At 42.8% G+C, this 72,089-nt stretch overlaps 1 protein-coding gene across 1 annotated transcript; it reads right to left on the minus strand.

The window, feature by feature from the left end:
- Positions 1-26,367: 26,367 nt before the first annotated feature.
- Positions 26,368-41,294, minus strand: LOC126456625 (roundabout homolog 2-like). The gene is made up of 2 exons (XM_050092372.1): positions 41,291-41,294; positions 26,368-26,726 (listed from the first exon to the last, which is right to left on the minus strand). Exons 1-2 carry the CDS (start codon positions 41,292-41,294, stop codon positions 26,368-26,370), a joined length of 363 nt encoding a protein of 120 aa, XP_049948329.1.
- Between the last annotated feature and the right edge of the window lie 30,795 nt (positions 41,295-72,089).

A 72,089-nucleotide genomic window follows, 5' to 3' on the forward strand; every position in this document is an offset into this window, starting at 1 on the left:
ACATTTCCGGGTCGTTAGTATCTTAAATTTTACCCAATTTTCGCACTCGAAACTGAATACCGTTTAATTAAATTCCTATCTCATTTCATTCCTTACGAAATGGAGACGCCACAGGGCATAAAAGAGATGTAAAACTCTGGGACACACCATGAAATCGAAAAATAAAAGTTAGCCTTCCGGGGTATCTGCGTGTTTATATTGAAACATCCAGACGCCCGCGAAAGGCCGTTGGAGCCCCATAATTTACACTGCCGAACGGAATCAATTGGTGCAAGTAGTTCGAGGGTCTTGAAGAATGCAGGACACGCCACGCGGCAGAACTGATGGAAATGTTTCCTGCAGCGTTCGATTTCGCAGTCGGTGCGTGGCAAACGGAGCACTGCACTCGCCGAGGGCCGGAGGAGATGCCATTCGTTCTGCCTGCAGCGCCCCTGGGAACGGCCCAGAGAGAAGAGAGCACCAACAACAAGTGGAATAAAGAGCCATCCGGCGCGGAGGAGGCAGCCAGGCAGCTCCTGGCAGCGAGAAGGAGCGGAAGGGGAGAGGCGGGGAAGACGGATGGTCCTCAATACGGGGCCGTAATCAGCTATCAGAATTCACGGTCGCCATCTGCATGCCAAGCAGTCGACAGGCACGGCGCGCGGCTCAACGAGCGCGTGGTGGCAGCCCTGGCGGCGGGGAAGTCCCGAGCAAGTGCAGGCAGACTCGTCTCGCGTTTTGTACTCCACCGTCGCCCCAGGGTACCCCTCTGTTGAGTACATCTACCTACGATAGCCATAGCGCTCTAGTGGTAGAGGGTACTTCGTACCATTATTTGTGATTTTTGTTCTGTTGCATTCACGTTCGAAGTGAGGGGAGAATGATTATCTACACTACTGGCCATTAAAATTGCTAGACCACGAAGATGACGTGCTACAGACGCGAAATTTAACCGACAGGAAGAAGATGCTGTGATATGTAAATGCTTAGCTTTTCAGAGCATTCACACAAGGTTGGCGCGAGTGGCGACACCTACAACGTGCTGACATGAGGAAAGTTTCCAACCGATTTCTCATACACAAACAGCAGTTGACCGGCGTTGCCTGGTGAAACGTTGCTGTGATGCCTCGTGTAAGGAGGAAAAATGTGTACCATCACGTTTCCGACTTTGATAAAGGTCGGATTCTAGTCTATCGCGATTGCGGTTTATCGTATCGCGACATTGGCGCTCGCGTTGGTCGAGATCCAATGACTGTTAGCAGAATATGGAATCGGTGGGTTCAGGAGGGTAATACCGAACGCCGTGCTGCATCCCATCGGCCTCGTATCACTAGCAGTCGAGATGACAGGCATCTTATCCACATGGCTGTAACGCATCGTGAGCCACGTCTCGATCCCTGAGTCAACAGTTGGGGAAGTTTGCAAGACAACAACCATCTGCACCAACAGTTCGACGACGTTTGCAGCAGCATGGACTATCAGATCGGAGACCATGGCTGCGGTTACCCTTGACGCTGCATCACAGACAGGAGCGCCTGAGATGGTGTACTCAAGGTCGAACCTGGGTGCACGAATTACAAAACGTCATTTATTCGGATGAATCCAGGTTCTGTTTACAGCATCGTGATGGTCGCATCCGTGTTTGGCGACATCGCGGTGAACGCACGTTGGAAGCGTGTGTTCGTCATCGCCATACTGGCGTATCGCGCGGCGTGATGGTATGCGATGCCACTGGTTACACGTCTCGGTCACCTCTTGTTAACATTGACGGAACTTTGAACAGTGGACGTTACATTTCAGATGTGTAACGATCCATGACTCTGCCCTTCATTCGATCCCTGTGAAACCCTACATTTCAGCAGGATAATGCACGACCGCATGTTGCAGGTCCTGTACGGGCCATTCTGGATACAGAAAATGTTCGACTGCTGCCCTGGCCAGCACATTCTCCAGATCTCTCACCAATTGAGAACGTCTGGTCAATGGTGGCCGAGCAACTGGCTCGTCACAACACGCCAGTCACTACTCTTGATGAACTGTGGTATCGTGTTCAAGCTGCATCAGCTGCTGTACCTGCACACGCCATCCAAGCTCTGTTTGACTCAATTCCCAGGCGTATCAAGGACGTTATTACGGCCAGAGGTGGTTGTTCCGGGTACCGATTTCTCAGGATGTATGCACCCAAACTGCGTGAAAATGTAATCAGATGTCAGTTCTAGGATAATATATTTGTGTAGGAATTTTAATGGCCAGTAGTGTATTATGCATCGCTATGTCCCCGAATCTGTAGTTTTTCTAATTCCTATGTGACGCATAGGGCGAACATAGTACTCTGGTTGTCAAAAGTTTTCGAATTTCACTTCTGTAAAATTAGGATGCAATACTATTTAAGCTGATAAATGCAAAGAGCAGATAATACATTAGAGGGCTGTATGAGGGGGAAGTACCTGGTGAAAAGTTGTAAGAAGCAGTGGCAGTCGGTTAAGAGTTAGAATTTGACAGAGCTTCGTATGACGTGTTACCAAATAAGACGGGAGGCATACATAACATTCCTTCGGAATTACTAAATTCGTCAGGGTAACCAAACGACGTGTTGCATATATGGGACTGGAGAAATACCAAACGACTCTTGCAAAAATCCCAAATATAACCAGGACAGTTACACGGCGACAATTATTGAGCAATATAAAGTAAAATCGTCGTAACTTCTGAACGGTTTGCGTTAGGAATTTCAGCTGTACAGCTGGCCGCGAGGACTGATGGGAATCAGTACGTGCATGTATGGTTCGGCTTAGAGACGAAACCCAGTTTCATTTGGATTCGTTCGTCAATAAGCAAAATTGGCGCATTCCGGAGACTGAAACTCCGCATTTCGTGATAGATAAATCTCTTCACCCTCGACTGGTGACTGTGTGGTGTGCAGTGTTCACTCACGGAATATTCGGTGCGATATGCCATGATGGCACGGTGACTACCTAACGGTACATGAAGGCTTTGGGAGATGGTTTCGTTCCCATTATCCAAAATGATTTCGACAAGATGAGGTTCATGCAGGACGGAGTTCGACCCTATCGAAGCAAGATAGTGTTTGATGTTCTGGAGAAGGTCTCATGGGAACCGCATTCTGCCTTAGGGGTACCCTGAGGCCATTGGCAAGGGCCTCGATTGGCCGCTATATTCTCTGGATTTGAACACATGCGACTCCTTTTTGTGGGGTTATATTAAAGACATGGTGTACAGCAGTAACCCCAAAACCATTGCTGAGCTGAAAACAGCCATTCAGGAGGTCATCAACAACATCGAAATTCCGACCTTCAGTGGGTCATGCAGAATTTCGCTATTCGTCTGCGCCACAACATCGCCAATGATGGCAAGCTATCAGACATGCTGTAACCTACATCCGAATATTTGTAGAGACGTTTACGTGTTGAATAAATTATGTAGACGCCGTATTTTGTAATTAATTTACGTTTTTTCATATAGTTCAGTAAATGTCAACCTGTAAGTGTGAGAACCATCGCACAACCAGCGTAACAGATCATTCATCCAAGTTGCTGGCAAAAATAATATACAGAAGCGTGGAAAAGAAGACTGAGAATCTTTTAGACGACGATCAATTTGCCTTTACGGTGACAGTTCTAATTTAGCGCTTACTGATGGAAGCAGGACACGTCAATAGTGATTGTTGACATATAAAAGGCTCTAGACAATGTAAAATGTATAAACAAACATAATTCGCAGAACACTGTTATATGCTATGGGGAAAGACTGGTAATATACAAGAACAATCTGGAGGAAACGCTGAGAACGGAACACCAAAGAACGAATAAAATGATTTAAAATGTTGTAAGACTGGGATGCAGTCTTTCGATTCTGCTGTTTCATTTACACAACGACGAAGCGCTGACAGAAATTAAACAAAGGTTCAAGAGTGGTATCAGACTTAACGGAAAGGATGTCTATGGTAAGATTCACTTATGATTTTGCTATCCACAGTGAAAGTCGAGCTGAATTACAGGTCTTGCTGAATGTAATGAACAATTTTATGAGCACAGAAAACTGAGATTAAATAGAAGGAAGGCGAACGCAACGAGGAGTAGCAGAAAAGATAAAAGTAAAGTCGAAACTGGGGACCACGAAGTAGAGAAATTGAAGGGATTTAGCTACCCTCGAACCAAAATAATACGTGACAGACGATACAAGGAGGATATGGAAAAAGCAGACTAGCAAACGCAAAGAGTGCAATTCAGGGCAAAATAAGTTTACTTTATCAAATAATGTCCTTAATTTGAGGAAAATATTTATGAGAATGTACACTGAGTACAGCATTGGATGGTACCGAATGATGAGATGTGGGAAAACAGGAAATTCAGGCGTTTGGTGTAAGTGCTACTCTAAGAGGAAAAGATCGGCACAGGCCCAACCTGATTTCGTGGCATAACCCATTTAAGCTTCTTGAGAACTGAAACGTCTCTATTAGATTCGTTTCATACTATTTAAATTGTATTTCGTGCTGTCACACTCAATTATTTGTAATTCAGTTTTGTACTTTGTGTTTCCCCCTATTCAGCGGTACACAGTTACATTAAAGTATCAATTTTTCTAATAAGGACCTAATCCTACGTACATTATCTACATTTTGTGTTCGCAAATTTCAAAAATGGCTCTGAGCACTATGCGACTTAACTTCTGAGGTCATCAGTCGCCTACAACTTAGAACCAATTAAACATAACTAACGTAAGGACATCACACACATCCATGCCCGAGGCAGGATTCAACCTGCGACCGTAGCGGTCGCTCGGTTCCAGACTGTAGCGCCTAGAAACGCACGGCCACTCCAACCGGCTCCTTTCTCTCTTTATCGTCTGTATGAACACGTTAATTATGCTTACAAATTCAGTGATTAATTGTTCTTATATTAAATCTTTCCAATTTTAATTAAATTGTGTGGTGACTCAGCAAAATTTTATGGCACACGAAACTTGTAGTTGACTGCAGAGTTCCACAGTGAGTAACTTTTCGCAGTTTCTATTTGCAAATCACTTCCCACATAACGGTTCATCCACTAATAACCATTTAGCATCTCTGTTACACTTTCATGCGGGCTATCCCGAGCTGTCTATCTCCTCTGACGCCTACTTTATAAAGAAACCAAACGCTGGCACATTAGGACTCCAGAGAGTTTATCGCAGAGCGCCGTAAAAGTTCTATGTTTTACAGAGCGTACAAGAACTGAAATCGATTGTGAAGGATTGCACCATAATGGTAAGTTTCAGAGGATATCTGTGCAATATTTTATAAATAACAGTGAAGTATTTCTGTGCCAAATGTCAGAATTACAATCATCAGATACGACAATTTTACACAAGACTTCGGTGACGCTAATTTTTGATATCATAGCTGTAGGGGTACATATATTTCGGGTCTTCTGATTATTTGTAATCAGTGAATCTAATTGCGAAATAAAGGTACTTGTTCTAGCTGCCGTTGTTGGCTTAATGTGACTCTAAATAAAAATTTGTTAACTGCAAGACAAAACCATCTGAAAATATTTCAGAGGTGTGGACGTTATTCTTGCTTAGGTTTCGGCCGTATTCAACGCGTTGTGATTTGTGTGCAACAGCAAAATTTAATGGAGATGAGGTAATGACTCCTAGGTGTTAATGCAGATCACATATTTTTTGTCATATAATCTCATAAAAATAATTTAAGGTTGCAGGGTGCCTGTGACAGCGTGGTAAAGTTGTGTTAAACAACTGGTTTAAAGGTCGGTGGTTCGATTCTAGTAGGCACGATGTTTTTCAGAAAAAAATTCTTCTCTTTAGTGAGTCAGAGAGATTCGTAGCGATTTCCAGTGCTCGAAACTATATCTGAAGGAAGAAGAATCAGAAACTATCTACGACAGGGGAATAAAAATTGCAAGGAAAATAACTGAGATACGTGCCGGAAAACCTCTTTTTTTTTTAATGCCGCGATGGCCTCTTATTATGCTAATCAACGACGTAATCATTTCCACATTTTCTGTTTCCGTAGCATCTGACAGAGATAAACTTTTACCACTCATGTAATTACGAAAAGTAATGACAGTCATGTGTTACATGTAGCATAGACGTAACTCTACGTTCTATTCATGAGACTATTTCCAGCTACGATGATTTATACTAGTGAAGCAGTTTATCAGCGATCTAAATTGAGAACTATTTAAGTGTTTCAATAATTCATTAGCTTCAGGCAACACGCAAACTTCTGATGTAACGACCCAACGTAAATCTCTCCCCCACGATTCAAATCACAAAGTAACAATTAAGTGGGTAACGAATTGAGTTCTGTCGAAGGCCAGGCCTACACAGCGTTATTTGCATACCAAAACTAAATGATAGACATTAAATTCTTCATCCGTTGAATACGTTCTCATTTTTCCACGAGAGCTGTCATTCTTAAGATCATTACGCGTTCATGTGGAGTCTTTATTGTTATGTACAAAAATAAAGGCCAGTAGCCTCACTCTTAAATAGACGCAAAATTACCGACAACTGTCCAGAATTTACACAAATAAAAAAATTAAAAACCAACAATTTTGTTTATTCAAATGGCACGACTGTATCGAGTTATTCACCCCAGCTACCTCTGCATACATACAATTTGGTTTATGCTACAACCATATAGGGAACATGCAGCAGAATGCATCTAGATGTGTACTGAACTGAGCTTCTCAATTATATTTTCAATTAAATTACCCTATGGTTCTGGAAAGATCTATGTTTACGACAGCAATTTGTGTCCATTCTACATGTCTGTATTGTTTTATTTTTTAAATATCGTTTTTCCTTTAATAGAATGAGGCGTATTGTTCTGAGCCTATAAACTTAAAAAGCTATAATATTATATACATTATTATTTACCTGTGAGTCAAGTCTTGCTATCTACGAGTGAATTTAATTTTAGTACTATTTCAATTTAAAAAATGTATTTTCGTACAAGTATCCGAATGCAAATCAGTTTTTTATAAGCTCTCTCTCAGTGATATCATTAATTGCTATTCAGCTGTGCCATCCTTGATTTCGCTCACCTTCTTGGAGGGTTTTGATGAAACACTATTTTTAATCGATACTGAGAATCTGGGTAAAAACTTTTGTATAGGTTAAAAGGTTTTGTGTCGTTGATAAATGCTGAAGAGCCAATAGTTCATTGCATTTCTCCTGCTCCTTTTGTTCTGAATTGTAACTACAGCGGTTACTGAAACCTGTGATCTATGACAGAAATGTCATTGTGACTAACATCATGAGTTGCGGAATGAAATATCTTTATTCACTTTCGGTCTCAGTCTAAGTAACTATTTTCAGGTACCTGAATGTATCTACGAATGACATGTTCAACAGCAGACATAATTACTGTAAAAAAAAACCTATAAAAGGACACTTAGAAGTTTCATGGTAACATATTCACAAAAGTTGAAAAATATCATTGTAAGAGACTTGATAGAATCAATTTGTAAGACAGCATTTATTCAACACTAATATGCGGATGGTACAATATTCATCGATGAAGACGTGAGTTATTTCAACAACATTGCAGAATAAAGTATAGCAGTCATCTTTACTCCCTACATGTGAGAAACAAACTTCTTGGAACCAGATGAAACTACTGGCTAGAGTTTGTAGTATAATGACAAATATCATGGGTAGCATACAGGTCTAACATTGCTTCATCATGTACTTGTACTATTCTGACTGCAACTGATTATTTACGTTCGCTTGTCACATAAATTTGAGTAAATTCGATAGCTATCACTGGAAGCTATGAACACATCTGTATATAGATTGGTGATAACCTGTACGTTAAAATATGAAAATACATCGTACCTATTATTTACTTGAAGTCATTATTCTCAGAAAATTTTAAAGTTTTTACTTGAAACAGTATTGCTCGCAAGTTCGTTGCTATACAAAACAATCATATCAATCGCCAAGATATCGTAATGTATTAGTCTTCCATTTTGTGATCGCTGCCAGCTGTATGCATTTCAAAACTAAACAAAGATGCTTCATTACATCGGTATAGAAAGATTCTAAATTCCATCATTCTGCAAATAATTCTATTAGTTTCTTTTTATGGCGGTTCGGTACTTCCTCTGTCACTCGAAGATCTTTTCTACGCTGTTGCTTGAAGTTTTTCATTTACTTACTTTGGTAATATTTCAGAAACATATTCATTTTATCTGTTTATTATCCGCTTATCCAATACATCAAGGCAACTGTGGACAATTTTTAATGCTTAAATGATCACTAGGCATATTTTAATACTTTTTCCAAGTTTCCTAAATGCTTGGCCGTGAGAAGGACTTTTGATGTGATTATGAGTCATTTCCTCTCGGTTATAGGAGAACTAGAAAGATTGTCTGGCTGCCAGTTTTGTTGCCTTCTTAGCACCACCCAGGGGTCACGTGTGGGGAAAATTTCAGGTTTACACTCACGGACGTGAAGCAACATTGATCCTAACATATGGCTACCTGTCCTGAGTCATATACCAGCCCGAGAAATACGACGAGTAGCAGCCTTGGTCAGGGAATACAACAAGATCGAAGCAAACCGTGAAATACTCTTACACATCTATATACCTGATCTGAGTATCAAGAGGCTTCGTTCAAGACATCCTCCTCTTGCTCTCGACAGCCTCACTGGGGCTGAAATAAACTCTTGGAGAAGAGAATGGCTCCAAACTGACCCAAAAACTTGCCACCTAATGCCTTGTATTACTGAGGCAGTTCCTGGGTTTGATCAGTCCCGCAAGATCTGGTCAACTCTGAACCGACTAAGAACGGGGCATGGAAGATGTGCTGACTCACTCTTCAGATGGGGACTGCTGCCTTCGACAGCATGTGACTGCGGCGCGTCTAAGCAGACTATTGAACACATCAGAGAAGAATGCAGTGCCAGAGCGTTGAGTGGGGGCTTTGAAGAATTCCTCATGGCATCCAAAAAATCCATTGAGTATATACAAGAGTTTGTCTGTGAGTATATGTAATGTTATGTAATGTAGAATAAAGTGATCCAATACTGAAATGTACTTAAATGCCATAAGCTAAATAAAGTAATAAAATGCTTAAATAAGCATAGATCTAAGCTCTACGGAAATATATTGTCACGTCCATATCGGACGACGGAAGGGCGAAATAGTAATACTCCATTGACGAGTCGTGTTGACTTAAATTTGGAGGAAGGAAAATGCCTTTGAACAGCATTTTAAAGGACTTCTGCTTGAGAACGCATTATTCGGCCTCTGAATTTCACACTACTGTGAATAAACAAGCAACGCTCATCATATGGCACACTTAGGGCGATATGTTGTGGAACAGTTAAAGAGTATGAGCGCTGGCCGGAGGGTGGGGAACCTCCGGCGTATGCGCAGGCCGTGGTACGGTGGAGTATACGCGTTGGTCAGTCGGTGGGAAACCAACTGCGCATGCGCGTGGCGCAGCTCGGCAGGGCTCCGAAAGGAGTCGAGCGGAGTCCGTCCCGCGAGGAGCTATTGCGTGTAATTTTAATGCAATCTCCCAAATGGCCGGCGATTACTTGAGCTCGTGCCAAGGGCCCATTCAACGGCCCCGGCGCAGGTGTGCTGTGGAGGCCAGGCCACAGTCCCTACGCTCGCGAGCCTGGCCTATCACAAGGTGCGCGGCGGGCGAAAGATTTACCTCCGTTCTCAGCTCCTGCGCACACTACCACCGTTATTTTATGCAGCCATCGGAAATCCAGAAGCTTTTGTAGTGCTCACTGATTTGTTATTTCCATTTTGTTTTACAGCGTCACTTTTAATATCTCATCAGGCACTGTTTTCAATAATTTTCTCCACCAGTCGAGCGATACTTGTCATATGCGGATAAAAAAAGCTTCGTATTTGTAAAATGACAGCTTTTAACTGACATGGTGGCAAATAGTAGACTGGTCATTGGTCAGACCGCGCACACTGTTAATTATAGGTGCCTGGAGCTGCCGCATTCGCCTTTCGCATCTCAGTACGTCAGCCACAGCCGAACGTTGTCTCTACGCAGGACATTCTAAAAGTTCTTCTACCACGAAAGTCTTGGCTGCGACGTCATCCTTCTGGTATTCAGTTATTAAAGAATCTGTGGAACACGTTTGTGGTATCTCTTATTAGACGCGATGGTGGCTTTCAACACAACCACGTTTGTCAACATATGTTGATCACAAAATGTTCAAACGTGTGTGAAATCTTATGGGACTTACCTGCTAAGGTCATCAGTCCCTAAGCTTACACACTACTTAACCTAAATTATGCTAAGGGCAAATACACACACCCATGCCCGAGGGAGGACTCGAACCTCCGCCGGGATCATCCGCACAGTCCATGACTGCAGCGCCCTAGACCGCTCGGCTAATCCCGCGCGGCGATCACAAAATGGGAAGTAAACTAACGAATACATATCGAGAACCACATGCATGAGTTAAGAGCGCTGGAAATCGCCACAGAAGATTCTTCCCAAATAAAAGAAGCGAAACGCGTATGGCGATAAACAAACTGACTTCAATTTGTTGCACAGACGGAACATACCCCCACGAATTTAAAGCAACTAAGGAAAGACAGAAAACAGAAAAAATGACGAATTGTACTTCACTTGTTCCATGCGAAATAGAGTACACAGAAGAAACACTGGAGACTGTAACAATGTTTGAAACGGGGAACATGGACTTCCTTCAGTAGTCTCCTGAAAAAAAAAAAGATACACAGTACAACAGTTCCACGTTTAATATTTACATACCCATTCCTGTATCCACTACACGTGCCTACGTATTCACACCAAGAACCGTTCACACTGCCTTCAGACTCAGCACTATTTTCAGCAAACCTTTTTTGATGTGTGTTTGCAGTGTAAGGAATATACTTGAAGAAATGCTGCTGAATGGGAGCAACAAAAGGCAGCAGATCCAACATATCCTCCTTCTTCTTTGCATCCGTAACTGCACGTCGCCGCTCGTAGAGGCTATCCGGTCCTGGTAGCTAAGGTGCTTAGCTGTCTTAACCTCTCTTTGCCAAATTAATTTCATGAATTGTATGTCAAGGGCCGAGACTGTTTTGGTGTTTTAGTGAATATGCACATCCCTTTTCGTACCTCAACCACTGAATTTCTAGCCAATTAGTTTTGTGACCATCAACCGCTTTCTTCCGGTTTACAAAGGCTGCTTCCATTTTATTCGTGGATAAAATGTCTGTATGCATCATATGAACTGTTTTTAACGGATTTTTCTTCTTAGATTCTTTCCAAATGGTTATCTAGTCATCGGGCGAATAAATATTGGTTGCATTTCTACTCTTTGCTTCTATTAAGCCAAAATCGGCTTCACTTGCTAGATGCGAATGCCCTGACACAAGAAATTTATGGTCTATGATTTCTGTTTCCATACCAAGTTCTTGTAGTACTGTCCTCAAAGCAAGAGCCATTTTTATGTTCCGATTTTATCCTGTGCAGCTGTCTGAATATGCAATCGCTTGCTTGCAATATTTCAAAACAGGTTATGTTATTGTCAAATCATGTATGCCAAGGGCATATTGTTGTTGTGGTCTTCAGTCCTGAGACTGGTTTGATGCAGCTCTCCATGCTACTCTATCCTGTGCAAGTTTCCTCATCTCCCAGTACCTACTGCAACCTACATCCTTCTGATTCTGCTTAGTGTATTCATCTCTTGGTCTCCCTCTACGATTTTTACCCTCCACGCTGCCTTACAATACTAAATTGGTGATCCCTTGATGCCTCACAATATGTCCTACCAATCGGTCCTTTCTTCTGGTCATATTGTGCTACAAATTTCTCTTCTTTCCAATTCTATTCAATACCTCCTCATTAGTTATGTGATCTACCCAACTAATCTTCAGCATTCTTTTGTAGCACCACGTTTCAAAAGCTTCTATTCTCTTCTTGTCCAAACTATTTATCATCCACGTTTCACTTCCATACATCGATCCACTCCATACAAATACTTTCAGAAACGACTTCCGACACTTAAATCTATACTCGAGATTAACAAATTTCTCTTCTTCAGAAACACTTTCCTTGCCATTGCCAGTCTACATTTTATATCCTCTCTACTTCGACCATCATCAGTTATTTTGCTCCCAAAATAGCAAAACCCATTTACTACTTTAAGCGACTCATTTCCTAATCTAATTCCCTCAGCATCACCCGACTTAATTCGACTACATTCCATTATCCTCGTTTTGCTTTTGTTGACGTTCATCTTATATCCTCCTTTCAAGACACTGTCCATTCCGTTCAACTGCTCTTCCAGGTCCTTTGCTGTCCCTGACGGACTTACAATGTCATCGGCGAACCTCAAAGTTTTTATTTCTTCTCCATGGATTTTAATACCTACTCCGAATTTTTCTTTTGCTTCCTTCACTGCTTGCTCAATATACAGATTGAATAACATCGGGGAGAGGCTACAACTCTGTCTCACTCCCTCCCCAACCACTGCTTCCCTTTCATGTCCCTCGACTCTTATAACTGGCATCTGCTTTCTGTACAAATTGTAAATAGCCTTTCGCTCCCCGTATTTTACCCCTGCCACCTTCAGAATTTGAGAATATTCCAGTCAACATTGTCAAAAGCTTTCTCTAAGTCTACAAATACTAGAATCTGTTAAGATAAGTCGTAGGGTCAGTATTGCCTCACGTGTTCCAACATTTCTACGGAATGCAAACTGATCTTCCCAAAGGTCGGCTTCTACCAGTTTTTCCATTCGTCCGTAAAGAATTCACTAGTCTGCGAGAAAGATCCCGTAATGCTGAGTGTGTTACGCCTCCGTTCTCAAAATACAAATTTTGTGGAATTATACAAATTGTACTCTATTCGTCTGATACATTAGAGATGCTTTTGCAGTGCTAGTGGGCAAGGACTCGCGCTGTGGTTTTCGAGTGCGCTAGCTTTGGTTCACCGTGTGTACAGGGTGAAAAGTATTTAAACCGACAAACTCTGGGAGGTTGTAGGGGACAGCAAAACAAATATTTTTCCCTAATGTCATTCTTTTCTACGAGAATTATTTAAACCGGTGGAGGCCATATTACACACTTCAGTTGTTAGGGGCCGTATTACGATCTTCAGTTGTTCGAGAGCGTATTACGCTCTTCAGTTGTATGCAACTGCTGTCCACCAGTGTAGTAGTGCTTTGTCTCTGTTTACTAATGCAGCGATATACCCGGAGTGAGTACACTCATATGGTTGGTGCGTACTACGTAGCACACCACAACGGACGAGCTGCACAGCTGGTTTATCAACAGCCATAACCTAATCGCCGTATCCCGCATCATACGATCTTTGCTGCTGTGTACCAACGTCTGCGTGAGACCGGATCATTTAGCAGATTACCTGGACAGGGACGCCGTCGCACGGTAAGAACCCTGCAATTTGAGGAAGCTGTCTTGCAGCATGTGGAGCGCGATCCTTCAATCAGCACTCGTGCAATTGCACGTAACATGGGGACGAATCAGAAGAATGTAAGAACAGTCCTTCGAGAGCAGTTGTTACGTGCATTTCACTTACAGCGTGTCCGCAACCTGGAACCAGTTGATTATCCACCCAGAGCACAGTTTTCACAGTGGTACCTGGAACAGTGTGAAATCCTACATTTCCATCCTCTGTGTTGTTTACCGATGAAGCAACGTTCGGGCGTGATGGAGTCTTCAACATGTACAATTCGGATGTTTGGAGTGAGGATAACCCAGGGACGCCGTCGCACGGTAAGAACCCTGCAATTTGAGGAAGCTGTCTTGCAGCATGTGGAGCGCGATCCTTCAATCAGCACTCGTGCAATTGCACGTAACATGGGGACGAATCAGAAGAATGTAAGAACAGTCCTTCGAGAGCAGTTGTTACGTGCATTTCACTTACAGCGTGTCCGCAACCTGGAACCAGTTGATTATCCACCCAGAGCACAGTTTTCACAGTGGTACCTGGAACAGTGTGAAATCCTACATTTCCATCCTCTGTGTTGTTTACCGATGAAGCAACGTTCGGGCGTGATGGAGTCTTCAACATGTACAATTCGGATGTTTGGAGTGAGGATAACCCACATGCCACAGTTACTAGCGTTCATCAAGTGCGGTCCTTCGCTAATGTGTGGGTCGGTGTTGTTGGGGACTGTTGAAAGGTCGGGACACACTCGTCCGGGCCGTGTCAGGGCCGAGCGTCGGCGAGTGACGGCCGTTCCTGCAGGGGCCACACATGACCGGGGCACGTCCGCGTCTTTGTTGTTCCTTGTAGTGACTCGGACGCGGTGAGCTGTGTTTCTGTTTGTGAAAGCTGTAAAACATGTTCACTTGGAAAGTCATTGGAAAACAATACGCTTAGCGTCCCAAAGAGTAAAACTTTAGCCGGAACTGATGTTGAACTTCCAATGGTAATTGTAGGCGATGAAGCTTTTCCTCTCAAAACATACTTGATGCGACCATATCCTGGCAGGAACTTAACAAATGACAAGGCTATATTTACTTATCGTTTGAGTCGGGCAAGAAGAATATCCGAAAATGCATTCGGTACACTGCAACAGAAATTTCGAATATTTAGAAAAATCTTTAAGGGAGATCCGAATAACCTTACAATGATTGTGACGGCTGCGTGTGTACTGTACAACTTTATTGGAAAAATGGAAGGTTATAGGGTGCCGGAACAGAGGATGGATCAAAAGCAAACTGCTGAGGGATCCGGAAGATCATCAAATCTTCGAAACCTACCTCGAATTCGTGGGAGATCAACAGACGCTGCATTTGCTGTACGAGAACAACTCAAAAAATTCCTGAATTCTCCACAGGGGACTGTGGAATGGCAAGAACATGTCGCCTTGGCGATATAACGATGACATAACCCAAACATCTGTTTGTAAAATAAAAAGTAAATAAATATCTTTCGGGTATTAAAGCTTGTATAGTTTTTATCTTACCTTTGGCTTGTAGATCTGTTGCAATTGTCTTCCAAACTCTGTCTTTGTACTCGATATTCCTGTAGTTTTCACTTCCCTGATCGTAAAGAACAGGAAACTTACGAACTTCTTCCATTAGTCGTTCCACATCCATGTTTTGTACACAGAACAGTCTTGCCCAGTTGCACAGCTCACAAGACAATTCTACCGTCAGCCCGTGTCCGTCACGTGAAAAATTAAACAGGGCGAATCCTGCCCGGTCCGGCCGCGGCCCGTTGACGTTCCCCGTGCACGACCCGGTCAAGTGGGGCCCGCTACGCTACATTAGTCTTAATGATGTATTTCGTTGTCCGGGTGACGGCCGATACTCGGACGTGTCTCGGCACGGACACGGTCCGGAGATGTGTGTCCCGACCTTCATTGGGCCGTATCTGCTACCTAGGCTATTAAACGGCAGGGACTATTACAATTTTCTCGCCAGAGCGTTGCCAGAATTGCTGGAAGACGTCCCGCTCTCTACAACACAACGCACCTGGTTCCAACATGACGGGGCGCCGGCACATTTCAATCGTAGTGTGCGTCGATTCCTTGACCGACGGTTCCCAGAAACGTGGATTGGCAGAGGTGGTCCTGTACCGCGGCATGCTAGATCCGCAGATATGTCCCTTCTCGAGCTTTTTGTGTGGGGAGAGGTGCTCAACCTTCTTTACGCAACTCCTGTTGCATGAGAAGAGGATCTGGTTGCCCGGATAGTAGCAGCAGATAGAACATGATCCGACGGTGTAACTTGTTTACGTGTCAATGGAGGCATTTTTGAAAATCTACTGTAATTGAAATTGGGTTGTGTTAATGTGTTGTCTCTTGATCATAAAAAAAAAAATCGAAAAGTGTTTCTTGGTTTAATTAATTTGCCGCCAGAGATATCTTTCTCTACCGGTTTAAATACTCCTCATAGGAAAAAATGACATTAGGCGAAAATATTTGTTTTAGTGTCTCCTACAACCTCCCAGAGTTTGTCGGTTTAAATACTTTTCACCCAGTAGAGAACAAGAGAGATCCTATCACAGCTACCTGGAGCACTACTGGGATGGAGAGGAAGAGAAAATCATGCGGCATCATATGCCGGAGAACGCTCTCTACACAGTCGAAAGACTGATGACTTAAAAATAAAAACATACCGGCGCGACTGGTGTGAGGTTTACGCTGCGAGGGACAGACCCTGTGCCCCAGTGCTGCACCTCCGGCTGGATGCATTAGGAGGCGCCCGGAGCGCAGCAGTCGCCTCACCGTTAATGGTCGAAACCACTTATCGCCTGCAATTACGTTAATTAACTTCTCAGCCTCTCTCGGGCGCCCGGAAAGGGAAAGAGAGAAAAATAAATGGGATCTGAGGATCGGAGCCATTTCTTTCCTCCGCGGATCACAAAGGGCGTGAGAAGGCGGCAGCTGAGGAGGAGCCGCTGCAAGCCGACAGCCCGGATGGATCGCTCCGCAGGAGCGGAGGCTGCAAGAAAGCGCGACGCTCCGGCACCCGAAATCTGGCAGGAAGAGGCTAACTCGGCGAAAGCCGCCAAGACGAGGACCCGTCGTAACTTACAGACACGGGCAGCAAAATCTCCATTATCAGTACTGCAGATCAATTCTTTACGCACACGAAATGTTGAGCGCTATTGACAAGGGATTTCAAATTGATTCCGTATGTCTAGATTTCCAGAACTCTTTGGATACTGTATCACATAAGCGGCTTATAGTGATTTAGCGTGCCTACGGAATATCGTCACAGTCGTTCAAATGGTGCAAATGGGACTTAACATCTGAGGTCATCAGTCCCCTAGATCTTAGAACTACTTAAACCTAAGGACATCACACACATCCATGTCCGAGGCAGGATTCGAACCCAAGGTATAACCACTCATTACTACTACAATACAACTTTACTATTATTGCTAATCAAATACCCATGCAAAGAACACTTTCGCATACACTTACTGTACATATTATACATGCTATGCATACTATATATACTATAAAGTATGGCAGGCCACGCCCCACAAAAAGAGATTTTCGGCAACTTTTTCCCAAATTTCTTAAATCTATCTATTTCTTTAAACTATTATTTGTGATCAGTGTTTGCAACTGGATACGATCATGAAAGTCGACAGACATCCCAAACGGTTGAAACTGGTTATGTACACGTCATACGAGTAGTGACGTCACAGAAGCGTGTCACGAAGGTGAGCCTTGCATTTCCCACAGAAGGAAAGGTGCATCGATTGATTTGATAACAGACTGAAAACCAAGTTTATGTTGCTTGAACTAAAAATACCAGAGATGCCGTTAGTAGTAAGGCTACCCAGACAAACTACTTCCTAAATTTTCCCAGTACCGAAATTTTGTTTCCCAAAAATTTCCCCAGGGTTTCAGTTCCCGCAAACGTTCTCCCCGAAAAATACTTTTCCTCAAAATTGCGAAGAAAACAATCTGAGTGTTCACGCCAGACGTTATCATAGGCTGCAGTTAGACCTAAGAAGATCCCCAGATTTATCTTCTGCTGCTGAAAGCCACTTTGGAAGAGTGTTGCTATGTTTACTCCTGTTCCTCACATCCTCTTCCTGGCGTAAGCTGACCCTGCTCTGTGGGGACGTGTTTGTTGATGGCCGAGCAGATTCTGTTACGAATGATCCTCTCCAGGGGCATGAACGTGACACTAACGAGAGAAATGGAGCGGTAGTTTTCGACTTATGAGGGTTCTCTGATCGGCTTTTTATTGCAGCAATGATCTTAATTTTCTTGGAGAGAGGTGGCTGATTACGTATCATTGAGATATTTGAAAATAAGATGTTCAGCTGTTAGAAAGTAGCAGGACTACTGTGAAACAGAAAATCTAGGTTTTCATGTTTTTCGTTAACTTCTATGCTGTCTTCCAGTTGAACTGCTTCCATTGTAGCAGTAACTACAACCTGCTATCCGAATGGTGTAGCACTGCTGATGCGGCCCGTCAATCGCTATAAGCACGAGACGCTACTAAAATGGGCAACTCCCCATTGCACTCACCACCTAAGATGGAGCAGTGGACAGACCGTCAAAAACTAAACACAGATCAAGCAAGAAAACAGGAAGAAGGTATACTAATCTGTATAAGAAGAAGCAAAATAGAAACAGTGACTGGTCCAATCTCAAGACGTGCAACGTCGAGCGAATCTGCGTAGTAATGGAGTGGCTATGTGGTGACGGTGTCAGACTACAACGGTAGTGATCCGTGTTCGTATCTCCCTCGTGCCCCACACATATTTCACAAAATTATGATATGTCCGTCCGGTCACTGAGGCGTCTGTTCGCTATATTCAAATTTGTGTCGTGGTGCAACGACCGACTGCAACAGCGAGGTGTAACGAAGGGAGCTCCAGACATGCATAGGAGGTCTGTTCATAAAATTATGGAACGTTGTCCACAAAATTTTCTACGTTTATCTTTTACTTATTGTGCATGGTCTCCTTCAAAGTGCTCTCTTCCACAACTGATACGCCGCTCCCAACACTGTTTCCACTTCCGGAAGCAATTTTGGTAAACCCCCTGCTGGATCGCGCGAAGCGCCGTCTGCGAGGTTTCTTTTATCTTGTCTATCGTTGCAAATCTACGTCCTTTCAGCGGGGTTTCCAATTTTGGAAATAAAAAAATGTCTGCGGGGGCCATATATTGAGTACGGAGGATGAAGCAGCACAGTGATTTCGTTCTTTGTGCGATTGTCACGCACCAAAGGGGATGAATGCGCGGGTGCGTTACCGTCAAGAAGTAACCATGAATTGCCTTGCCACATATCAGACCATTTCCTTCTCACATTTTCCCACAGGCGTCGGAACACATCCCAATAGTACCATCGACTAACAGTTTATGCTTGTGGCAGGAATTCATGATAAACTAATCCCTCAACGTCAAAGAATACTGTCAGCACGGCTTTGACATTTGAACTGAACTGACGAGCTTTTTTTGGTCTCGGAGAACCTTTCCCGAACCACTGTGAAGATTAAACCTTGGTCTCAACATCATAACGGTATATTCACGTCTCATCACCAGTTATGACTACCTTAAGTAATATCTCGATGTCATCTGCTTGATCCAAAAGCTCTTCGCAGGTTCAGTAGCGAAGATTTCTCAGGTGTTGACTCATGAGCCGTGGGACGAACTTGGCGGCAATACGATGCGTTCCAAGATGCTGTGTCACACGATGCGTTCCAAGATGCTGTGTCAGGATTTCAGGACACGATCCAACTGAAATACAATCTCTCTGACAGTCAGTCTTCGATTGTCATGCACAATTCGGTTGACCTTCCTCAAATGAGCATCGTCGGTAGACATCGAAGGGTGTCTTGGTGTCCTGAAAGAGGGTCATCTTTAACTTCCGTCCGGCCCTTCTTAAACCGAGGGAACCATTTTTAACACCGAGTAGGACTTAAGAACTCATCACCGTAGGCTTCCTGCATAGTTTGGCGTGTCTCTGTAAAGGTTTTCTTAAGTTTCAAGCTCCTCTAACTCTGCCATCTCGAAATTCGGGAACTGTGCGACACAACGTTCTACTCAATACAGCACTGAACGACATCCAACAGAGATACTACAATGAAACTTCCGGCAGTTACACATTAAACACTGGCGTGTACAGCTATGCCAGTCGCGTTTCGTTCCAAATCATTACTGGGGCGAAACTACGAATGTTCCGGAATTTTTTGAACAGACCTCTACGCCAGTACCACATGTTATGATTCTGATGTTCCGTTTCGAAAGTTTTGACTCTTGAATTCCTTTTCTGTAACATAGTACACAGTCTATGCGCCACCTCACCTGCTCTCACTATTCACATATGGCTCATCTGCCTCATCTATATCTACATGGTTACTATACAAGTCACACTTAAGTGCCTGGCAGAAGGTTCATCGAACCATTTTCGTACTTCTCTACAGTTCCACTCACGAATGGCACGTAGGAAAAAGGAACACGTAAATCTTTCCCTTCGAGCTCTGATTTCTCTTATTTTATTATGATGATCATTTCTCCCTACGTAGGTGGGTGTCAACAAAATATTTACGCATTCAGAAGAGAAAGTTGGCGATTGAAATTTCGTAAATAGATCTCGCCGCAAAGAAAACCGCCTTTGTTTTAGTGACTGCCACCCCAACTCGCGTATCGTATCAGTGACACTCTCACCCCTATTACGCGATAACACGAAACGAGCTGTCGTTCTTTGAACCCTTTCGATATCCTCCGTCAATCCTACCTGGTAAGCATCCCATACCGCGCACCAATATTCCAGCAGAGGACGGACACGTGTAATGTAGGCTGTCTCTTTAGTGGGTTTGTTCCATATTCTAAGTGTTCTGCCAACAAAGCGCAGTCTTTGTTTCGCCTTCCCCACAATATTATCTACCTGGTCTTTCCAATTTAAGTTGCTCGTAATTGTAATTCCTAGGCATTTAGTCGAATTGACAGCCCTTAGATTTGTGCGATTTATCGTATACCCAAAATTTGTCGGATTTCTTTTAGCACCCATGTGGATGACCTCGCACTTTTCTTTGTTAGTGCTAATTGCCACCTTTCCCACCATACAGAATTCTCTCTAGATTATTTTTTATTTGGGATTCATCGTCTGATGATTTTACTAGACGGTAAATTACAGCGTCATCTGCAAACAATCGAAGGGGGGCTGCTCAGATTATCACCTAGATCATTTATGTAAATCAGGAACAGCAGAGGGCCTATGACAGTATCATGCGGAACGCTAGATATCACTTCTGTTCTACCCGATGATTTACCGTTTATCACTACGAACTGTGACCTCTCTGAGAGGAAATCACGAATCCAATCACACAGCAGAGACGATACTCCATATGCAAGCAATTTGATTAATAGTCGTATGTGAGGAACTGTGTCAAAAGCCTTCTGGAATTCTAGGAATATGAAATCGATCTGAGATCCCTTGTCGACAGCACTCATTACTTTATGGGAATAAAGAGCTAGCTGCGTTGCACAAGAACGATTTTTTCTGAATCCGTGTTGGTTATGTATCAATAAGTCATTGTCTTGAAGGTGATTCATAATGTTCGAGTACAGTATATGCTCCAAAATCCTACTGCAAATTGAGGTCAGTGATGTGGGTCTGTAATTCAATGGGTTACTCCTATTTCCTTTCTTGAATATTGGTGTGACTTGTGTTACTTTCGAGTCTTTAGGAACAGACCTTTCGTCAAGTGAGCGGCTGTATATGATTGCTAAGAACGGGGCTATTGTGTCTGCATACTCTGAAAGGAACCTGACTGGTATACCATCTGGACCGGAACACCTACGATATCTGCGTCTTTAACCAATGTGTAGTACTGCAGTTGTCAAGACTAAAGAAGGAGATCATTCGCGTCGATGACAAGACGGTAAGTTCATAGTTTTGTGAAAAAAAAAGAGGACTCGAGGGAGGCTTGAACAAGGATCTCCCACTTCGCAGTTCTGCGCCGTAAACACGCAACCACTACACCACGGTTTCTTCTTAATTCACTCGATGTTGCCCATCTTGAGCTCGGACCGTTCACTGTTTCTATTTTGCTTCTTTTTTTCACAGTTCAGTACACCTTCTTCCTGTTTTCGTGCTTGACCAGTGTTCAGATTTTGACGGGCTAGCCAATATTCAAGAAAGGTAGTAGGAGTAATCCACTAAATTACAAGCCCATCCGTTAACGACGATATGCAGTAGGATTTTGGAACAAATATTGTGTTCGAACATAATGAATTACCTCGAAGAAAACGGTCTATTGACGCACAGCCAACAAGGGTTTAGAAAACATCATTCTTGTGAAACACAACCAGCTCTTTATTCACATGAAGTGTTGAGTGCTATTGACAAAGGATTTCAGATCGATTCCGTATTTCTGGATTTCCGGAAGGCTTTTGACAATATCACACAAGCGGCTCGTAGTGAAATTGCGTGCTTGTGGAATATCGTCTCAATTATGTGACTGGATCTGTGATTTCCTGTCAGAGAGGTCACAGTTCGTAGTAATTGACGGAAAGTCATCGAGTAAAACAGGAGTGATTTCTGGCGGCCCTTTTCTGTTCCTTATCTATATAAACGATTTGGGAGACAATGTGATCAGCCGTCTTAGGTTGTCTGCAGATGACGCTGTCGTTTATCGACTAATAAAGTCATCAAAGAACAAAACAAATTGCAAAACGATTTAGAAAAGATATCTGAATGGTGCGAAAATTGACAGTTGACCCTAAATAATGAACAGTGTGAGGTCATCCACATGAGTGGTAAAAGGAATTCGTTAAACTTCGGTTACACGATAAATCAGTCTAATCCAGAAGCGGTAAATTCAACTAAATACCTAGGTATTACAATTACGAACAACTTAAATTGGAAGGAACACAATGTTGTGGGGAAGGCTATCCAAAGACCGCGTTTTATTGGCAGGACACTTAGAAAATGTAACAGACCTACTAAGCAGACTGCCTACACTACGCTTGTCCGTCCTCTTTTAGAATACTGCTAGGCGGTGTGGCATCCTTACCAGATAGGACTGACGGAGTACATCGAAAAAGTTCAAAGAAAGGCAGCAAGTTTTGTATTATCGCGAAATATGGGAGAGAGTATCACAGAAATGATACAGAATTTGGGCTGGAAATTATTAAAAGAAAGGCGTTTTTCGTTGCGACACAATCTTCTCATGAAATTCCAATCATCAACTTTCTCCTCCGAATGCGAAAATATTTTGTTGACGCCGACCTACATAGGGAGGAAATATCACCACGATAAAATAAGGGAAATCAGAGCTCGTATGGAAAGATATATGTGTTCATTCTTTCCGCGCGCTATACGAGATAGGAATAATAGAGAATTGTGGAGGTGGTTCGATGAACCCTCTGCCAGGTACTTAAATGTGATTTGCAGAGTATCCATGTAGATTGCGACGCAGCAGTTAAAATAACAAAGAAGTGGTTGCAGAGTTCCCACGAATGTGCATATAGCAAGTGTTGGTAAAAAATGTTATTGCAAATTTTTGCTCTCATGTAAATCTCAGGGGATGATTTCCACACTTGGTGCATTAGTACACTTCCACACCCGCGCATTTGTTATAGTTTTTGAATTAATTATTCACTCAGACATAAGTACAGTTTACGCTAGGGAACAAAATTAGGCGACTATTATAGCAAAATCAGTTTTTTTTCGCGACACAGTTCAATCTCTATTTATTGGCGTTGTCCTTTTCTTTCACACATTGAAATTAGGACTGGTGAGACGGTTTACAGTTTTACTTTAATAATAATTTGACTCCGAGCCCCCAGGAGCATTAATTTAGGCTGTTATAATCTAAATTTATTCAGTCTATTCGAACAGTTCCACAAGTCCCACTGTCCTCTTTGTTCTAACAGTTTTGGCGCGAAATCACAGACCGCCACATGTTCACTTACGACGATGTATACCTCGTAAACCGTACTCACACAAATAATCGTAGCACTTCCACTTCACCAAATATATGCTTGCACACTTGCACTAATAAACAATACTCTTTGTCGAAATAAATCGGCGCGAAAAAGAATTCTCAAACGACCACATGGGCCACCCTCAAGTGCGGCTTGCTCGCCACCAACCCTCCAAAACGACTGACCAACGACTCACAACTGGCCAAGATGGCCTCTCGTGTATATAGGCTCGGACATCAACCCCCTCGTTATGCAAGTACCAGTCTCACCAGTTAAGGTTAGAAATTTTGATACATACATCCCTCGACAGAAATAAGTACACCATCGGAACCGCGCTAAAAAGTACATCTTATTTCCTATATTTCATTAATTTCTAGGATTATTCTGTCGCCCGTAAATCAAGTTTTAGTTTTTGCAAAATTGCGCCACTTAGCGCAAATTTGTTTGTTGACATCTGTGCTGCGAAGTTTTAACATAGAACTGTGAAACGTCCCCTTAGAAAAATTCCACATGACTGTGCTCAAACTGACACACAATATTTTTTAACGCAACGCAATCTGACTTTCAATAATCCCTACAAAACAATGGCGCTGACTAACATTAACCTATACGTTTCACAAATCACTTACCTCACAAAAATCTTCGTTACTCGAACTACTGCAATACAGCGAGCGCCACTACTGCCAGCTAAATAAAAGATTGAAACTACTGAAGGCACTAACTACTGATAGGCATAGTTAGCAAAAGAAAGATTTTGGTAGAGAACAAACAATGTATTTACCTTAATAGTGTTCAAAAGTCATAATATATATATATATATCAGCCCATGTTATCCAATATCACAAATTTACTCTTTCTGATGGACACACGTCCAGATCGTCCGCTCTCAAAATTCCGCTCTCTCTCTCCCCACATCCACCACTGCTGGCGGCTCACCTCCAACAGCGCAACGCTACGCGCTGTTAACAGCCAACTGCCCAACACTACAATAGCAAATTCCAACAATGCCACCCAGCCACAGACTGCACACACCACAGCCAGTGATTTTCATACAGAGCGCTACGTGGCGGTGGCGTTACCAATATAAGAACCTAAACAGCCTACTTACAAATGCATAAAGCACCGTTTTTAGACGTAATCTATAGCGATCTACACATTGCGCTGCTCAAAAATCTTCATATTTACAATAATTAATTAATTATGGGCGATAAATATCAATAACAATTTGCAGTCAATGAAAACTTTTGCAAATCAAGTGTGCCGGCCGAAGTGGCCGTGCGGTTCTAGGCGCTACAGTCCGGAACCGCTACGGCCGCAGGTTCGAATCCTGCCTCGGGCATGGATGTGTGTGATGTCCTTAGGTTAGTTAGGCGACTGATGACCTCAGAAGTTAAGTCGCATAGTGCTCAGAGCCATTTGCAAGTCAAGTGTATAGTATAACTTAACTAGTTTTACAGTAATTCTCAATTTTCCGGTGCTCAGAAACGGCATATATACATATAGGCTTGCAATGAATGCCAATATGGCGCCTCACAACTCTGTACTGAAGGGAGACGGCGTAATTGTGACGTAGGTGGCGTTGTGCCATCTCATTGGTCAACGCTCAGACGCACGCTCAGAATACCTGACATGCCAGATATTATGTCCATTATAATTATCCGGGCTGTTATGCCGTGGTCGATTGACGAATTCTGTGGTGATTCCCAACGTTTCGTCTCCGACTGCGGGAGACATCTTCAAGGGGGTCCGTAGCTCGATGGAAGGTCCGACACACCCACTGACTCGCTACTGACTGCCGCTAAATTCCGTGTCCGTGAGCTCCCGCGCCGCGGCGTGACGTCACGTGTTTTGAAAACGTCAGTGCAATTGGCCGCTGTCCGTCGCCGTCGATCGCCGTTGCCATCACCCAGTAGTGGACGGGTGGTACACACATCCATATAGCGATATATAACGGATATTCCTCCGCCGAAATAAAACGTGCGTTGAGGCAGCCACGCAGAAATCATACTGACGTACAGGCTACTGCAAAATCTAAGGTTTTCCTGCCGTTTGTTAAAAATGTAACGGAAAGGATAGGGAGGGCCTTGACGAAGGAGAATATTAGCGTAATTTAGAAGCCCACCAGGAAGATACAGGAATACCTTAAACCTGCCAAGCACGCTCGCAAACCATTGGAAAAAGCTGGGGTGTATAGGATCCCATGCAGCTGTGGTGATGTTTATGTGGGCACCACCAAAAGAAGTTTCTAAACGTTTGGAAGAGCACAAGGGAAATTGTAGAAGAGGAGAAACGGAACGATCAGCTGTTGCGGAGCATGCTTTCCAGCCAGGTAACCACCATATTCGTTTAGAGGAGACGCAAGTACTAGCGGCCACAAGCGGATATTACGAAAGGCTCTACAGAGAGGCAATCGAAATCGCCAAACACCCTAACAATTACAATCGAAAGGAGGAGGGCGTGAAATTAAACGGTATATGGATGCCGGTGTTGAAGAAGGTGTGTACCACCCGTCCACTACTGGGTGATGGCAACGGCGATCGACGGCAGCGGACAGCGGCCAATTGCACTGACGTTTTCAAAACACGTGACGTCACGCCGCGGCGCGGGGGCGCGCGGACACGGAATTTAGCGGCAGTCAGTAGCGAGCCAGTGGGTGTATTGGACCTTCCATCGAGCTACGGACCCCCTTGAAGATGTCCTTCGCAGACGGGGACGAAACGTTGGGAATCACCTCAGAATTCATCAACCGACCACGGCATAACAGCCCGGATAATTATAATGGACATGATATTTCCTGCCGTCAAAGTCTACATTTTAGTATGCCAGATATTGCTCTGCACGTTCGGAAAGACTCCCGAAGGTGCTATTCCACGCTATGACGTCAGAAACTCGGCACGCCCAACGCTCAACGTTCGGATGCACGGTCCGTGTGCCGACGGCTTTAGCTGCCGCAGCCGCCAGCCACGTGACAGCAACCGCACCTTGCACCAAGCACTAGCTGTGACAGAGCGTCAGTTGCGGGTACTCACCGGCGACCTCGAGCGTGGCGTTGCGCGACTTGGCGACGCCGGCGGCGTTGCGCGCCTCGCACCAGTAGACGCCGGCGTCGGAGTCCTTGCGGCCGTGCACGACGCGCAGGAAGAAGAGCGAGCCGGTGGGCAGCAGCACGCGGCTGGAGCGCGCGTCCGCCGCCGACGTGCGCACCGGCTCGCCGTCCTTGAACCAGGCGATGGTCGGCTCGGGCTCGCCGTCCGCCTTGCAGTTGAGCGTGGCCGGGTCGTGCCGCGGCACCGTCGCGTCCGTGGGGTGCTCCGTGATGCGCGGCGGCCGCAGCGGCGTGCCCAGCTGCAGACCTGACAACACACACACACACACACATCTTACCTCCTGTGCCGAGCCCACGTTATCTGCACTACTGGCCATTAAAATTGCTACACGAAGAAGAAATGCAGATGGTAAAACTGTATTCGTTGGACAAATATATTATACTAGGACTGACATGTGATTACATTTTCACGCAATTTGGGTGCATAGATCCTGAGATATCAGTACCCACAACAACCATCTCTGGCCCTAATAATGGCCTTGATACGCCTAGGCATTGAGTCAAACAGAGCTTGGATGGCGTGCACAGGTACAGCTGCCCATGCAGTTTCAACCCGATACCACAGTTCATCAAGAGTAGTGACTGGCGTATTGCGACGAGCCAGTTGCTCGTCCACCGTTGACCAGACGTTTTCAATTGGTAAGAGATCTGGAGAATCTCCTGGCCAGGCAGCAGTCGAACATTTTCTATATCCAGAAAGGCCCGTACAGGACCTGCAACATGCGGTCGTGCATTGTTGTTGTTGTTGTTGTTGTGGTCTTCAGTCCTGAGACTGGTTTGATGCAACTCTCCATGCTACTCTATCCTGTGCAAGCTTTTTCATCTCCCAGTACCTACTGCAACCTACATCCTTCTGAATCTGCTTAGTGTATTCATCTCTTGGTCTCCCTCTACGATTTTTACCCTCCACGCTGCCCTCCAATACTAAATTGGTGATCCCTTGATGCCTCAGAACATGTCCTACCAACCGATCCCTTCTTCTGGTCAAGTTGTGCCACAAACTTCTATTCTCCCCAATCCTATTCAATACTTCCTCATTAGTTATGTGATCTACCCATCTAATCTTCAGCATTCGTCTGTAGCACCCCATTTCGAAAGCTTCTATTCGCTTCTTGTCCAAACTATTTATCGTCCATGTTTCACTTCCATACATGGCTACACTCCATACGAATACTTTCAGAAATGACTACCTGACACTTAAATCAATACTGGATGTTAACAAATTTCTCTTCTTCAGAAACGCTTTCCTTGCCATTGCCAGCCTACATTTTATATCCTCTCTACTTCGACCATCATCAGTTATTTTGCTCCCCAAATAGCAAAACTCCTTTACTACTTTAAGTGCTTCATTTCCTAATCTAATTCCCTCAGCATCACCCGACTTAATTAGACTACATTCCATTATCCTCGTTTTGCTTTTGTTGATGTTCATCTTATATCCTCCTTTCAAGACACTGTCCATTCCATTCAACTGCTCTTCCAAGTCCTTTGCTGTCTCTGACAGAATTACAATGTCATCGGCGAACCTCAAAGTTTTTATTTCTTCTCCATGAATTTTAATACCTACTCCGAATTTTTCTTTTGTTTCCTTTACTGCTTGCTCAATATACAGATTGAACAACATCGGGGAGAGGCTACAACCCTGTCTTACTCCCTTCCCAACCACTGCTTCCCTTTCATGTCCCTCGACTCTTATAACTGCCCTTTGGTTTCTGTACAAATTGTAAATAGCCTTTCGCTCCCTGTATTTTACCCCTGCCACCTTTAGAATTTGAAAGAGAGTATTCCAGTCAACATTATCCTGCTGAAATGTAGGGTTTCGCAGGGATCGAATGAAGGGTAGAGCCACGGGTCGTAAAACATCTGAAATGTTACACCCACTGTTCAAAGCGCCGTCAATACGAACAAGAGGTGATCGAGACGTGTAACCAATGGCACCCCATACCATCACGTTGGGTGATACGCCAGTAAGGCGATGACGAATACACGCTTCCAATGCGCGTTCACCGCGATGTCGCCAAACACGGATGCTACCATCATGATGCTGTAAACAGAACCTGGATTCATCCAAAAAAGTTACGTTTTGCCAATCGCACTGCCAGGTTCGTCGTTGAGTACACCATCACAGGCGCTCCTGTCTGTGATGCAGCGTCAAGGGTAACCGCAGCCATGGTCTCCGAGCTGATAGTCCATGCTGCTGCAAACGTCGTAAAAACTGTTCGTGCAGATGGTTGTTGTCATGCAAACGTCCCCATCTGTTGACTCAGGGATCGAGACGTGGCTGCACGATCCGTTACAGCCATGCGGATAAGATGCCTGTCATCTCGACTGCTAGTGATACGAGGCCGTTGGGATCCAGCACGGCGTTCCGTATTACCCTCCTGAACCCTCCGCTTCCATATTCTGCTAACAGTCACTGGATCTCGACCAACGCGGGCAGCAATGTTGCGATACGATAAACCGCAATCGCGACAGGCTACAATCCGACCTGTATTAATGTCGGAAACGTAATGGTACGCATTTCTCCTCCTTACACGAGGCATCACAACAATGTTTCACCACGCGACGCCGGTCAACTGCTGTTTGTGTATGAGAAATCGGTTGGAAACTTTCCTCATGTCAGCTCGTTGTTGGTGTCGCCACCGTCGCCAACGTTGTGTGAACGCTCTGAGAAGCTTGTCATTGGCATATCACAGTATCTTCTTCCTGTCAGTTAAATTTCGCCTCTGTAGTACGTCATCTTCATGGTGCAGCAATTTTAATGGCCAGTAGTGTACTTGTCATCATGTCCCATCACTCGTCTTAATGAATCAGCAGGCATGCGGAACACTGTGACGAATAAAGGTTTTCAGGAAAGTATGTTATCAATCACCTGTTTTGGTGGCAGAAATAGTTTCTTTTGTCATTACCTTTTGCCAGTCGTCTAGCGACTGGAACGCTTTAGACCGTGAATCGGATACTACAATAACAAATTAGGGATGTCGTTCACGTTGATGAATAAAGTTTTCCAGAAAAGTATGTTATCAATCACCTGTTTTGGTGGCAGAGATGGTTTCTTTTGTCATTACCTGTTGCAAGTCGTCTAGCGACTGAAACGCTTTAGACCGTGTATCGGATACTACAATAACGAATTAGGGTTGTGGGACACTGTGATGAATAAAGGTTTTCAGAAAAGTGTGCTACCAATCGCCATTTGTGAAGGTAGAACTTTTTTTCTTTTACGCTTACCGGTTTCAAGTCGCCTAGCGACTAAAATGTTTTAGACCGTGTATCGGATACTACAGTAACGCATTAGGCCGTGTATAGGATACTACAATACTCTTTCCCAAGTATCAGGTACTAAAATAGAGGTCAACGCTCAATTTTCGACAAACAATGCTCATAGTCGAAGAAAAACACTTTAGAATGCTACCGTACGAAACTTCCACACATGTTTAGTTTTAACTGACAGTATTTGGAATAAGTGAAGTGTAGTCGTTGGGGTAAGGGTTGTTGTGGGAATGAAGAAAAAAAAAATTTAAGAATAAAAATAAACCGAACGACGTGAAATAATGAAACTTTCTAGAAGATTAAAACTGTGTGCCGGACCGAGACTCGAACTCGTTTCGCAGGGGAGCTTCTGTAAAGTTTGGAAGGTAGGAGACGAGGTACTGGCGAAAGTAAAGCTGTGAGGACAAGTCGTGGGTCGGGCTCTCGGTGGAACACTTGCTCGTGAAAGGCGAAGGTCCCCAGTTCGAGTCTCGGTTTGGTACACATTTTTAATCTGCCAGGAAGTCAGGAAGTTTCATATCAGCACACACTCCGTTGGGGAATAGAAATTTCGTTCTGGCGTGAAACAATAATCATGAATTTATGATACATACTACACACATTTCCATGTGTCCAGAAACGCGTTTTGCATCCGAAAAGTTTCTCTCGGCTGGTACAACAGGCAGATATGAGGAACTGTCACTACAGCCACATAACGTATAACATCAACACGACAAACAATTACAGTAAGCGCGTTAGGCAGTAGCAGCAAAACGTAAATCACAATTCGAGGCAGCAATTAGAAGTACGAGGGTTGTCCAGAAAGTAAGATCCGATCAGTCGCGAAATGGAAACCACAGCGAAAACCAGACACGTTTTATTTGCAACAGTTAGGTACATCTTCCAACTACTTCTCTACATAGTCGCCGCTCCAACTTCGGGTGTTGTCGTAGTGTTGTATCAACTTTCCAATATCGTCGTCATAGAAGGCAGCCGCCTGTGCATTCGGCCGGTTATCTGCACTGGTCTGCAGCTCGTTGTCAGTGGAAAAATTTTGTCTTCATAGCCAGCGGTTCTTGTGAGCAGAGATGAGACTCAGGGGAAGTCAATTACGGACTGTATTGTGGGTGATCAAACACTTCTCATCGGAAACGCCGCAGGAGCGTCTTCATTGCCCCTGCAGTGTGCGGCCGAGAACTGGCATGAAGAAGGAACTGCTCGACAGTTGTGTTATGTGGGCTGCATGACACAGGGGAAATCTCTAACCGGGCCCTCATGCTTGGCGGGAGACGCTATTCCCTAAGCATCTTTACGTGCTCACTGTTCACTCAAAACTGAAAAGAGCGACGCGACACGATCGACGGGCACACTAGAGACACTGCCCATCAAAACTGTGCTTTACCGGATTTTCCCAGTGGTTTCCATTTCGCGACCGATCGTAACTTACTTTCTGGGCAACCCTCGTATATTTGTCGCTTCGGAAAGTATAATCGTGCGAAAAGTCAACTTGCATGACGGGCAGAGATAATGGACTACTGCAGTGGTCACGGTTATAATCTACGAAGATGCTGTATACAAATCATCCAGGAAATAAGTTATTTGATATAACGAAATGTTAGTTAGCTTCCTAAAATATAGGTATGAAGCTGGGCATACACGATGCCTCTTGTGTCTTAAATTTTTCCCCAAATAGTAAGTTTTAACGCAAAATCGGTATGCAATGTCAGAAGCCGTTTAAAAATCTTTCTAACGATACCTAATTCACCCCTGCACGATTAGTATGTGTCGAGAAAAAGGGGTGTTGACTTGAGAAATAATATACTATGGTCTTCAACATTTATATTTATATGACTTTATAATGTCATAATAAAAACATAATTACACAATACTGATGTTCCGACATAATATTCATTAAATATGTATGAAAATGTGCTCTCTGTTCTTTTGGACATGTCCGGAAGGACATACACCACACATCCATATAACTGATTCGTCTCGACGGGCAATGGATGCACCACGTTCACAGCGGTCCGCAGCTCGTGGTCTAGTGGCTAACGTTGCTGCCTCTGGATCACGCGGGCCCGGGTTCGATTCCCGGCCGGATTGGGGAGTTTCTCTGCCTAGGCACAGGGTGTTTGTGTTGTCCTCAGCACTTCATCGTCATCATCATCATCTTCATTAGTGACATTTGCTACATTGGATTGCGTTAAAAATTGGACTGTGTAAAACTTACAACTTTGTACGGGTGCTGATGATCGCGCAGTTGAGCGCGCCACAAACGAAATATCATCATCATCATCACCTTCAGTGCGCACGCATGATTACGTCCGACCTTCTGTCGGAATCACAAAGTAACTAGCAAGGGGGACATGGACTGGGACTGCAGATAGGTGGCACCTAGCAGAGAATTTTTGTCGCCCAGGAGGCTAGCCGATATACTCCACGCAAATGGAATCAACACTGTGTCAGAGTGTCGCACTGGTTAACGCAACTATTTGGTAACAAGAAGATGACGGTTTCGAATTCCGGTCGGGCACACATTTTCACTCCCCGCCGCTGAGTTAGCATAAGGTCCCGAAACAGCTTACATCAATAGTCTCTTCCATTTCCTTTCCTTTCTCCCTACCCCCTCCCCTTTTTCACCGTCAATTTACATAATATTTATTTAGTAGTTCATTATGAACTGCCTTTCGGCTTACCACACCATCTTCAGGAAGCCAAAAGCCGATTCATACCGGACTATTAAATAAATACAAGAGATTTTTTTTCCAACCTCCAGTCGGTCGCAAAATTAAAATCGCAGTGAAAATGCGATGAAGCTTTGTGTTGTTGTGTTGTGCAATGTCTCTAGTATGCGTTACTGTCACACTTTTCAGTTCTGAGCGCACAGTGAGTACTTAAGAAGGCTTAGAAGTACAGAATCTTCTGCCAAGTGTGAAGTGCCTGCTGAGAGGTTTAGCCTGATCTCATGCAGTCCACATAACGTCTCATGCGTTTACTGCTTCAGGCCAGAACTCGGCTGCACACTGTAGGGGTAACTACGACCCTCACGCAGCGTTTTCGATGGGAAATGTTTGATCACCCACCACGCAGCTCATACTTGGCTTCCTCTAATTTTCTGGTTAATTGGTTCAAATGGCTCTGAGCACTATGGGACTTAACATCTGAGGTCATCAGTCCCCTAGAACTTAGAACTACTTAAGCCTAACTAACCTAAAGGACATCACACACATCCATGCCCGAGGCAGGATTCGAACCTGCGACCGTAGCGGTCGCGCGATTCCAGACTGAAGCGCCTAGAATCGCTCGGCCACAACGGCCTGCAGTTTTCTGGTTATGAGGACGTAAGTTTGGCACAGACAGAGATCTGCAGGTCAGCGTAAGGAATTGGCGGAAAGCTATGAGGAGGGTACCGCAAAGTTGCTACCAAGCTGTGACAGATGTCTATGTCTGAGCAGCGACTATGTCGAGAAGTAGCTGTAAGGTGTATGGTTCAAATGGCTCTGAACACTATGGGACTTAACTGCAGTGGTCATCAATCCCCTAGAACTTAGAACTACTTAAACCTAACTTACCTAAGGACATCACACACATCTATGCCCGAGGCAGGATTCGAACCTGCGACCGTAGCGGTCGCGCGGTTCCAGACTGTAGCGCCTAGAACCGCTCGGCCACCTCGGCCGACTGTAAGGTGTAGCTAACTGTTTCAAGCAAAATATTTTCGATTTTTGGCGTGGTTTCAGTTTCACAATTGATTGGAGGCTAAAAAAAGAAAAATAGCCCTTGTATTATTGTGGTACCTCAATATTGTCTATTTATGTTCTCAATATATCTATTTTCCTCCACGTATCGAAGAAATATTCCATAAATATTACAATATTCAATTTAGTCTCGCAGTTTGAGAAAGAAAAGGAAGGTTTCTGACGAACAGTAGTTACACCCATGTTTGCGACATTTGCTACATACATGTTTCTAAGGAAGTTTGACTGTGGCTAATGCTTGATCTACTTCGACAACGACCACGTCATCTGTAAAAAACCGAAAGACTAAGCAAACTATTAAAAAACAGAAACTGAATCGTAATCTGGCGAAAGAGCTTTAAAAGCTTTACAAAATGTTATTGCATTTCAACAATTTGTATTTCACTGAAGAGCATTGAGGAAGGAGTGAATACAATACAATTTAAATTACTACAGAGCTGTCGAGTTGGGATAAAATTCACGTACAAATAAGTAAATCCAAATTCTAAAAGACACTTAATTCTCACAACTATCGATACCAACATCATATTTGGATTTTTATAACTCTGAAACAGTTATCGACATTGATACTGACAAGATATTGGCCCCAGGGAGTCCAAGACTTTTTAGATTCTCTTAATTTCAAGTCTGAAGTTGTGTAACAAGTGACAAACATATTTTCGTCGCGTGACCTGACAGCAAATTAACAGTTTCGGATTTTTTTCTGTACTTGTACTGTGAAAATTTGCTGCTTGCCAAATTTCATGGTTCTAGGTCAACACAACCTACACTATAGGTTTTGATGAGTCTTCGAGTATCAAAATATGCCATATAAATGGCTGTATATCGTGGTTTCATTGACTCAGAAGCACCAAGAGATTATCAACCTTAGTACGTGACATACATTTGGACTTGATGCGCCAAACTGCTCCAGAGGAAAAGGGTCTTAACAGACAGATAGACAGACAGACAGACATACGGATAAAATTACAAAAATATAATATAATTGTTTCCATATTTTGCAGTTTCAAACGTGACTGTATTCAATACGCTGAAATTTTTAGCATTATCATACATTTTCATCTCCATAACAATGCTAAAAAGTTAAAAACGCTTTCCTTGGATTACGTGATATGTTTACACTGTTCATTTTTACCACTATTCGCGATTGAGTTACAAAATTCAGAACCTAATATCAAACTTTTTCATGACTGGAATATGCATTTCACTTCTTCAAGAGAAAAAATGAAGCATGTATTAAGCAAATTACACCTAATGATGGACCACAGGGTCCGAAATGCATTGTGAATTTAATAAAACACGAAAAGTTGTGACTGAAGGCGTTTTTTAATTCGGACTTGCAGTGGACAAAAACATATCTTTTTTCGTGTATATAATTACAACTAAACAATTACCGGCTTTTATCCTTGGCTTGTACTGTAACCTTGCTTATAGCAAAGTTTCATGATTCTAGGTCAACAGGATGTGTACTAGAAGTTCTCATGAGCGAATTTTCAAAAATGGTTCAAATGGCTCTGAGCACTATGTGACTTAACATCTGAAGTCATCAGTCCCCTACACTTAGAACTACTTAAACCTAACTAACCTAAGGACAGCACACACATCCATGGCCGAGGCAGGATTCGAACCTGCGACCGTAGCAGCAGAGCGGTTCCGGAATGAAGCGCCTAGAACCGCTTGGCCAAAACGGCCGGCAGCGAATTTACGAGTATGAAAATATGTGACATAAATAACTATATATTTTGATGGAATTTATTTAGAATCTTAAAATTCGTACAGCAGCAAGAGACCACACATCTTAATGGGAGGCATAAATTTATACGATATGTAAACTCGTTCCTGAGAAAAAGGTTCTTAAAAATCGGGCAGACAGACAGACAGCCGGACAACAGTGCGATGTTATAAGGGTTCCATTTGTACAGATTCAGGCGCGAAACCCTGAAAACGATCAAAAATGCGAAATTCAGGAGCTGCAAACGTGGCGGTGGATGCGAGCGTCTTCCGTATGCAGAGAAGTCGCCTCCGTACCCGCCTGTGATAAACATTACAACGGCAGGAGAATCACGTAGCCCGTGGCCCGGATGCGCAGTTCCGCTGCTCCTCGCACGGCGAGAGCATATTTTACTACCGGCGAGGATTTTTATTTATACGGGCGACCCGGGGCGCACGCCCGCCGTAAAAGACCACTTGCCGCGATAGGCGGCGCGCACGTAACGCATAAACAATACGCCACGCCGGCCCCGGCTCCGGCGGAGGCCCGGCCGACGTTCGGCCCACGGAGGGCTATACAGGAGGCGACGGCGGCGTCCCAGGGAAAACCCGGCGGAGTAGCGAGTAGCGGCGGCGATTACGGGGCCGCGCTGGGAGCGGAATTAGGCCACAACTCGCCGTCTCTCTCTCCCCTTTGCTCCATCCGGCTCTTTCTCTCCCTCCCCCCCCCCCCCCTCTCTCTCTCTCTCTCTCTCTTTCCCGTCACTCTGTCTGTCCCTTTCTCCTCTCTGTTCCGGCAGTGCCTGATGATGAATCGCTGACGCTGCAGAGTCGACAAAACTGCGTTATGCGCTCTGCAATTGTGTCCTGATGGGGTACAGTTTTGCGCTAACAGGAGTTGCTTGCGGCAGAAGACCCGAATGGAATTACCACTCTGCTGCGCCGCTGATAACAACGCCGTCTCCCCCCCCCCCCACCCCCCACCTCCCAAACCGACAAGTTTACACGTGCTGATTGAGTTATAACGTCCTCGTGGCGAGGTTCCAATTGCTAGATCCTGGTGAGCCTCACCTACTCGGCTAGTAGCCAGGGGTGGTGGAGCACAGAGTTCGCTAGAACGTATTCTCCGTTGGTGCATTATCAAATATATCTAAGAACTTCGCAAAACAATATGACACGTTATTACGTTCAAGGCCGCTTTAAAATTACACTGTTCGCATTGCCGGTTTCAGCACCTGGTTGCCATTTTCAGATGTAATCAATCCACTAACAACATACGAAATACGTCATTCAGTACCGAAGAGCGTTGTAACTAAAGGATGGTGTGCCTAGGAATAAACAATGGTTTTTGGTCGATGCTTCAGTCTAGCGACAGATTTTAGAATCGGATGAAGGGACTAGCACTAGAGATTACCAAAAGCAGTTTCTGGCGTTTTATACATTTTTTCTATGCTGTTAGACGTGAGGTTACGTTTTACACAACATTTGAAAATACGAGGGGCGTTTGAAAAGTCCGTGCAAAGTCCGAGAGATGGCACCACCGGTTCGTATCGAGGTCATGTTTAGTTAGTAGCATCTTTTGAAAGAATGCACACAAAGTTTCAACCACATTGGTTATTTCTTTGTGTTTGGCATTCGTGTGATTCAAGGAAGTCGAGTGATTGTCAAAAAATGGACGAAAACGAATTTCGTGTGGTGATTAAAAATTACTTTATGACACGCAAAACGCCTCAGGAGATTAAAGAGAAGCTTGATAAACATTACGGTGACTCTGTACCTTCGTTTAGAACAGTTTATAAATGGTTTCAAAATTTTCGGAGTGACCATATGGATACAAGTGATGCTGAACGTTCTGGACGCCCAGTGGAGGTTACGACTCCAGAAATCATTGATAAAATCCATGATATGGTGATGGATGACAGAAGAGTTAAGGTGGGTGAGATTGCTAATGCTGTGGGCATCTCCAATGAATGGCTACATAACATTTCGCATAAACATTTTTACATGAGAAAGCTATCCGCAAGATGGGTTCCGCGATTGCTCACACTTGACCAAAAACGGAATCGTGTGAAGTGTTGCAAGGATGGTTTGCAGCTGTCAGGAAGAATCAGCAGGACTTTAAGCGTCGTTTCGTCACTAAGGATGAAACATGGATACATTACTATACTCCAACAAACAACAATCTAAACAATGACGGCCGAAGTGGCCGTGCGGTTAAAGGCGCTGCAGTCTGGAACCGCAAGACCGCTACGGTCGCAGGTTCGAATCCTGCCTCGGGCATGGATGTTTGTGATGTCCTTAGGTTAGTTAGGTTTAACTAGTTCTAAGTTCTAGGGGACTAATGACCTCAGCAGTTGAGTCCCATAGTGCTCAGAGCCATTTGAACCATCTAAACAATGGGTTACCGAGGGAGAATCTGCACCAAAAAAGGGGAAACCATTCCTTTGGCCGGGAACATTATGGCGACTGTCTTTTGGGATTCGCAAGGGATAAACCTCATCGAATATCTGGAAAAGGGTAAAACTATTACAGGTGCATATTATTCATCGTTGTTGGACCGTTTGAAAACCGAGATGCGAGAAAAACGTCGGCGATTGGACAGCAAAAAAGTTCTTTTCCATCACGACAATGCACCAGCATACACCTCAGCAGTTGTGGTCGCAAAATTAATGGAAATAGGATTCCAACTCGTTTCACATCCTCCTCCCTCTGACTACAATTTGTTCCCCAATTTGAAGAAATCGCTGGCGGGACAAGGTGAGGAGGTGATTGCAGCAACTAATAGCTATTTTGCAGACTTGGAAAATTCCTATTATTTGGAAGGGATCAACAAATTAGAACAGCGTTGGTCGAAGTGTATAGGTCTAAAAGGAGACTAAGTCGAAAAATAAAAAAAAGTTTACCCCAAACAAGTAAGTAGTTCTTATTTTTGCACGGACTTTTCAAACGCCCCTCGTATTTCGTGTTCTACACATTGAAGTTCTGTATACTAATTTATACTAAGGGAACCTGATACTGAAGAAGGCCACAAATTTGGAAAAAAATGTTTCTCTTCTATAGGAAAGAGCACTTCATACCGATTACAAAAGTGTATATTTATGAATATTTTCGTAATACATATTTAGAACTGAAACTACTTATTACCTATGTCTGGACATGACGCCAATAGATGCTCAAAATCAGTTTATAACATATTTTCCGCTTAGGTTTTCTTTGGAATTCACAGAAGGTGACAACGGTGCGCTTGTAGCACTCCTACGCACAAAAATTCTGACATCTAAACAAAAGAACACTATATATCGAAATAAGGAAAACAATAAAACCCCTTAAAACCCGAAAATATTTACATGCTAGAACATCTTGGAAGGTATATTCGGATTCTACACACGAAAATAGGTACCAACTGATGCATCACATCCCAGATACAAAGTGGCTTTTGAGTAGTGATAATTAGTTCAAATGGTTCAAATGGTTCTGAGCACTATGGAACTTAACTGCAGAGGTCATCAGTCCCCTAGAACTTAGAAATACTTAAACCTAACTAACCTAAGGACATCACACACATCCATGCCCGAGGCAGGATTCGAACCTGCGACCGTAGCGGTCGCGCGGTTCCCGACTGTAGTGCCTAGAACCGCTCGGTCACCGTGGCCGTGGACTAATATTACCTTCGTTTGTTCTCCCAAGGATCTTAATAATTCTGGGGGAATTTCGTCTATTCCACGCGCCTTGTTTTGACTTACGTCCATCGGTCCCCTGTTAAATTCTTCTCGTGGTATCATATTTTCTGTCTCACCTTAATGCACTTTCTCTTCCATTCCGTATCGTCCTCATGTTCGTTTCCTGCTATATATTCCTTCCACACTTGACTCCTCCTTCCTTCTAATTAATGCTGCTATTCTTTTCTTCCAATGTCCTACAGGCAGCATCTATCTCCCCATAATCATGCATGTTTTTACAGATTTTTAGCTTTAACAAAGTCTTTAGTCATGTTCCGATTCTATAGCAATGATTGTGCCCCTCGACCGTGACGTAATCCAAGACAGAAAGAAGGTCAGCATCGATCGTAACGTCATCTGCATTTTTTGTTACACTGCAGATGGATTTCAACCGACAGCACCGCTACCTTCAATAATAAGTACTCACGCAGACTGAACGAAATTATGACGACACATGTATATTAGACTAGAATATGTGTCGTTATAATAACGTTCAGTCTACATGACTACTTATAGAGCACTGATGATAGGTGCACCGTCAGTTGAAATCAGATCGGCAATGCAACAAAAAGGCACATGGCATTACGACCGATGTTGACCTTCTCCTTGTAGTAAAATCTTTACTCGTGGCCCTTCAGAAACAAGACTGTGACTCGAACAACGTTTCAGATGTTGTTGTCTTCGGTCCAGGGACTGGTTTGATGCAGCTCTCCATGCTACTGTATCCTGTGCAAGCCTCTTCATCTCCAAGTACCACCTGCAACCTATATCCTTCTGAATCTGCTTAGTGTATTCATCTCTTGGTCTCCCTCTACGATTTTTACCGTCCTCGCTGTCCTCCAATACTAAATTGGTGATCCCTTGATGCCTCAGAACACGTCCTACCAACCGATCCCTTCTTCTGGTCAAGTTGTGGCACAAACTCCTCTTCTCCCCAGTTCTGTTCAATACCTCCTCATTAGTTATGTTATCTACCCAACTAATCTTCAGCATTCTTCTGTAGCCCCACATTTCGAAATCTTCTATTCTCTTCTTGTCCAAACTATTTACCGTCCATGTTTCACTTCCATATATGGCTACACTCCATACAAATACTTTCAGAAAAGACTTCCTGACGCATAAATCTATGCTCGATGTTAACAAATTTCTCTTCTTCAGGAACGCTTTCCTTGCCATTGCCAGTCTACATTTTATATCCTTTCTACTTCGACCATCAGTTATTTAGCCCCCCCTATAGCAAAACTCATCTATTACTTTAAGCGTCTCATTTCCTAATCTAATTCCCTCAGCATCGTCTGATTTAATTCGACTACATTCCATTATCCTCTTTTTGCTTTTGTCGATGTTCATCTTATGTCCTCCTTTCAAGACACTGTCGATTCCATGCAACTGTTCTTCCAGGTCCTTTGCTACCTCTGACATAATTACAATGCCATCGGCAAACCTCAAAGCTTTTATTTACGTTTCTGACTTAGAAAAAAAAATTGCCGTTTAAATAACAACAAATGGTTGTATCAAAGGTGTGTGTGTGTGTGTGTGTGTGTGTGTGTGTGTGTGTGTCAGTTCTACAGTTTTATACTAACTATATTGGTTTACCAAGTGTCTAATTAAAAGAAAATAATGAAGTAGTGCACAATTTGCAAAAATTTGCATCTCCGGAAGTGAAGAATTACGATTAATAAGAAATAGAAATTCTGAAATGTTCTCATTCATATGTAAAGCCTCAAGCCGAAACTAATGGATGCCTTTCATCTGAGCCACACTCCTGATGACAAATTTGACAACAGCACCCTTTGCATATCCTCCAAGGAGGAACCTACGTGTGTGACAAATTTCGTGCAGACAAATTGACATGCAGGCCGCGACATCTCTAACAGCTGACAGGATAATAACTTTTTAAAATTCCGGAGCAATACGGCAAGAAATTTCTGACGAACGCCTCGGCGCCGCGTTAAACGCATTACCGTCTGAATATATTCCGGCCCATCAGTCACGTCGGCATGCGCAGGGCCCTGGGACGAATTGTGCGCGCGAGTTGTTAAACATTTCCGGCGTCGCCTGCCGGGTATGGGGGCGATTCCTCGGAAATGTAAATCGGAATCGATTTCCCATTACTTTGTCTTCCTGAAATATTGAAGAGCCGAGGTCGGGGCTCAATCATTCACGGGCCACCTGACGTATCGGGTTAACGTCTTCGGCGGTTTGCCTGCTTTCCTTCGACCAGCCGAACACCATTTCGGTCGACGGCTGTCGAAAATACATCCTAAATCATTTTGACTACCTGTTTATGTGCTCCGAGAAAGCAGGAAGTGTACCGATTCCTATTCAAGTTTTCTGTTCCCTTAGCGAATCTTGTTACATTTCTTACGTACCCATGGTAACTTACAGTAACCACACCCATTATGAGTCCCTGGACTGGTTCTAGGCGGTTCTCCACGTCAGACTACCCCATGCAGGCGTCTTCATCGCGGCATAACTGCTGTAACCGAGATCCGCTTGAACTCGCACTTACACACACCACTACTTCATGGAGGAACATATCCATGGTAGATGCTGGCATCCATTCAGATTTGGCACAACTTTGAAATATGGAAAGTTCTTGATCGTATAGTTCTATACTAAGAGTTTGTAAAGGGACATGCTCGTCTAGCATTACTTTTCCTCAACAGTAGTATTCGATACCAGTAATATTTTCAAATTTTGGACAGGCCAGTGTTGTCTCAGCTGTTTTTCTGAATAATTTCATGCAGTTTTATATACAATATGTTATATTTCAAGCTAAAATTTATGAAAAGGAATTACTTTATTTTCGTTGTTACTGTCGATATGTACTAGCTCCGAATGCACTGTCAAAATTATTTTGTTTAGAAAGATAGTTGCCCAGATCGTCACCGAATTACCGCCCTGTTTCACTCTACACAGCGAGCAGTCTGCATAGTAGCATTTGGACGTCCTACGCCACATGAAAAATTCACCAGAACTTGGAAACAGTGTGAAACAAGACTCATCCCACTAATTTACTTTCTTCCATTGTTTCACATTTCAGGTTTTAGGGGTTCGGCAGCAAGTTTTCCTGTTGCTGTCATTTTTATCACTGATGGGTGGTTTGGAATTCTACTCGCTCAACAATTCCAAGCTTACGGAGCTCCCTTCCTGTTATTTTACAGCTGAAAAGCTTCGCGAGTGCGCCATTCAGTTCTGCAGTGACTTTTGCAGCTGTCGATCTCGTATTTTCCGTCACGAACCTCTACAATGACAATTTCGTCCGCGTTGTGACTTAGAGGATGATGTTTTCTGGCTTTCCCTTTATGTGGTAATACTCTTCGATGCGGTGCTTCTCGGAACACAAAACACTTCGGTTCTCTTCGTTAGGACAGTTTGCTCCATACGAGCACCAACAATCCGTACAAGTTCGAATTCACTTAGTTCCAATGTAATGCACTAACAACTACAAAGGACACTTTTCTAATCACGGCTGACACTTGCAGTATGTAGAGGAAATTACGCAGGTGCCGTTCGTGGTAAAATGAAGCAACACAACCTGCGGCCTTGGGTAGCGCCTGCCTTTGTGTCCAAGCATCAGTTTCTCGCGATGATATTCATGTTGGCTCTCCAGACGGAATACAACGTCATCTCGACACAATATTGCGGCGGTCCACCTGGCCGCCATCTTCAGGTGAGTAACCTCCGGCGAGTTAGTGCGACGGTTTACTCACCTGAAGATATCGGCCAGGTGGACCGCCGAAATATTGCCTCAAGGTGACGTTGCGTTTCGGCTGGAGACCCAGGATGAATATCATCAACTACTACACCGCGAAAGTTTACGGTGCCACAGTTCCTCGCGACGTTTGCATATTTTTGTGTAACCCCTGTTATTATTAACCGAATATGTCCGGACCCGGTAGCTGAGTGGTCAGCGTGACGGAATGTCAATCCTAAGGTCCCGGGTTCGATTCCCGGCTGGGTCGGAGATTTTCTCCGCTCAGGGACTGGGTGTTGTGTTGTCCTGATCATTATCATTTCATCCCCATCGACTCGCAGGTCGCCGAAGTGGCGTCAACTTGAAAGACCTGCACCAGGCGAACGGTCTACCCGCCGGGAGGCCCTAGCCACACGACATTTCATTTCATTTCATTAACCGAATATAAAAATTTCGAATACTGCGATGATCTGCTCTTACGTTAAAGGTTTAACACACAATAAGTCCAAGTTTTAAGTGAGATACTGTTTAGACGAATGTCTTGAGACAGCGCAGCTCCAGGGGCACAAATTACTCATACTATATTGAGAGGTCGCCATTGTCTTCGGCAATGGCAACTCTCACTTATATTTCTAATAATGTAACAATATTTAATGCAATTGATCGTCGTGTTCTTCTAAGAACACGAGTCTGATCGTAATAATATCTTTTTTTGATCGTAATAATATCATTTAATTTCCTTAGCACAGATTTACTGTTGGTGTCTGCAAACAAACACCAAGTTATAAAAGAATGACCAGAGGAATCGAACTGTTTTTATTGATTGAATAAGTTAAGAATGCCCACTGTTTCCTGTATTTCCTTATTCTATTGAGTCCACAGCAGGAAATGAATGTATGAAAATAACTGCAGGAAGAATGTTTGGGGAGAGAATAAGGATCGAACGACATTTAGCGATTGTGGTTGTACGATAGGGAACAACTAATCGATAGGCAGCGATTATGGAAGCTCTGAGACTTCAGCCTTTGGCTGTAGCGAGGTGTAGGAAAGTTGGATAGTCTGCAAAACGTACGTTTCAGTCTTTTGGGAGGCAAAGCGCGGTATCTTTCCCATTTTGTAGAAGGGAGGTTTGACCGGCAACTTTAAACCGGGAAAATTCTGAGCTGATGACTGGTTGGGAGCCGCCCCCACCATGAGCGGTCGCCGGCCGCGATGGTCTAGCGGTTCAGGCGCTCAGTCCGGAACCGCGCGACTGCTACGGTCGCAGGTTCGAATCCTGCCTCGGGCATGGATGTGTGTGATGTCCTTAGGTTTGTTAGGTTTAAGTAGTTCTAAGTTCTAGGGGACTGATGACCACAGATGTTAAGTTCCATAGTGCTGAGAACCATTTGAACCATGAGCGGTCAGGCGATCAGAACGGTAGCGTCGGTCCGAGTCGGGGACTGCTGCTGAAGACTTGGACGAGAGAGGACGCTTTTCTGAGATGGGTCGACCGATGCTCGATCTGAGTGTGGGAAATGTGCCATATTTATGGTAAATGGTTTCACATTAGGTGATAACCCTCTTTCAGCAGATAGACGTAAAGTAATATTAATATTTTGGGGGAACGAAATTTGTTTAGGTAGGTAATGTGCAATAGCAGGTGATGTAGAAATGTTGCTTTGCTTTGTGACAGTAATTAGCAATTTTGGGGTTTTATAACAATTTCGCGGTGAATAATTTAATCAGGAACGGAAGATACGACTTACTATACAACAGAGTAAAGACTATGACATGGGAACAAAACAGAGCAGGAAGTGCTACTATGGAAATTTTGAGTAAAGACGAAGAGGTAGTGTACAAAGATCGTGACGATGTCCTACAGAGATGGGAAGAATATATAAAAGAACTATATGACACAAATAGCAAACCAGAAACTCTGGAACTTGAATCACCCAACAGTGTAAGTGATGAAGAGAAAGGACCGACCATCATAATGGAAGAAGTAAAGTCTGCCATTGCTGCAATGAAAAATGGCAAAGCAGTAGGTACAGATACAATACCGGGATAAATACTAAAATGCTTGAACCACAATGGAATAAGAGAAATATTGAGGTTATTTAATAAAATATATGACAGTGGTGAATGGCCTGAGGACTTTTTGACAACAGTAATGATTCCATTACCGAAAAAACAAGGAACCATGAAATGCAGCGAGCACAGGACAATCAGCCTCATTTCACATGCAGCCAAAGTGATGTTAAGAATAATTAATAAAAGACTTGAGAAAGTAATAGAGGAGAATCTCGGCGAGGAGCAGTTTGGCTTTAGACGGAATACGGGCACCAGAGATGCAATAGGGCTCCTACGAATATTGGGAGAAAGGTTTATTGAAAAAGGAAGAGACCTATATATGTGCTTCATAGATTTAGAAAAGGCATTTGACAATGTGGTTTGGGACAAGCTGGCGACTATTATGAGGGAAAAGAGAGTGGACTGGAAAACCAGAAGATTTATAAACTCATTGTACCTTAATCAAAAAGTTTCAGTTAAAGTGAGAGGAGAAAGTACAAACTGGATCAGACTAGGGAAAGGAGTAAGACAAGGATGCTGTTTATCACCTACTCTTTTCAACCTGTACTTGGAAAATATGATTGACCAATGCTCATTAGATGACAAAGGAGTAGAAATTGGAGGAAGAAGAGTAGGGTGCTTGAGATTTGCTGATGACATGGTCCTTCTAGCCACAGGGGAAAAAGAATTACAGGATTTGGTGGACACCATTGCAACTAACGGAAAAAAATATGGAATGAAAATTAACACAAATAAAACAAAAGTATTGGCAATAGGAGGAAATAAGGAAATAAAAATTGTGCTGAATGGAGAAACACTAGAACAGGTGCAAAATTTTAAGTATCTTGGAAGCAGGATAGACACCGACTGGAAGTGCACCACAGAAATTAAAACAAGGATAGCAATGGCAAAAGAGGCGTTTTATAGGAAAAGGAGAATCTTCTGCAGCGGTCTAGACAGAGAACTCAGAAAGAGACTCATAAAATGTCTTGTATGGAGTGTTCTTCTATATGGCGCTGAAACATGGACTATGGGGAAAAAAGACAGAGAAAGGCTGGAGGCTTTTGAGATCTGGACATGGCGGAAGATGGAAAGAATAAGTTGGATGGACAGAGTAAAAAATGAAGAAGTACTGAGAAGAGTGGGAGAGAAAAGGCAGTTACTAGATGTAATAAAGAGAAGAAAAAGAAATTGGATTGGGCATATATTAAGAAAGAATGACGGACTGATAAAAACAGTTTTAGAAGGTTATGTAGAAGGGAAAAGGAAGCGAGGAAGGAAGAGATTCCAGATACTGGATGACATGATGGACGGTACAACATACAGCAGCCTTAAGAAGGAAGCAATGGATCGCAGAAAATGGAGAGGCAAAGGACCTGCTAATATAGCAGATAACTGATGATGATGATGAATTTAATCTTAATTTATTGAGCAAGCAAGTTCATTAGAAAAAATGAAATATTTAAGTGCGTGTGGCAGTTTACTTGGTTTTACTCCTGGCTCTCACCACGTGCGGCTGATCGAGAATCTTATAACCAGTGGAGGCACGAGTGCTACGGACCTGTAGCTTGTAAGTAGGAAGTGTGCTGTTACTTGAAATATGCGCGTGGAATTAAGTACTGTTATAATTTTTCGATTTTGTTACGTATCTGCAATCTTGAAGGATTTAGTAACGTGGATCCTTTGTTAAGAAAATGTGGTATCTCGTGTGAAAGTGTGTGTCGAATATTAGCAAACCAAGTGAAGGTAATGCTTGCTTACTCATGTTTATTGGAATGTAGAATCACGAGGGGAAATTTTCTGATTAATTAATATTGCAAAGCAGGGAAGGAGATTAGTAAACTGATAACGTAGCCACGAACGTTGGCTGCAACAAAGTAAGTAGTTCAACTTGAGTGTGTGTATGTTGTATCTGAAATTCTGGAAGGGTTTTCATGTGTCAATGGGTGAAGTTGCGTCGGGAGTAAGCAGCAGTACAATATTGGCTATTAAAGTGAATCATCACAAAGGCGTGGAATTTATATGTGATAATTTTGGTTTTCGGTGGGATAATTTTGAGTAGAGATAGTTACTGAATAGTGAATATCGGAACTGCTAACGGCTCGATCCTTACTTTTCTCCTGTGCATATGTTGGTGCAGTAATTGTGTGTGCATGTTGATTAATGGATACAGTTGTGGAATATCTTTTTCTTTCGATCCAAAAGTGGGCATTTGTGCTAATAAGAGATACCATTCTGTAGAAGAGCATAGTTTTAGTAAAAAAGTCAGATGCGTTAACGAAAAATTTAAATACAAAGTCAGATGCGTTAAATTTTACAGTGTTAATAAGAAAGTCAGGTGAGTTTCATTTACATTGTGGAATCTGATGCAAATTTCATGCTGTGTAGAGATCAGATGCATTAAGATTTGTTTAAAGAAGTGAATTTTTTGTTCTTATAATTATCTGAAATGTTTAATGAGTAAACCATTTGTTATATAAAATTCAAATTTGAGTTAGATCATGGCTTCTGTAAGAGTAAACAAATCTTTAATTATTTTATTTTATTACTTGATAAAAAAGAAATTTATTTAATGATTTTACTATATGTTTGATTGCCAATCACTGGGCCAAGCAGAATTGACATAGCTTTCAAGTTAGGGCATTTATGCAATGGTCCTGCAATTAAATCCGTTGCGCGTAGTGTTAAACTGAAGTAGTAGAGGGAACCTTTCAATATTCCCCCCACAATGAGAATGAGAGCATTTAGCGATTTACAACAGACTCTGAAAATAATTTTAAGCCTTTAGAAACTTTTTCTGAGTGACATCTCCCACAAAATAATGAAGGGAAAAAGTTTATCACTTTCTTTATTTTCGATGTTCGTGCAGAAAAGCTCCAATATCAAGCATGAGGTTTTAATTTATTTCTTCTTTAGAACTAACCCTATTAATAACACTTTTAGCAGACAGTATCCACGTACACCACTGAATATACCCGAAAAATTATGTCATTGTTAAGACACAGAGTTCAGAGGATTTGATGTCATACACACCGAGATGCGTGAAAAGCTAACTTTTTTTAGTAAGAACCTGTTTTATGCATTGGAGTCAGATTCGTTAAAGAATCGTTGGGCGGGAGGGGGGGGGGAGGGGGGGTGGTGAGTTCCAGATGACCTAGCCTCTTCTTTGTAACAAGGAGCGTCAAACGGATTCAGTTATAATAACATCTGATGAGCGATCATTCACCGGGCGCCGTCATTAGTAATTCCTTTTCTTTCAAAGATCAAAATTAGGACAAAAGATAATAATAAACATCGATAGTAATTAATTATGGAACAAACGAGTTTAACAAATAACAATATCGTGAGGTACCTAGGTGCAAGCCTTTAGGTTTGACGGTTCATCTCCCGCTTGCGTGACTATTTACTGATTAGTTATTCAAGAAGCAGCGCCTTTGGCGTCATCAGACTGTGGCGACACAGTTCGTCACCTTTCCGTCACAGAAAAATCTGACGTGGTCGCTGAAAATAGAGCACGCGACTTTGACGTCAATCGTCAGCAAGGATAACTACTGGGTCACGAAGGTAAGTAATAGTAGGTTTGGCAAAATAGTCACCGCTTTCAGAACAACGCCGGAGTGGGCGATATTTACTTCTCACTTGCCAAAACTTCATATACAGCACTCGAAACAGTTCTTATTTGTTTATCAACTCTGCAGTTCCTCTACACCAGTTAATATTTTAACTTATTTAATAGCTTAATACGCCTTTTGAGTTAGATGTAGTCTTTTATGAGCTAAATCTTAATCTAAACACACAGTATTTGTTTGTTGAATACCTTTACTTCTATAATTATCATTCTTTCATTTTGTCTACTAGTAGTTTTCTACATCATTATTTTCTATTCCCAGTAGTACGACAATTTTTGCACAGGAAAACAGCTCTGGACGTTCTAGTCTACCTTTACGTATTTTACAAATAGTTTCCTCTTACTGTCCGATTTTACTATAGTAGCTACTGTTGCTACTTACTCTATAAGTACTACAATATTAATAGAAAACCCACCAACATCAACTTAAATTTCTTTAAAGTCAGTACTGCCATTAGACTGTTTTTATTTTTATTTGCAGTGTTACATTTACACGTTCATGATTTCGGCCTAAAATGCCATTATCAAGTGTTTTAATGTTATACAGTGCCTAAGATGGCATACTGTCGTATTTAAAATACATTATTAGACACATTGTCTAAGGGTCAATTTCTGCTATGTTTCATCACTGAGTATACCACATTAAAACACTTGACAATGGCATTTTAAGCCGAAATCATGATAGTGTAAATGTAACACTTCAAAAAAAATAAAAATAAAAAAAACAGTGTTACATTTACACGATCATGATTTCGGCTTAAAATGCCATTATCAAGTGTTTTAATGTGGTATACTCAGTGATGAAACATGGCAGAAATAGACCATTAGACAATGTGTCTAATAATGTATTTTCAATACGACAGTATGCCATCTTAGGCACGGTATAATATTAAAACACTTGATAATGGCATTTTAAGCCGAAATCATGATCGTGTAAATGTAACACTGCAAATAAAAAAACAGTCTAATGGCAGTAATGACTTTAAAGACATGTATTATGACTGTGGTCCCACATTATGAAAAAATTACCAACTTAAATGTATCATGTCAACAACGAATCCCACTACTTACGCTGCTAACATTATGCCCCTACTTTCACTGTTGAGTCTTACTTGCTTTTATTTGCTTTTGATATTGGTTTGATAATTGACCTGAAAGTACAGCTCAGTAGTGCCTCATTACCTCTGAAGTAATAGAACCAAGTACGTTGTTCTGGACGGCGAAGGTTCATCAGAGACAAGGGTATAGTCAGGAGTGTCCCAGGAATGTGTGACACGGCCGCTGTTATTCGCTATATACCTATCCGATCTGACGGACTGGGTGAGCAGCCATATGCCGCTGTTTGCTGGCGACACTGTGGTGTACGGAAACGTGTCTTTGTTGCGCTACTGCAATAGGATACAAGATGACTTACGCAGAATTTCTAGTTGGTGTGATGTTCGAATGAACCTTTAGTAGTGTGCTCATTGACACAGCCACTCCGATCAAGTATCTAGGCGCAACGTTGCAAAGCGATTTGAAATGGAACAAGCACCGATGGATGCCAGAAGGGAAGGCAAATGATCGAGCTCGGTATACTGGAAGAATTTTAGTGAGTGTGGTTGTGTTTAAGGGGACCATACCCTGCCTATCTAACCCATGTTAATTTAGGCAAGTATTTGACACATTTCTGAAAAAACTATTTGATGGAGGACCTTAACATTTTTACTGTATGTTACACAATGCTAATAGAGTCAAGTGTACTAAAATATACTTTATCCATATTATAGTTTTTAAGAAATACTTTTTAAAATTTATTAACAAAAATATTAAGTTTTTTTTGCAGAAAATATTTTTTTGTGAACTTCCTAATGGGGGAATATTAATGAAAGTAGCACCAGAGGTGGATTTTTATGTTATGCAGAGTCTCTGAAAATTTCATTCGTTTATCTATGATAGTTTCTGATATAATGGGGCATATGTACTGAAAATTTTAGTTTGCGGGAAATTGACTTTAAAGAAAAAACTTTTGAAATTTGTTACTTACATTTAATTAAAACTGTCCTTCTGCATATGATGGCCCTTCTTTGGCCTCTAGCAGGTCTTCCAGCTTCCTTTTTACCTTCCGGGATGTTTTTCTTACTTTCTTGGCCATATTAGATTCAGACTTGTCTGCATCGGCTATCCTCATTTTATCGCAATGTTGCGGCCCAGTGATCATATTTTCAACAGGAATAATTCCCAGCTTTTTCAGTACCTGACAGTTTCCAATATTACCACAATTTGATGTAATAACAGCATCGTGAACTCCTAGTTTCATTGTATGCATGCCTACAAATATAGTTTTAAGAAGGCGGTTCCAAATTTATGTTGTTGAAACATTCATTTGGGTTCTGTGTCTGCCCATGCAGACATTTCCTTAGAAGGTCAGGATGAGGCAGGTCTCTGAAAATAGGTGTAATTACTGTAATAAAAGCCGCAGGAAGAGAATGATGGTGAGAATAAGATTCTCCAGTTGCCTGAGCACTATTGTATTTGCACCAAGAATTTTCTCCTGATGGACACAATCCATGACATGGCTTATCATCAGTAGAGGAGTTATGGAAGAATATGGCCCAAACATCTCTCTTCATTGCCTCCAGATTTTCTTTATGTCTCCTAACTGCCTGCCCATAGTACGCCTGCAAGTTTTCTATTTCAGTTTTAGTTATCCAATCCTGTCCAGTCAACAATTTAACATTTTATAATTTTTTTCCTCTCGTATCAACAGTTAGTTTTCTCAGCCTTGTTCCCAAACGTTTTTGAACATGGCCTACACATTCTATTTTGCTAAAAATGGCATTTCCATATGGCTTAGAGTCCACAGTGGGTGGGTTGACAGTGGGTGACAGAAAAGTGGGCGTGGCACATAAACACACGGAGGTAGGAAAATGCTCTTTAAATGCTCGAAAAAAAAAAAAGTACTTAAATAAAACCGTAATCTATCGAAATATGATCAAAAGCGAAAATCGATTGATTTCGACCTGAACCACGGTGTGGTCCCCTTAAAGGAGACTGCCAGTAAAACACCAGTGCGACCCATTCTTGAATACTGCTAGTGCGTCTTGGATCCCCACTAGGTCAGATTAAAGGATGACGTAACTGCAATTTAGATGCGAGCAGCTAAATTTGTTGTCGGCAGGATCGATCAGTATCTGAGTATGATGTAGATGCTTCGTCAATTAAATGGAAATCCCTGGAGGGAAGATGACTTCCTTTTCGTAAAACACTACTGAGGAAATTTAGAGAACTGGCATTTGACACTCACTGCAAAACGATTCTACTGCCGCCAACGTACACTTCCGCGCGCTTTACGAAGTTGGAATATTAGAGATATGTGAAGGTGGTTCGATGAACCCTCTGCCATGCACTTAAATGTGATTTGCAGAGTATCGATGTAGATGTAGAGTAATTAGGGCCCGTACGGAGGCATACAGACAGTCGTGTTTTTTGCTAGTGGAACAGGGAATTACTTCAGTAGGAGTAGTACACGGTACCATCTGTCATTCACCCTACGGTGGCTTGCAGAGTACGTATATAGGTGTAGATGTAGACTCAAAAATGTAGACTCAAACCTTGCACTTGGGTCGTCTCTGGCTCCCCTCTCAGCTTGGCACCCAAGCGGAGCCTTGTGTCGCTTGGGCCTTACATCTACATCTACATTTATACTCCGCAAGCCAACCAACGGTGTGTGGCGGAGGGCACTTTACGTGCAACTGTCATTACCTCCTGTTCCAGTCGCGTATGGATCGCGGGAAGAACGACTGCCGGAAAGCCTCCGTGCGCGCTCGAATCTCTCCAATTTTACATTCGTGATCTCCTCGGGAGGTGTAAGTAGGGGGAAGCAATATATTCGATACCTGATCCAGAAACGCACCCTCTCGAAACCTGGACAGCAAGTTACACTGCGATGCAGAGCGCCTCTCTTGCAGAGTCTGCCACTTGAGCTTGCTGAACATCTCCGTAACGCTATCACGCTTACCAAATAACCCTGTGACGAAACGCGCCGCTCTTCTTTGGATCTTCTCTATCTCCTCTGTCAACCCGACCCGGTACGGATCCCAGACTGATGAGCAATACTTAAGTACAGGTCGAACGAGTGTTTTGTTCAAAATAGTTCAAATGGCTCTGAGCACTATGGGACTTAACTACTGAGGTCATCAGTCCCCTAGAACTTAGAACTACTTAAACCTAACTAACCTAAGGACATCACACACATCCATGCCCGAGGCAGGATTCGAACCTGCTACCGTAGCGGTCACGCGGTTCCAAACTGACGCGCTTAGAACCGCACGGCCACACTGGCCGGCCGAGTGTTTTGTAAGCCACCTCCTTTGTTGATGGACTACATTTTCTAAGGACTCCCCCAATGGATCTCAACCTGGCACTTGCCTTACCAACAATTAATTTTATATGATCATTCCACTTCAAATCGTCCCGTACGCATACTCCCATACATTTTACAGAAGTAACTGCTACCAGTGTTTGTTCCGCTATCATATAATCATACAATAAAGGATCCTTCTTTCTATGTATTCGCAATACATTACATTGTCTATGTTAAGGGTCAGTTGCCACTCCCTGCACCAAGTGCCTATCCGCTGCAGATCTTCCTGCATTTCGCTGCAATTTTCTAATGCTGTAACTTCTCTGTATACTACAGCATCATCCACGAATAGCCGCATGGAACTTCCGACACTATCTACTAGGTCATTTATATATATTGTGAAAAGCAATGGTCCCATAACATTTCCTTGTGGCACGCCAGAGGTTACTTTAACTTCTATAGACGTCTCTCCATTGAGAACAACATGCTGTGTTCTGTTTGCTAAAAACTCTTCAATCCAGCCACACAGCTGGTCTGATATTCCGTAGGCTCTATCTTTGTTTATCAGGCGACAGTGCGGAACTGTATCGAACCCCTTCCGGAAGTCAAGGAAAATTACATCTACTTGGGAAACTGTATCTAATATTTTCCGGGTCTCTTGAACAAATAAAGCGAGCTGGGTCTCGCACGATCGCTGTTTCCGGAATCCATGTTGAGTCCCACAGAGTAGATTCTGGGTTTCCAGAAATGACATGATACGCGAGCAAAAAACATGTTCTAAAATTCCACCTGACCCGCGCTCACCTCAGGGGCAGAAGTGTAAATAGAGCGGCCACTGCAGTCTTTTTAGAGGTTATGAGAGGGTTAGTGTTCGATTGTTTGTCTTCTAGCAGTGCCAACACTCAGGCTGAGGGCTACTCGTTCGATCAGCTGCTGTGGCATTAATTTCAAACTGGAGGAGCATGGATTCGTGAACGCGCGTTGTAGAGACAGTCATCTTCAAAGGGGTCCGTATTTGTAGCAAGGAATATTATATTAATTAAGGGTGCTGTAATAGGGTATTGTAATACATCGCAATGAGCAGAAGAAAAAAAATGACACTCGAAACATTTGGCAAGAATCTATGATCATGTCTCCTATTTTTTAAAATATAACTATAAATATTGTTATTAATCAGTTAATTGAATTTTCTCATTATGAGAGTATTGAGGAGCAATCTGTTTCAATTGTTAAAAACCATTCAGAAGCCAATAGCGCACTAAATATTTTTTATTCAAGACAACCCGTTTCAACAGTTTTTGCTGTCATCTACAGGTTTTAAATATCTTTTTATAGTAAAACATGTTCATTTTACTGCTATTTTGTCTGAAACTGACATGGTGAGACCGTGGCCGTGTACAATTAATGTAGGTTGATTCTTACAAAGAAGGAAACAGCAACCAGCCACTATTAAACTGCTATTTATTTAAGTAAACAGCGCCGTAACCGGTTTCGAACTGACGAGTTCACCATCAGACGGCTGTTCACAAGATTTACAAGATGCTCTTTACATTATCGTCGGTTTTCGATTTTTATTCTTCCACTGTAGCGAAATATTCTTGGTGTGTTGGTGCCCTACGGTAGAAACCAGTGTTAGAAGCGCCCTATGTGAACATAATTAACCTCCAGACGATGAAATACAATGTAAACAACTATGTGACGTTAAGTGGTTATATAGTATTTACATCGAAAATTCAGCGCAATTTTGTTGCGAAATTGCAGGATTGTATTTTTCAAATATTGCAAAATATATGCAGCACTTCTATGATTTGCACACCACCATATTGCGCAAAGCACCACACACACACACACACACACACACACCAAAAAGTATTTGCCACATGTGAAGTTCACACAAAGATTGCAGTTTTACAAACACAACAGTGCCAGAGATGCTCTCTCTCAGAGATGATGTGTGTGTGGGCGTGTGTGTGTGTGTGTGCGTGTGTGTGTGTGTGTAGTGCTTTGCTTTGCACAATATCATGATGTGCAAATCATATAAGTGCTTTATACATTTTGTAATATTTGAAAAATAAAATCCTGCAACTTCGCAACAAAATTGGGCGGAATTTTCGATGTAAGTACTATAACCACTTATCCTCACATATTTGTTTACTCCGTATTTCATCGTTTGGAGGTTAGTTTTGTTAACATAGGGCGCTTCTAACACTGTTTTCTAGCGTAGGGCACCAACACACCAAGAATATTTCGCTACAGTGGAACTGACGATTATGTAAAGAGCATCTTGTAAATCTTGTGAACAGCCGTCTGATGATGAACCCGTCAGTTCGAAACCGGTTACGGCGCTATTTACTTAAATAAATAGCAGTTTAATATTAGCTGGTTGCTGTCTTCTTCTTTGTAAGAATTAGCCTACATTAAATGTTCTTTTTATGCTTGTGTATGAGGTTCAGCGTAAAATGAACATGTTTTACAGCAAAAAGATGTTTAAGACATGAAGATGACAGCAAAGACTGTTGAAACCTGTTGTCTTGAATATAAGATATTTAGCGCGCTTTTGGCTTTTGAATGGTTTTTAATAATCATTCACTCATTCGTTCACACAGACAAAGAAATAACACTTCGTCATTCAGTTATAGTGTCATTACTTTGGTGACGCTGAGGGTGACAGCAATCCGAAACAGAGAACAGTAGACACGAAGTGTTCTGAATAATGACGACTTTTAAAGTCAGAACTTGTGGATTGGTGGCCGACTTATCAGGCCCTTACTACATGTAGCCCACTAGAAGCTCATAATACACTAGTTTATTTACTTTACGAATATGTTGCTCAATTTCTGATGTCTGTATCCAGTCTATTGGAGGCGCATAAAATACTAATTTCTGCACTGTACGAATACATTATTCGGTTGCGGATGTCCACCACATCAAATCCTTTGTCATTTATGTAGGTTATTTGTCATTTACTTAGGCTCTTTTGTAGCTGGCCAACACTCGATAACAGGACAGATGACGGTCCGGTAGATCTTTGACTTTAGCATATAATCCTTAATCTGAGAACCGCAGGTGACGTCCTTTGTTCCCCACTTCATACAGACTGCTTGAGTCCTTGCATTGACCTCGTCTGTAAGTTGGCCAGCGCTAGAGATCGTAATTTATGTAGGTTAATGTGTCAGTACTGGCTGCTGAGCAAAAATATTTGACGAACACCGTTCCAATCTACACATTTTTCTTTATTTTACAAATAGTTTTTTCATATTTTTTTTTCTGTCCGTGATGTTACGACCCCGCTTCTACTTTACACTATGACTACAATATTCGTAGGAAATCCACCATCACCATCTTAAATTTACATCAGCTACGAATACTAGTACTGAATCTAGTAATATATACCGTTACTACAGCTATTACGAGGGTTGGAACTTTAATAGTGGCAACTATTTATTTACAGCTCGTACAAAACAGATACGTGTTTCAAAGTTTTACAGACCATCAAAATTGTGTATAACCAGTTGCCAGCGACGTGGAAGTCCTAGGACACTCTTAGCAGTGCCAGTTGTGTTGACAGTTCGAGCGGCGCGGTCTATTGCCCGACGAATTTGTAGCAGTTCTGAAGCGAATGCCGTGAAGTCTCGCCTTCAGTTTAGAAATCGAGTTGAACTTACGAGGGCTTAAGTCAGGGGAGTGCAGTAGGTGGTATAGCACTTAGCAGCCCCATCAATCCAACAAATCAGTAATAGCTTGTACTGTACGTGCTAGAGTGTTTTCCTGCAAAATGATGGTCACGTCCTGCAGAAAGTATCATCACTTCTGTCTCTGTGCTGTTCAGTTTTGGAACACAACCTACGACCAGCTTAGAGGCAGAAGTGATGACACTTTCTGCAGGACCTGACCATCATTTTGCAGGACAATGCTCAAGCACGTACAGTGCAAGGTGTTACTGATTTGTTTGACTGATGGGACTGCTAAATGCTATACCACCTATTGCACTCCCCTGACTTAAGTTCAATTTATTATTATTGTTATTACTATTCAAAAGTCCAGGTGCGCTAGTTATGTAAACGCCGATGAACCAGAAGTGTCTCGTTAATCTCCAGAGATTGTTTAGTTAAACCACTTAGTAGAAGACTTTTTAATGTTTGTTAATTATGCAGATATTGGGTAACTCTCATGAAGTAACTGTTGTTTTGTGGTTCAGTATGTACATACAGTTTCTCAGGAAACTGTATGTTTGTTATCTTGGCAGGAAGACTAAGATAATAAAACCTCGTGCTGATACGTTGGTCACAATTATCCTATCATCATGACCTGTTACGCTGATTATGCGATGGTGTTCGCACTAATCTGCCTAATCATTGCATTACGTCCGTTTTCATGAGAGCACTTTTCTTTTTTTTCTTCAATTCTTTGTATTCCAACTTGCTACTTCCGTACAAGATAGCTTTTCATTCTTTTCCTGCAGCAGATATTGCCTGCAAGCGCGCATAGATTGAAATCAACTACTAATGTAGTACTCCTTACCCATTACCCTCATTACGCCCAGGATTTTATATATATATATAGGGTGTTTCAAAAATGACCGGTATATTTGAAACGGCAATAAAAACTAAACGAGCAGCGATAGAAATACACCGTTTGTTGCAATATGCTTGGGACAACAGTACATTTTCAGGCGGACAAACTTTCGAAATTACAGTAGTTACAATTTTCAACAACAGATGGCGCTGCAAGTGATGTGAAAGATATAGAAGACAACGCAGTCTGTGGGTGCGCCATTCTGTACGTCGTCTTTCTGCTGTAAGCGTGTGCTGTTCACAACGTGCAAGTGTGCTGTAGACAACATGGTTTACTCCTTAGAACAGAGGATTTTTCTGGTGTTGGAATTCCACCGCCTAGAACACAGTGTTGTTGCAACAAGACGAAGTTTTCAACGGAGGTTTAATGTAACCAAAGGACCGAAAAGCGATACAATAAAGGATCTGTTTGAAAAATTTCAATGGACTGGGAACGTGACAGATGAACGTGCTGGAGAGGTAGGGCGACCGCGTACGGCAACCACAGAGGGCAACGCGCAGCTAGTGCAGCAGGTGATCCAACAGCGACCTCGGGTTTCAGTTCGCCGTGTTGCAGCTGCGGTCCAAATGACGCCAACGTCCACGTATCGTCTCATGCGCCAGAGTTTACACCTCTATCCATACAAAATTCAAACGCGGCAACCCCTCAGCGCCGCTACCATTGCTGCACGAGAGACATTCGCTAACGATATAGTGCACAGGATTGATGACGGCGATATGCATTTGGTTTACTGACGAAGCTTATTTTTACCTGGACGGCTACGTCAATAAACAGAACTGGCGCATATGGGGAACCGAAAAGCCCCATGTTGCAGTCCCATCGTCCCTGCATCCTCAAAAAGTACTGGTCTGGGCCGCCATTTCTTCCAAAGGAATCATTGGCCCATTTTTCAGATCCGAAACGATTACTGCATCACACTATCTGGACATTCTTCGTGAATTTGTGGCGGTACAAACTGCCTTAGACGACACTGCGAACACCTCGTGGTTTATGCAAGATGGTGCCCGGCTACATCGCACGGCCGACCTCTTTAATTTCCTGAATGAATATTTCGATGATCGTGTGATTGCTTTGGGCTATCCGAAATATACAGGAGGCGGCGTGGATTGGCCTCCCTATTCGCCAGACATGAACCCCTGTGACTTCTTTCTGTGGGGACACTTGAAAGACCAGGTGTACCGCCAGAATCCAGAAACAATTGAACAGCTGAAGCAGTACATCTCATCTGCATGTGAAGCCATTCCGCCAGACACGTTGTCAAAGGTTTCGGGTAATTTCATTCAGAGACTACGCCATATTATTGCTACGCATGGTGGATATGTGGAAAATATCGTACTATAGAGTTTCCCAGACCGCAGCGCCATCTGTTGTTGAAAATTGTAACTACTGTAATTTCGAAAGTTTGTCTGCCTGAAAATGTACTGTTGTCCCAAGCATATTGCAACAAACGGTGTATTTCTATCGCTGCTCGTTTAGTTTTTATTGCCGTTTCAAATATACCGGTCATTTTTGAAACACCCTATATATATATATATAAGCCAGTGCGAATGCACACCAGCCTCGAACTTTTACGGAAGTAGGCGAAATGCCGCAAATAACGGAAAGGGGCACTACATTAGTAGTGTGTGGGCAATTTGAGAATTTTGGTCTGACGGAAGGCATACTAGCATAGCTCCTGCAGTTGCGATGACCACTGTGTACGGATGACGCTGCGGTCGGCGAGTCTGCCTAGAAAGAATGAGCTCCCCAGTTCGAATCCAGATCTGGCACAAATTTCCAACTTTCTCCAGTGATTTCAATCAAAGTCCGCTCGCAGCCAGTGTCTGTATTTCCTTTGTATTTTAATATGTAAACGTGTCAGTGTTATTTAAATATCTCAGTTTATTGTTTTTAATCGTTTGAAACGATCTGTCTGACAACGCAGCGTGTGATCAGGTACCGCCCTCTTTGCGGACGCAGTTCCAGCGTGTCAACGCGGCCCTCTGGAGACCAGCTGGACTGGAGTCGCTCTGCACCTCGCGTGACGCCGTGATTGTCTGCCCCACCTTACCGGACGAGGCGAAGATTGCGTGTGTCGCATCGCCTGTTCTCTGCGCCCCCGAAGTGGACCATCGATTTCTCTATTGCTCGTCCCACAGGAAGCTACTGCCCACTCTTTTCTACAGACCTATCGTCCGACCTGTCTGAACGTTGTTTCATTGTCTCTCCTGCCGTGGGTGTCCTCCAGTCACACCGGAGAAAAAATTCGTCAGCTGCAGAACATATGCCCCTAAAACCATGTAACACCGCTCCCAGCCTTCATAACGGTCTCAGTGCGATGACGAAGGGTCCATAACGTTCTTCAGGAATGCATATCCACCTGAAATGACTCACTGGTAATTAAAACTCTTAAGAGCATGGAAAAGAGAACTGAAGATCTGTTATATGAGAATGCAAAATATGATCTGTTAGATGACGATCAGTTTGGCTTTATGAAAAGTAATGGCACCAGAGGACGTTCTGACGTTTCGGTTGTAAATGGATGTAAGACTGAATTAAAATCGAGCCACATTCATAGGATTTGTCGACCTGGAAAACAGCGTTCGACAATGTGAAATGGGGCAAGATGTTCGAAGGTCTGAGATAATACGGATAAGCTATAGGGAAAGACGGGTAATATACTGTACAATATATACAAGAACCAAGAGGAAACAATAAGAGTGGAAGGTCAATAACGAAATGCACAGTTTAAGAAGGGTCTAAGACGTGGATGTAGTCTTTCGCCCTTGCTGTTCAATCTACATGTCGAAGAAGCAATGAAGGAAATAAAAGAAAGGTTCAAAAGTTCCAGTAAAATTCGATCTACTGAATGGAATGAACACTCTAATAGGTTCAGAATATGGTTTGAGTGTAAGCCGTGGAAAGAGGAAAGTAATGAGAAGCAGCAGAAATCAGAATGGCGAGAAACTTGACATCATAACTGGTGATCACTAAAGGGATTAAGTTAAGGGATTCTGCTACCTAGATCCCAGAATAACCAAGGATGGACGGGGCAAGGAGGACATCAAAGGCAGACTAGCACTGGCAAAATGAGCCTTCCTGGCCAGAAGTAGTCTACTGATTTCAAACATAGGTCTCATTTGAGGAAGAATTTTCTGAGAATGTACATTTGGAGCATAACTTTGTATGACAGTGAGACTTGAAATGTGGCAAACCGGAAAGAGTAGAATAGAAGCATTGAGATGCAGTGTTATAGAAGAATACTGTAAATAAGGCGGACTGATAAGTTAAAAATGATGCCCGGAGAATTGGCAAGGAAAGAAATACATCGAAAATTCTGACAAGAAGAAGGGACAGGATGATAAGACATCTGTTAAGATATGAGGATATAACTTTCGCGGTAGTGGTGGGAGCTGTAGAGGGCAGAAGCTGTAGAGGAAGACAAGGATTGGGTTTAATCGGGAAAATAATAGACGATGTAGGTTGCAATTTGGTACAGGAGAGGAATTGATGGCACCAACATCAAACCAGTCAGAAGACTCGTGACTCAAGAAAGAGCTACTAGACTGCGAAAATGTTAATTAAAATGTCTCACCTACAGAACTTACAGTGAAATACATATTCTATGGAACTGAGTGATCATCGGACAGCAAAAAGTCATGGAGGGAGATCAGCAACCATGAAATACGAGGGGCATTTGAAAAGTCCGTGCAAAGTCCGGGAGATGGCACCACCGGTGTGTATCGAGGTCATGTTTAGTTAGTAGCATCTTTGGAAAGAAGAACGCACACCAAGTTTCAGCCATATTGGTCTATTTCTTTGTGTTTGGCATTCGTGTGAATCAAGGAAGTCGAGTGACTGTAAAAAACTGGACGAACAAGAATTTCTTGTGGTGATTAAACATTACTTTATGAAAGGCAAAACGCCTCAGGAGACTAAAGACAAGCTTGATAAACATTACAGCGACTCTGCACCTTCGATTAGAACAGTCTATAAGTGGTTTCAAAATTTTCGGAGTGGACATGTGGGCACACGTGATACTGAACGTTCTCGACGCCCACTGGAGGTTACGACTCCAGAAATCATTGATAAAATCCGTGATATGGTGATGGATGACAGAAGAGTTAAGGTGCGTGAGATTGCTAGTGTAGTGGGCATTTCAAATGAATGGGCTCTGAGCACTATGGGACTCAACTGCTGAGGTCATTAGTCCCCTAGAACTTAGAACTAGTTAAACCTAACTAACCTAAGGACATCACAAACATCCATGCCCGAGGCAGGATTCGAACCTGCGACCGTAGCGGTCTTGCGGTTCCAGACTGCAGCGCCTTTAACCGGACGGCCACTTCGACGGCTCAAATGAATGGGAAGACAACATTTTGCATAAACATTTGGACATGAGAAAGCTATCCGCAAGATGGGTTCCGCGATTGCTCACGCTTGACCAAAAACGGAATCGTGTGAAGCGTCGGAAGGATGGTTTGCAGCTGTTCAGAAAGAATCCGCAGGACTTAAAGCGTCGTTTCGTCACTGTGGATGAAATATGGATACATTACTATACCCCTGAGACCATACAACAATCTAAACAATGGGTTACCAAGGGAGAATCTGCACCAAAAAAGACGAAGACGATTCCTTCGGCCGACTGTCTTTCGGAATTTGCAAGTGATAATCCTCATCGATTATCTGGAAAAGAGTAAAGCTGCTACAGGTGCGCATTATTCATCATTATTGGACTGTTTTAAAACCGAGCTGCAAGAAAAACGCCTGCGCTTGGACCGCAAAAAAGTACTTTTCCATCACGACAATGCACCAGCACACACCTCAGCGGTTGTGGTCACAAAATTATTGGAAATAGGATTCCAACTCGTTTCACATTCCCCTATTCTCCAGACTTGGTTCCCTCGAACTACTATTTGTTCCCCAATTTGAAGAAATGGCTGGCGGGGTAAAGGTTTTATTCAAACGAGGAGGTGATTGCAGCAACTAACAGCTATTTTGCAGACTCGGACAATTCCTATTATTCAGAATTGATCAACAAATTAGAACAGCATTGGACGAAGTGCATAAGTCTAAAAGGAGACTGTTGTTCTACATCTACATTTATATTCCGCAAGCCACCCAACGGTGTGTGGCGGAGGGCGTTGTTGTTGTTGTTGTGTTGTTGTTGTGGTCTTCAGTCCTGAGACTGGTTTGATGCAGCTTTCCATGCTACTCTATCCTGTGCAAGCTTCTTCATCTCCCAGTACTTACTGCATCCTACATCCTTCTGAATCTGCTTATCGTATTCATCTCTTGGCCTCTCTCTACGATTTTTACCCTCCACTCTGCGCTCCAGTACTAAATTGGTCATCCCTTGATGCCTCAGAACATATTATACCAACCGGCCCCTTCTTCTAGTCAAGTTGTGGCCATAAACTCCTCCCCAATTCTGTTCAATACCTCCTCATTAGTTACGTGATCTACCCATCTAATCTTCAGCATTCTTCTGTAGCACCACATTTCGAAAGCTTCTGTTCTCTTCCTGTCCAAACTATTTATCGTCCACGTTTCGCTACCATACATGGCTACACTCCATACAAATACTTTCAGAAACGACTTCCTGACACTTAAATCTATACTCCATGTTAACGAATTTCTCTTCTTCAGAAATGCTTTCCTTGCCATTGCCAGTCTAAAAAGGAGACAATAACAAAAAATAAAAAGGGTTTACCCCTAACACGTAAGTAGTTTTTATTTTTGCACGGACTTTTCAAACGTCCCTCGTATGACCGCGACGTGTAGGTTTGCCTAGCGGCATCATTAATGTCGGATCGGAGACTGTGAATGAAGGAGACGAGGGCTAGCTGTTCCCTGATAAAACTGAAGAGCTCTTCTTCTTCCTCACCGGATCCACCTTGCGTGATCCCTGCGGAGCGCTAAGATATGGTACGTCTGGGAATCCACTTTTCAATATCGGTAGCCTAAAAGCGCCCGCCATTATCCCTGTAAGAACGTATTGAGAAAAATGTGAGAGTCGCCTCCACTTTTCTCCCCGCGGAAACCACTTAAGGTAACTCGGCGTCACGGGCCGGCTTGTGGCCGGTTTCTTGCAGCCTCAGCGGCGCTCGTCTGGGGACGCGCCGTGCCTCGCCGCCCGGCTCTCGGCCGGTAATGTCCTCATCCCCCGCTGAGGCGTCGAGAGCGCCAGCGCCGGCGTTCCCGATTCCAGAGTAACCGACTGGAAGCGCCTCCGCCGAGGGCCCGTAAATAGCGCCCGCCGAGCAGAGAAAAAGAGGACGGTGGTCGCCGGAGAAGGCAGTCGCGTGCGGCGCGCGTCCTCCGACACACCGGCCGCCCACAGCGCGGCGCTCCGCTTCTATTGATTCATATTCCATCAGACCGCCTATCAATATTTATATCTCGTCAATCAGCCGACACGCCGCCATTAAATATTGAGCCGTTCCGGACGCGGCGGCGTCGCGATACACCCGGCACTGCCGGAAAGCCGAAAATTTCCCTTCCTCTCGAGCGGTTGTCCTGCGATTACCAAAGAAGGCCAGACTGCTAAACGCCCCAGCCGCCGCGCCGATCGGAAGGGAATAAATTATCGGCGGAATTTTATTAATCTAATTTGAAAAATGTCTGCTCCGAACCGAACAAAAAAAAAAAAGATCGTACCGGAAAGAAATGTTACGCAGGACGGCAAAAAAAAAAAAAAAAAAGGAATTATTTTTTTTCCAATACTGTAGTGTTTGCAGTCTCGGAAGAAACGAATTAGGCAATCCATTACGTAGCCAGAATGAAAAGTCGAGGAATGACAATTATTTCACCAATTAGTTGGAGAGGTCTGAAGAAGTGGCGCCATGGTGTTCGAACGAAGCGGAACGGAATCCCCGCTTTCTTTTCCCCTCCTTTCCTTTTCGTCGCTGCTCTCCGACGAATACGAGATGAGACCCGCCCTTGTTGCTTTGTTAGCATTTTACGCGACCGCTGGAGAATCAATACGGAGAGAGCACGAGAAGAAACTCTTTCTTTTTCTCTTTAAAGAAAAAAAAAGAACAGCAGATCGCTCCATCTGTCAGCATTCTTGAATAGCGAATGAGCTTTATTTTCATCACTGAAAGTTTACCGTAAATAAATCCACGAAAATCGAAGAACGCCTTTCACACGAATTCCAAATCAGTTACGAGACAAGCGCAAGCTGTTACAACTTCATTCGGCATTTTGTCTCTGGAATACTATTATCTGAACTGAATGGAATATGTACAGAGCAATTCGAAAAACGTTAATTACTTACCAGCGTACATTACGTCCAGTGACAGCTACGAACGCAAAACACACCTCGAGAAATGTTCTTCCTCTAGGTTATGCCATCCTCTACTGCTATCCAGTAAAGAAGAGAAGCATAGACAACAATTCTTCGAAACTTCCTAAGTCATTAGGGAAATTGGCACACAATGATTATTCCCGGTTGCAAAATCTATGAGTCTGCGGATGTACCACCAGAAACTTGAAAAAAAAATATCCACACAATCACTAAGATAGCGAGGGCAGCTAAGTACGAAAATTATCACACATTCAGCTTAAAAGTTCATTTATGCAAGATCCTGACAAGAATATAATATGGGAGAACGAAAAAGAAAAGTGAGGATCTGTTACATGACAATCACTTTGGTTTTACGATCGGTAAAGCCACCAGAGAGGCACTCTCGACGTTGCGTTTGGTGATGGAGCCAGGGTTTGAGAAAAATCAAGACACTTCCAAAGGATTTGTCTATTTACCAAAAAAACATTCGAGAACGTAAAATTGTGCAAGATGTTGAAAATTATGAGAAAAATAGGAGTAAGCAATAGAAAAAAACGGATAATACACGATTTGATCATCAACCAAAAAGACGAAGGAGCAAAACGACGAATAGAACGAGATGGAAGTGCTCGAATTAAAAACGGTGGAAGACAGGGATATGGTTTTTCTCCACAGTCGTTGAATCTCTATATCGAAAAATGGCCGAAGCAAAAGAAAGAGGCCTAGGAGTGGGATTAGAATCCGGGTTGTAAGGATATCAATGATGAGCTGCGGTGATGACACTGCTACTCTCAGTGAAAGCGAGGAAGAATTACAGAACATACAGAATGGAATGAAGAGTCCGTTGAACACAGAATTCTGATTGAGCGTAAACCGAAGAAAGGCGGAAGTTATGAGAAGTAGCAGAACTGAGATCAGTGAGAAATTTGTCTTCGTAATTTGTGACCTAGAAGTAGACGACGTTAAATTACTCTGCTACTCTGGATGCAAAATAGCCCATGATAGACGCAGCGAAGACTTGTACGGGCAAAGAAGGCATTCCTTGGCAAAAGAAGCGTAATAGTACAAAATATCGGCCTGGATCAGAAGAAGAAATTTCTAAGAATGAACGTGTCGCGCACAGCGTTGTGTACTAGTGAAACATGGACGGTGGGAAACCGGAAAAGAAGATGAATCTTCCTGGCAGATTAAAACTGTGTGCCGGACCGAGACTCGAACTCGGGACCTTTGCCTTTCGCGGGCAAGGGCTCTACCAACTGAGTTACCCAAGCACGACTCACGCCCCGTGGTAGAGCACTTGCCCGCGAAAGGCAAAGGTCCCGAGTTCGAGTCTCGGTCCGGCACACAGTTTTAATCTGCCAGGAAGTTTGATATCAGCGCACACTCCGCTGCAGGGTGAAAATCTCATTCCGGAAAAGAAGATAATCAGAGTGTCTGAGATGCGGTGATGGAGAATGGTGTTAAAAATTAAGTGTACAGATTAGACATGAGATTTTCAGGAGAATCGGCGAGTAAACACAAGGAAAACATTGCAAAATGAAGGGACAGGATGAAAGGATATGTGTTAAAACAATGGGGATAACATCCACGATACTAGAGGGAGTTGTAGACGGTAAAAACTGTAAGAGGAAGATAGAGATTGGATTACATACTATAAATAATTGAAGACTTTCGGTGTATGTTCTACGCGGAGATGAGGAGGTTGACACAGGCCTGGTATGATTTCGTGACACAACGTCGCCTTTCTTACTAGGATTCCCGTTTAAGTTCCGTGACCGTCTTTAGCTTAAATGCAGTAATAAATGGAGAGCGACATCAAATCAGACGGCTAATTGAACGCCCTAAAGGTAGTTTAGAGTTTATAGTTCTTAAGCAATTCGTCTTCGCAGTTGCTTGAACGTCACGTCGGCGCACAGTCAACAGAGAGTCAGGTACACAGAAAGATTATTTAAAAAGCAATTTACGCGGCAGTAAATATGACGGTCGAGCTGCGCTACCGGACATGCGGTGAATCGTAATGAAGCAAACAGCCTCAAGTGTTTGCGCGGCTTCCGCCTTTACTCGCCGCTCGAATTACAAACACTGGCTCTCTGTGTGCCATGGGATCGGTGGCTCCGACAAATGACTCCAAAGCACCGAGCCAAGGCAGCGATATTCACAGCGAGATCAGGTATCTCCAAAGTGATGCTACGAACTTCCGTTCGCACACAAAATGTTACTCAGGTGTCTATTAAATTAGGCTACAGGTAAGCACCAGTAAGTTATGTTCCCTCAATTTAGCGCAAAGAGAACGTAACAACGTGTAACGTCAGTAGTAAAGATTTGAGTGGAGCAACCTCCAGATGCGAAACCAATAGTTTTTAACGATGCTTAAAAACTTCTCGTGTAGCTCCTTTTTTGAATAAATGAAATGATCTTATGTCATTATCGATCAGGAGATACCCGTCCGGACAGGGAACGAACCTGGGTCCCTACGAATTAGAGGGAGCACTGGGTAACCATTAGACCACGAGCTGTGGACTAAACAAGTCAACATTCTTATAGGCTTTCAGTCATTCTGGTTGTTGTAATAGAAAGACGCATTTGTGTATTTTAGCGCTAGGTGACTCATTATTACTGTGAAAAAGCATTTATGATCTATAAAATAAACATGGTGATTATACAGAAGTTTTATTTATCAATCACAAATATGAGTGACCACGACCTCAATGAAATTTTGCAGCCCACAAATTTTAGAACCAGTATAATAGAACACAGGCTGACCCGATGTTACCTGGGCATTTGCCCCGAAATTTGTCCAAAACAGATTTAAGTGCCCATAATACGGGAGTTTATTAAAAAAAGTTCTTTTTAAAGTTTTTTACTGCTAGAATGTATAATTTACCAATAGAAATAAGGGATGAGTTGCAATGCACTATTTATTTTTACCACCTCTACTCTTTACTCTCACTCTCTCTGTCTCTGTCACACACACACAGCGTTGAACAGCTCTGTGATGATAAGCCGGTATAAAAAAATACTGTCCTTAGGTCATCGCTTTGCAATGTAACAGACTATATGATGTGTGTCAGATGCGTGTGAAAACTCTGAATATTACTGAGGAATGATTATTGATAAAAAAATTATTACTGAATGTAGTAAATAGCTGACATGTGTTTCTTGATAATATATATATTCTTAAACGTAAAAGTGTTTTCAGCGAAGACACAAACAAAAAAAAAAAAGAGCTTTATTGTCAGATATAGCGACATATGAAACAGAAAATAGTTTGCTATTATTCTCTTTTTTTTATATCTAATTCGTATGACTGCTCTGCGGTGATGATAAAATGAGAACACTAACATAAAATGCTTTAATAACCAAGAATCGCTACCCAAGACACTGAAATCTTTCGATTTTCGTACTAGTCGATTCCTAGAGAATCGGCGAATCGGAATCGGCACATGACTCATCTCTAATTAAAAATCATTATGGATAAAGCCGAGTTCGAGTCTCGGTACGGCACACAGTTTTAATCTGCCAGGAAGTTTCATATCAGCGCACACCCCGCTGCAGAGTGAAAATCTCATTCTGGAAACATCCCCCAGGCTGTGGCTAAGCCTTGTCTCCGCAATATCCTTTCTTTCAGGAGTGCTAGTTCTGCAAGGTTCGCAGGAGAGCTTCTGTTAAGTTTGGAAGGTAGGAGACGAGGTACTGGCAGAAGTAAAGCTGTGAGGACGGGGTGTGAGTCGTGCTTGGGTAGCTCAGTCGGTAGAGCACTTGCCCGCAAAAGGCAAAGGTCCCGAGTTCGAGTCTCGGTCCGGCCCACAGTTTTAATCTGCCAGGAAGTTTCATATCAGCGCACACTCCGCTGCAGGGTGAAAATCTCATTCTGGATGTACAGTTATATTTACAGTCCAGTTTATTTCCCCTTAGTATCTGGCTCTGAGCACTATGGGACTCAACTTCTGAGGTCATTAGTCCCGTAGAACCTAACTAACCTAAGGACATCACACACATCCATGCCCGAGGCAGTATTCGAACCTGCGACCGTAGCGGTCTCGCGGTTCTACACTGCAGCGCCTAGAACCGCACGGCCACTTCGGCCGGCCCCCTTAGTATCTCTTCCCTAACACTCAGGCAGTTTTTTCAACACGGTCACCCAACCACTACAGAAGCAATGTTGCAAAACACCTCTTACAATACGAATATATCAGTTTAAATTTTTTTGGGCGCCGCCTAACAGTTAATATTTAATATGCATAAATGCCCGGACATTTATGAGTTTTGGGCATTTGCCCAGGCATTTATCATGTGCGTTTGCCCCAACTTATAAATGCCTAGGCATTTTACATCAATACTTCTAACATGTTGTCTATGCTTCGATGAATGTCATAATTATTACGTAACTTCCGATCTTCCATAGTTTTTCGTGGACCTAATGTTTTCCTAGCGATTCTCGTTTCTAGTTTTTATCAAAATTATAGTTTAATGTTAGAGATTTACTTGCATATAGACATTCTGTCTACACTACTATACTTCGCTGTCTTATTTTTGGATTTTTAGACAGGCATCTTTTGTTGTAAAACTCTTTAGTTATACTATCTGTCCTTCGCATTTTACGCATCCTTCTCTCTATAGCAGCTTTTTCCAATCCATTTTTCTGTATTATCCCCGCAGGATACCCAGGTTTAGTCATTAACATAGTATGGACCTAAAAATGTCTCGAGGCGTAGCGCCATATAAAGATCCTGCCTTGGAGGCGATCAAGTGGGAGATGTGTCTCAGAGCTGGATAGTGACAGATGGTGACGCGAGACTGGGCGCGCACGTAGTTTATGTATCAGCCGATAGAGGACAGTATTGGATAGGGAGACTGTGATTTTAGTTTTGATTGTGCCCACTAGAGTGCACTAAAGTAATAGAATGTTTTCCATAAACTGTTCTAGTATTTTCATGAAGTGTTATTATTTCTTTTTGTGTATGCAAAACGTTATAAATGTGTTTTAGCAGTATGAATGATGCGTGACTGTGGTTTAAGATTAATATGAAGATAATTCTTTATCGAGTTATGTAGTAGGATTTAGTGTGGGAATATTTCAAAGGAGTATGGATATGGACAAAGGGGATTTTTGCAGAATATATTTGTAAAGTAAGTTTATGGTAAAGGGAAAGTTAATTCAGGTATGAATAACAATAGTAAATAAATTTATGCATAAGCAAAACCTCAGCATATTAGATAATTACGTCGGTAAAAGGTGCAGTCATTAGGTTTACTATTTTGCGATTGATTATGGATGAAAAGCGCGGACTGACGCGGGAGAGTGTTGTTTTGCTATTGGCTGTTGAGTAAACTGACCAATGGTAAAGCAATATTCTTCGCGCGCCTTTCTCTGCTGGTAGAAAAGACTTAGAGTATTCTAGAGAGTAGTGATGGGCTAAACTGCGATTTTCCGATATCAGTGATTTCTGTGAATGCTACTTTTCAGTATCTGTTATTCTTAACTGTGATTTGTCGCAGTTAAGGATCATAGGTCGTGTATCTCTCCGCCACTGCTATTTCTGCGATTTCTGCTACTTCTGCGATTTCTGTGACTTCTGCTACTTCTGCGATTTCTGTGATTCCTGCGATTTCTGCGACTTACCACCGTATGAAAAAGTTTCATCTGTCAACACAGAAAATTGCATCTCAACAAACCTGTCATTGGCAAGTATGTTTTACGTTTTTTCTTCCGTTGGCTTTAATTTTGTATTAAAGAAACAACTGTGAAAATATTAATAGTGTAATTAATATGTAAGTAGCCGTACAGTACCGTAATAGTTCGTATTTAGAAAATGAATTCTAACATATTGTTATGTTCACAGGTACCTGAACTACGTTTCAGTCACTCAGTAAAGTGATAACTCAAAATATCATTGTCAACAGATCTGAAGAAATTGCCACTGCGTCTTTAGACCGCTTTCGTCAGACGAGAGGTTAGTTTCTAAGCGTTTCGATGGACTTAATTACTTCAGTGAGATCGTTCTTGCAAATGTGATATTCATTATAGCAAATATTAGCAATCTACTCTGTCAATTATATTGCTAGTAATTAATGACAGCAAAAATTGTTTAATAATCCTTGTGTTTTTGCAGACACAGTTCTGACTCTGATTACTGGTTGCTGTACGTATCTATCCACATCAAGGCTGTTGAGAGAGACTCGTGAAGATTCAAGACAGCTCTTAGGGGATTTGCAGTTTAAAAGTAAAATAATTGTGAAATAAGTGTGCGAATGATTAAACTGTGTTTTATTGAAGTTGTTGTGCGATTTTAAAGGAATAATAAATGTCAAATACAGTGAGTGAATAATAAAAATCTCATTTTCCACATGTTTAAGCCGTCCTATACCCATAATTTTCCGCCACTTACTTATTGGTAAACACTTGTTGGAGAGTGACATGCCCCCCCCCCCCCTTTCTCCACAATCTTGGTGTGACACTGACTTGTAACATAACCCGAAGTCTACAATATGCATTTTGAGGCTGTTGATACGAAAGTGGGAAGTAGAGATCTTCCAGGAGTAGCTTAAGTGCATTACTTGAAAGTAACACAGGAAAAGCTTACTTATGTAGGTGGTAGTAGTGTCGGCAAAAAGTTCTTGTGTGTGAAGTTGCCATGTAGAACACCAGGTGTAAAACTTTTCTCCCGAGTCTTGAACTGTGTCGGAACAAAAGTGAGGCATTCATATGACTGTTTTCATTTCTCTACACTTATACAGATGTCTGAGTTCTGCTGTGTTAACATTGCAAAGTCCTGTAGGCATGTGGAGTATTAACCAAAACTGTCATATTGGAAGCAGAATCAAACACATTTGTTACGTTACTTGATATTTTCAGGAGAAAAAGGCAATGTTGCTTCTTATTAATATAATACATTCAGTCACAGCAGTATTTGACCAACCATAACTGATGCTGAATGTGCATGTCGTCATATAATATGAACAGCTTATTTCAATAGTAGTCCATTACCTCCACTTTTCTGTCTATAATGCTTCTGAAATTAGTGATCTAAACAAACATAAATAAAGGTTCATCTCTAGCAAGAAGCCATATTCTTGAATATTTCTGGTATCTCAACTGCAGATTTTTCAGCGCTCATTTAACTTAACGACTTTGTATCTCAAAATGAACAAAAATGGACTTGTACCACTATTGAAATAAGCCCTTCATATGCACACACAGCACATCGATCTCGTGAGGCACAAGGCTCTCATAACGAAGTACGTACGTCGGTCAACAGATGACACTAGGAAAAGTATGTTAACTGCGCTTTTTAGTTGCTACTTGCGACTCTTAGTTGCGATTTGTCACAGAAATCGCAGTTTGACTCGGTAGCGAATAGCGTAGTATGAACTTTGCTCAACAGATGGCAGTGCTAACTGCGCTTTTTAGTTGCTACTTGCGACTCTTAGTTGCGACTTGTCACGGAAATCGCAGTTAGACTCGATACCGTATCGCAGAGATGGACGTAGTACGAACTTTGGCCAACAGATGGCACTATTAACTGCGCTTTTTAGTTTCTACTTGCGGCTCTTAGTTGCGACTTGTCACGGAAATCGCAGTTGGACTCCATAGCGTACCGCAG

The sequence above is a fragment of the Schistocerca serialis genome, chromosome 1 (genome assembly GCF_023864345.2).
Source record: "Schistocerca serialis cubense isolate TAMUIC-IGC-003099 chromosome 1, iqSchSeri2.2, whole genome shotgun sequence".
Lineage (NCBI taxonomy): Eukaryota > Metazoa > Arthropoda > Insecta > Orthoptera > Acrididae > Schistocerca > Schistocerca serialis.